Genomic DNA, 72,089 nt, shown 5'->3' on the forward strand with positions numbered 1-72,089 from the left:
ACCCTTTTAAAATAACACATTTTCTCCGTTCTTTGCATGTCTCTTGAATTCAATGTGTACCTCTTATTGTGTTTTAATAAATCAGTTTGGAAAAGTAATTTGTTTTCTGGTAGGGAAAATGCTGTAGAAGTAAATTGATCTAGAGAGTTCTCTTACTCACTGGCTATCTAGCCTTGCATAAGTTGCTTAACCTTTCTGAGCTTCAGTTTTCTCATTTATAAAATGAAGTTGCTGAGAATAATAATAATACTGGCGTTTGTTATTTTACAGTGATTTGTGAGGATCAAATATGATAATATACGTAGAAGTACTTTGTAAGTCGTAAGTTGAATCAGAAAGACAAAAATTCAAAGTTAAGAGAAAACTTAGTAATTCAATATTTTTCTTTCAAAACATTTTAAAAAGTATCATTATTTTATATTTAGAAGATTAATTTAAAAGACAGGAATTACAGAGAGCAAAAATCAATTTTACTTTATATTTTGAATAATAAATACCATAGAGATAGGTTTGCCCAAAATCATAAAAACCATTTTGCTTTTGATAAACATTTGAAAACTTAAAAGTTTTATTTGGAAAAAATGTTTTAATAGAAATTTTGCTTTTTAAAAGGTTTATGTGGTTAAAAAAAGTAAAAAGAATATTTATTTATTTGTGACTAATCTTGAAATTTTATGCATAATTTTAAATGTCATTTAAACAGAAAGTGCCCATCCAGGAGAATTTACAAAAATACTCGCCTTTCTCCTAAATGATTCAATAAAATGCACAGCTATAATAATTTAGGTAATAATAATAATAATAGGAAAATAGCAGGTTTAGTTTGAAACCAGGTCTTGCAATCGTTGACTGCACTTGTCACAAACATGTTTTCCTCTAATAAGCATCGAGCATTTCCCACTACCTCTTTCTTTTTGAGCTCAGTGAATAAGTTTCCCAGAAACCTCCCTCTCTTATATCTGAGTACTCCTTTATCTTTCCCATGAGAGGATAAAGCTACTAGATAGCCTAGGATATATTTCCTAGCTATGATTTTCATTTTAAGGGAAATTTAAGATAGGACTTCTAAGAGGTTTAAAGCAAAAACCTCTGGAATCCCTTATTTTTGGAGTGTATATGGAAGTGGAATTTGCATCTGGTTGGAATCATCTAAATGTGACCCTGTATGTATGGGCTGAGTGACGGGGAAGATGACTTTGCAAGGTTCAGCTGTGGTTCAGTGATTCTTCTCTGAAAATCAACTGCTATAAAATCACTGGTTGTTACGCAAAACATATTGCGACTGAAGCAGTGACAAGGGTTTCTGGAGAAAACTTAGGTAGACTTGCTCAATGAAGTTAAAGAAAACAACAACGATTTTCCCAGCTGGTTCATATAAATGATAGATGCTTATTATAGGAAATTTGGGAAATACAGAAAAGGAAAACATAAAAATCACTAGTGTCCTGTGACCCAGAGGTTACTTCTTTTAACATTTGCATGTGTAATAAAAGGGGTTGAATTCAAATTCTAGTTTTGTATTCTGCTTTGTTCACCTAACAGCATATTGTGAGCATGTTCTCATATCGTTAAATATTTTTTGATTAATAGTTAGCTGAAATTGCCTGCTTCTTAAGACTGAGCCACCAGCAACAAAGAAATGAAGTCAGTGCCTTCTAGAAGAAAATGATTGCCTCTACTTCCCACAGTTTCATTGAGTCCATAACTATTTTTCCTGAGAAGCAATGCCAACTGGTGTCAAGTCTCAGCTCGAAGACATAATTTCTTGTTTTGGTTTTTATCTATGGGCCTAGTTACAATTTATAAATAAGTACAAACTTTCACACAGATGTTTCAAGCTAGTTCTCTTCATGAAGGTTGCATCAGTAATCAAGTGAATGGAATTCAAAATTTTACTTAGTTGCCTCAACATTTATCATTTGAGCAAGTGGATATTTTTCCAAGACAAGAAGTTAATTGGTAAAGAACAAGGGATATGCTCATCTGAACCTGGCTTTCCAAAGCTCTGGCTGAATTATTCCAGGTTTGCCAGCAGATCGAATAGAAATTTTCCATTGAAGTAAACACCAGCTTAAGGAGTATGCTTCTTTCTGGTGAGCTTAAAGAGATCCCCAGCTGATTTTCTTGACCATTTTTAATACCGTGAATGGAATCCTAAAAGAAAACCAAAAACTACATTCATCCAAAGCCAAAAATTTACGCACATTCTGGGCATTTGTGCAAAAAATTTTAAAACTGGTATTTGCAATTAAAACACCACTGATCATCTTGTTTTTGACTCCTTGTGTTGATTGTATGTTCTTATAAGATATATTTTATTAATTTAAGAGACCCACTTGTTCAGATTATGAACTGACAAGCCATATCAATTCTAGTTTTGTGTGATTTTCAGAAGACAGTGCCACGCCTCTTCTATAAACCAGTATATACCTGTAACAGCTTCCAGAACTTTATTCAGGAGTGCATAGGAAAGCCATTTTTACACATGCCAATTTTACTTATTGTCAGTATAGCTATTCAGTACTGGGTGAAATTCCTCTGGCCTATTTGTAGGGTGGCAATAGCTAATAAAAATAGTATCTAAAAACAAATGTGTCTAAAATTCATGGCTATACACTAAAGCAGGAAATGAGAAACATCTTAGGAAAAAAAAAGACAAAAAGGGGCAAAGAACTATCCTTTAAAAGTGCAAGGAACAGAGAGAGAGTAAAAGGAACTATTTCTGTTTTTTTTTTGGATGAGAATAATGGCAGCTTTTGAAATTTAAAATCAATCTTCATCAATGAGCCATGTGGAATTCAGGCAAACAGGCTTGGGAGGTTAGGGTACCCACCTGTTGTGAGAGACCTAATAAATAATATTTAAATGATATAGCTGTATCCTGTGGTCACGGGTACCAAAGATATTGGCAAAATTCAACTGGCTACCATCATAAAGGAAGGCAAAGACGGACTATGGAATCAGGCTGTGCCATTTATTGCTGTGTGATCTTGAACAAAATAGTCTCTGTGCCTCAGTTTCCTCCTCTGCAAATGGAGATAACAATGGTCCCTACTGCATAATTGTTGGGATATGGTTAAGTAAGAAAATGCATACAAAGTGCCTAACTGGCACATATTGAATGCTCCATAAATGGTAGGCCAGTGTGACTATTATTATTATTAAGTTATTATTATGACTTGGTTAAAAAGACCCAGGGAGCAGAGAATAGCACTTGATGGACACAGCAGCTTTGCGACACTGTCTTACAAAGCTACTACTACCTTGGAATTTTCCACTAGGTTCTTAGCTCTGGTCATATTTCACTCTAGATGTCAGCAGTCTGTCATGAAAATGACTTACGAGGATTCGGAGAAGAGACACAGAGAGGACCAGAAAGGTGGAGTGAGCAGTTAAGTACAGGGCTGGGGCTGAGAGGTGAGCATGCCCAAGATCCCCTTCCTGCCACATAGAGCTAGGTGGTCAGCTCCTCTCTCTCCCAGGTACTGGCAGAAGAGGAAGCAGGCCTCCCACCAGTGAGGAGAAGACAAATGATCATTAAACCTAGGGATGTATGCGGATGTTAAGGATCATTAAACATTAAAATGGCTCTTGGATGCTTTAAAAAAACACCTTCCTCCCTCATCTTCTCACCAAGGACTTTCCTAACCACCCTACTTAAAAATGCACTCCACTCATGCTTCCTATCCCTCTTCCCGGCTTTATTTTCCTTTTCCGTAATTAGTGCACTGGAACCACTATGTCACTAAATGATCATGTTCATTGCTTATCTCTCCAGTAGATGTAAACTCACGAGAGCAGGCTACTTTATTTTTGTGGTTGTTATTGCTCACCGCTGTCTCCCTAGCGCCTAGCACAGTGCTCAATAAATGTTATAGCAAGTGTTCAATAAGTATTTGTTTAATGGGAAAGAAAAGGATAAATTCTCATCTGTCTTAAGGTGTTTGTAGTGTGGTGAGCAGGTGACTTCAGAAGGCATTTCTGAAGATTCTGTGATTGTCCAGATTATGCATAAGGACTAAAGTACCATTAACAACTTGATTTAAAAGTTTCTAGACCCTTTTAAACTGTTGAGACAAAAACACATGCTGTTAGAATCCTATGCATGATGCGTAAGCTTGTATGACTATTCAACCAGAATTTGGGTACTGGCAAAGCTTCTCTAATTCTGAGATTCAACAGTTATTATTTAAAGAGGGGGCAAGAATGGAGGGGAAAACCTCCAGAAGGCAAAAGTCCAAAACAGGAGTGGTTAATAACAGCCACCATGTATTGAGTGCCTACTATATTCCAAGGACTATACAGCTTTTGTACAAAACCCTTCCAAGTTAGATATTATTATACCTATTTTCCAGATGGGAAGATCAGGGCCTCATCCTTGCTAATAAGTAGAGCTGGGAATTGAATCTTGCTTTGTCTGAATCCAAATATATACTTCCCCCCAAATTTCAGTTTGCCTTTGGGCACAAGCTTCAACCTGCTCCCTCCAGAACTGTGCGGGAGATCTGTCATTCTGAAAAGATGGCAAGTTAGCACTCACTGGGCTCTGCCTTATAACTGAAACGTTTGCAACCCCCGCTCTCAGCAGGTGTGCTGAGTTGCAGTTACCCTGTGATGTTTGTGCCCAAACCGAAGATCCCTATCAGGACAACGGGTAAGATATGAATGCGAGAAGAAGCAGTGATGGTCTTCTTCTTCATTTTTTTTAAAGAAACCAGAATTTCTACATCGGAGTGAATGCTGTGCGCTTTGCAGGAGTCCCCCGAGAGTTTGTGCATTTGACCCAAAGTTGCTGCTCCTACATTGTGTTTCAAACTCCCCTTCTGGATTTGCTCTCAGAGCCCGAGGCACGTTCTTTTAAATTTCTTCATTGATAGCAAATCTTTGTCCTTTTCGGGTGGATTTATTTTTGGGAGACAGCCCTTTGGAGCTGCATCCGGTGAATAAGGTGGGTGACCAAGCCAGGTTATATTTTGAGTCGAAAACAAGTTGCGAATAGAACGCGGTGATACTGGTTTTCTTTTGTAGTTTATTAAACTGTCTCTGAAGGGTATTGTAAAAAGGTTCTAAGAGTGCTTTGACTAATGTCTGCACTGTTGGAAAAGTGCATCAGCTACTAAGGGGCTACTTTGAAGGGTAATGGTCATTTGACTACATCAGCTCTGCTCTGACAGTTAAAAAAAAAGTTGTACCATAACTTTAGAGCCACAGCTTGAATGATTACTTTGGATGCTATCATCTTCTGAACAAGACCCTGCATTGTTATGAATTATGGCTCTGCAATAAAAAGAACCAGGATGTAAATGTTTGCTAGATAAACACAGTTATACAGGGCAAACAGACCAGGATAAAAATGGCAGTTGAGAATCCTGAGAACCTAATATTCACTGAAACAAAAAGCAATATGTTACGTTACATTAAAACAGTTAAAGAGAAAATAGATGATGAGAATAACAGCAGGGGAAATGATGTTTTTATGGTTATGGCTATAAGAAGGAAGCTAGATGATTGAAATGATATTCTTATCCGGCTAGGGAAGCTGTTGTTTATAATGAATTAAAATGCATAAGGAGGAAATAATTCATGTGATTTCTAGCCTGTGGCATTTCTAAGATATTTTAATATTTAGAATTTTAAAGGGCATTTTATATGAATGTATTTTTACACTGGAAGTGATACATCAGAATTAAGCTCTTTCTCTTGCAAAGAGCAAACGTTTTACAATCCCCATCATGAAATCTCTCAATCAGAAGGAATGCATGTTTTTGGTTTAATACAGTTATTTATCACTCAGTGGGGAGCTGAGTAAGAATAATTACAGTGTGACTAATGCCCTGGGTTTGAAACTCAAAGCATTCCTACAAGGCTTTAGTACATATTTCCCATCTTCAGAACCCACGGGCATATTTTATTTTATTAGGTGGCATGTCACAAATGAGGGTCTGTATAAACATTAAAAGCTACCCACTAAATCCATATCATTTCAGTTAATAAGCTAATAGTAAGAATAGGGAAGGCATCTTACTACCCAGGGTAGTAATAATTTAGTAAATGATTGATATGGCAAAGTTTCCAAGATTTACTGTTCATTACAATTGCCATTGTCATTAAGGGTTCTCTCTGGTATAAATGGCAGAGCACCTTTGCAATGAGCAAGAATACCACTTAAGCATAAGTTCAAGGTACGCTGACAGTTGTCATATTATTTAAAAATCCTCAATAAAAGAGGTGTTGTTCTTAGGAGACGGTTAAAGAGAAAATAAGCTGTTCTTCTGCCACATCAGAGGACGTTTCAAATGAAGGTGTTTTGGGGGAAAGCTATCTTAACCTTTAGTGCATTGTGTTTGCCTGGAAATCTCAGAGGAGGGGCGCTCAGGAGACAGCAAATGGACCTGTGCACTCGGGGCTTGGCCTGCCTCTCCCTCCCTTCTGCGGCCCAGCTCTCTTGGTTGGGACAGCGGTGGTGTGAAGAGCCGGGGCACACGGATGGGGTGAATCTTTGTTCTGCTTTTCAGAGGCCATGGAGTTTCATGCAAATCATTTAACCAGCTGAGGTTTCCTTGTCTGGAAAATATATTTAAAAATGTTTACCCCATAGGGCTATTGTGAGGATTAGACGAGAGAATCAAGGTATCATTCAGCAAACGGTTCTTGAGTGACTGACTATGCAGTGCCTGATATACGTCAGTGAGCAAGGCCAGGCCCTGGGCCTCGAGGGCCTCTGACCTGGACATTACAGGGCACTACAGGACTGTTTGGTGAGGGCTCCAGCAGTGTGAACATAGGGTGCTGTGGGAGCTCATGAAAGGGCACCAAACCTGGCTTGCAGTGGGGGCGGGTGGTCCTCAAGGAAGGCTTCCCGGAATATGGCTTATAACAAGGGTCTGTTTCCTGCTAGGAACTCCATACCCATAGTTTCTTTCCTTCCTGCCACTCTGAATTCCCTGGGGTTTTTCTCCACTTTTGTCCCAAGACTGGACTATATGTATGTGTATATATGTATATATATATGTGTATATCATCAGAACTGACATACTGAGAGGTTTGGGTGTGTCTGTATGTGCATGTTTTTTTTGTTGTTGTTTTTTTTGCTGAGGAAGATTAGCCCTGAGCCAACATCTGTTGCCAATCTTCCTCTTTTTGCTTGAGGAAGATTCGCCCTGAGCTAACATCTGTGCCAATCTTCCTCTATTTTGTATGTGGGTCGCCGCCACAGCATGGCCGCCGTTGACCAGTGTAGGTCTGCGTCCAGAAACTGAACCTGGGCCCCCAAAGCAGAGCATGCTGAATTTAACCACTAGGCCACTGGGCCGGCCCCTGTGTGCATGTTTTTTCAGTCATTTGCTTCCTCCCGTCACCACTACCCCTATCTGTTAAGAGAATGAAGTGCGGGGTAGGGGTGGGAGGAGGAGAGAGAGAAAGAGAGAGAGAGAGAGAGAAACAAAAAGAGAGATTTCCAGGAAAGGAAGAAAGTTCATAGCTGTCCCCAAACTCCCCTCACCCACCCCAAGAAAATCTCCTCTGAGATTAGACTACATGTGAAGATTAGAGGTGTATAAGAGGCAAGAGGAAAGACTGTTTCTCACTGTCAGGAGCAGGAGGAAGCACAAAGCCTGACTATATGAGAAGGTCTAAAACTACAATTATAGACACAGAGAGCAAGTCCATCAGAAGAGGAAGGGTGGTCAGCCAATCTTGCAGCCAGACATGGTGATGCCGTTCCCAACACCATCCACGACTGAGTGGGAGTACTTGGGCCTGAGGACCTGCCTCATCTATCCTGACCCTGGAGCACGTATGCCCTTTTGTGGAGAAAATGTACAAGGCCTGAGGCCCTGAACTTATAAACCATGCTGTGGCGCCTCTTGCTTTGTTTCCTAACAGGCAGTCTCGTCTCACCTTCTCCTGGAGGTGGAGGGCGGCTTCCATGCAGGCAGCTGTCCTTGCCCGATCCTCTGCTCTCTCAAAGGGACACTGAGACGCTGAGAAAACCACTGGATCTCTTGCTGGAAGTACAACCAATTTTGAACTCTTCGCCGCCCCAAATCTTTTAGAACCTCAGATGAGAAAACTCTTTTATCCTGAATTTTCTGAAGCGTGTCTGAAGCCGATCTTCATCTCTGCATTAAATTGGCGCATCAAAGCCGCGTCCTAGAACAGTACACAATGTATTAATCCCCCAGCACACCCTCCTTTACGTGTACCCTGGGGTTGCTTTTAGCCAACTCTTTGGTGAGATGAAATTAGCCTACATTGAGGAAAAATGTAATGAACCACCTTACAAAACTTGCCGCTGGCTGGGTTTAGTCTAAGGATGGTGTTTCACTTCAGTCATGATGTCGTCTCTGTGAGAATCTGGATGCCAAGTTTCTCTTTAGTCTCAGCACCAAGAAGCCAGGAAGACCTCACCATCCTGAGCAATACACTCATTTTATTCAGCGGGCATTCAATGTTCTATGTGGTGGTGTTTGTTGCTTCATACTAGTTGCTTAAAAGCTTAAAACCACTTGGGATACATTTTCTTTGTCAACCTCCGTCCTGGTTTTAGCTTAATTTTTGTCTTCATTTCTCTGGGCCTCATCTTTTCATTTCCTGTTTTTAATTGGTTTTATCTTGCTAAGGTGTATGTATCATTATAAGCTGCCCTAAATCTTTCGATGAACAAAACCAGAGGTAAATAAACAAAGTATCCACCAGCCATATGTTCTGCTTACCTAACAATATCATGATGGTGATCAGGCTTTCCACAGAGAATTTTCTCGAAGGAGATAATTTGTTCATCAGAGGGCTCAAGGATCTCACCTGACAGATTAAGTTCTTACTGCACTTTAATAAAGTGACTGTTAGGTTCATGTAAGAGTCTCTTAAGGGCTTAGTAAATGTGTGTCCATCTCTGAGAATGCTCATCTTGCACTGTTTCTTCCTGGCATCACTACACACCAGATGTATTAATCCTCTTTCACTCCCTTGAACATGCCAAGCTCTTTCCCATTTCAGGGACTTTGCATATGCTACTGCCTCTGCATGGAATGTCCTTCCTCCTACTCTCCCCAGGCTCCTTGTCATTGGAGCAGTAGTGGCACATTAGAATGATCCGGGGAGTTTATATTGATGCCCAGGTCCCAACCCAGACAAGTTAAATCAGAATCTCTGGGATTGGGGCCTAGGTACTGGTATTTTTTAAAAGTTTCTCAGACGATTCTCATTTTCAGCCAGGGCTGAGAGTCCCGGTTTTAGATCTCAGCTTAAATGTCAGCTGTTCAAAGAGGCCCTCCTTCACCACTTCTGGGACGTAGATATTGTCTTGCTCTCTAGCTCAGCTTCTTCTCTGATTCTTTTGTAATAGTTACTACAATTTGTAATTATTGCATTTATTTGAATGCTTCTGTTTGTCTTCCCCTCACTAGGATGTAGGTGCTGCGAGGACAGGGAATATGTCTGTCTTGGTCTTTGTGCTTTTCTTCAGTGCCCAGTCTCAGGCACATAACAGGATTCTGAGTAGGCAATGATGAAGATGGCTCTCAAATGATGCATACTGGTCTGTGGGGCCTCCTGGAAGCCAGCCAAGGAATAATATGAGAGAATCCTTGTCAACGTTCAACGACTATTTTAACTGGCAAAATGGTTACACACACTTTCCTTTTACCTGACTCTGGTGTCCCAGGATTTTTCGTGTGGGATTTGTAAATAGATCCTGACTCACAGAATCTCCTTTATGTCTGTGTCTTTCTCCTTCACTTGATTTTGACCATTATGAGTGAGAGATTCCATCTCGTTCATCTTTGTGCCCCCCTCTGCCCCCCCGGCACACAGCACTGGATCTTACACATAGTAGGAGCTTTATAAATGTTTGTTGAATGGAATTGACTTTATCTCTATGGCACGTAGGCAGTTTGACCAAGATTTCACTCTGGGCAGTAGCATTTACGATTATTCAGGGATTTGAGGTGTGGGGGGATTGTGACCACATCATGAAAGTTAAATTTGTTGGTTTAGGCAACTCAGCCATAATCTAAATATGGCCTCTACACCTGGATTGCGCCGAACGACAAAACAAGTAAATTTGTGTTTGGAGGCAAATAATGAAACTCTGAGGAGTCTGAAAACAACTCATAGTCACGAACCTCACAACACAGGTGCCGGTTCATAAGAGGGTGACTGCATGGCCAGGCTGTTTGAATTCCCGCTATGGCTGAGTCTGTTCTTTCTGAATTATTATTTGGTAGTTATTAATAAAGCGAAGCAAAGCAAACCACCCACCTACCATTTTCCCTCCATGGTTAGCATGCTCACCAAGCCGACACGTAAATTCTAAGGTGCTTTTTCCTAAGCTTAAATTAACCAAGACCCGTCAGTGGGGTAGACTTTTTTTCTTTTTTGTTTATTTCACTTCCTTAAGGAATCATCTTGGTTTTTAACTCTTCCTGTCCTCGGTTTTATGTAGGTGATTTGCTGGTGGGAAATGGGGGAGTGGCGGAGAGGGAAATGGTCCTGGGGGATTGATAAATTAAACACAAATCCAGCCATGTAGCAAAGGCCTTATTCTGCCTTTTATCTGGGGAAGTTTTCATATTATCATGGAGAGAAACGCACGTGCACACACATACACATCACTAAACCCACACAAATGAAACCCCTTCTTCGGAGAACCAGCTACAGGAAATTGACTTCTGCACAGGAACTTGCTAACCTCTTTTGTCACATTTGGATTGTTCCTGCTGCCCCAGTCACCACGCACACTCAACCCGACCATCTTGGGTTGAATTCTCTACCAGCCTGGTTCTTACATTTTTAGTTCTTCCAAGGTGAGCAGTTATATTCTTGCGGAAGAAGGAAAGGTTGACTTTAGAAGGAAATCACAGTAGTGAAAGGGCTTGGGCTGCTTTTGTTTTTACTTACCTGCACTGAACAAATTTGACTTCCGGAGTCAGTCATTTTGGTGTCAAGAAATTTCTTTGGCATTCTACAACAGGTAAGACTTTTGCTTCTTTAAAAATATTTCTTCAATGTCAAAAGAAATCTTTCTAATTTTATTTAGCTTTTACTCTAGGCTAAACATAGTAATTACCCTGTTCTACCTGTGTGAAGTATGAAACCATGTTATGGGGGAAAGGGGAGTTGTTCTGATATCTAACTACCCCCCCGCCCCGTCCTAACAAGACGCATATAGTTTTTGAAACAGTAAAAATTATAATAGTTGGCTTTTTGGTTTGCCAGGTATTTTCCTAGAGAATTCATATGCTTGTGATTGACTATGACTGAGCTCAAATGTTTGGGTAGTTTATAAATATCACCCTATATTTGATGAAGAAAATCTAAAGATCCTCTGAGATGTGCAAATATGAGCTTTAAAATTTTCTAATTCAGAAAAGAAACAAAACCAAAATCCAAATGATATAGATTCAGGTCAGAATTCCCAGCTTATTTGTTTCACCTATTGCCAATGCTTAAGTCCTCTTTCTAAAAGTGGTATATTATGTATAAGTATATATATTTACGATAAATTAAATTTAGTATTTGTGGTGGTTTGATTTGGAGACATGCCGTGAGTTACCAATCAGTAGCCTGGGTTGTACCTAAATAAAGTTTGGGAAATCACTGGTTTTATGTTCTTTACTAAATTAAAGCTGCCATTGAAATATTCAAGCAAGCAACCAGTAGTCAGGATAACTTAATTGGTTCTAAGCTGGTGCTGTGGAGGATATAAGAGAAATACAAAGAATTCTCTACTTTGAGGGACCTTATAATCTAGTAATTGTGGTAAGAACTAAAATTTATGAAGCAATGCAAAATGGGAATTAAGTGATGAATGTAGTGGCATAGGCTGTAAGAGTTACAGGAATTCCAAGAAGGGGACTTGAGGGTAAGCCGGAGTAGCCTAGAAGATGTGGGCCTTGGAAAGATATCAGATTTGAGTAGATAGAGAAGGGAAAGGTTATTTTACTCTGAGATGACTGTGTGGGCAAAGGCACAAAGGTGAGACTGACTGGGAGGTGACCAGCCCAGTTGGGGAGAAAAGAAGAAAGTTTGTTTTACACGTTGGCAGGAAATAAGCTAGGAAGATTAGGGTGTAGACAGGTTATAGAGGACCTTGAGAGGCAGCTGAGGAGAACAGACTCCATTCAGTAGTTTTCATGTCTTCTTCTGCCCTTAGGCTCCTCTTTCTCAGCTTTCACAGCTATAACAGAATTCCATGTGAGAAGGGGCCTGGAGACCCTTGCCTCTTCATCCTTGGGCTACTTTACCTCCACGTCTGTGACCCTCTACTTGTCCTCTACTGTCTTCGCTTAGTACACCATTTATGCAGAGAAAGGTTTGTGTGGCTGGGGGTACCTGTTAAGACCTCCATTTCTGGTTACTACATTTTAAGGAGACCCTTCAACCAGCTGGTAATTAAAGTGACCTTCCTCTTGGGAGGACTAGTTGGTTGACCAATTACAAGCAAGTCTCCATTCTTTAAAACCTGTCCAAAAATTCCATGAAATATGTCTTACTTCCTTTGCGTGTCTAAATGAGAAGTTAGGGATTTGCTGCTGCTCTTTTCCTAATGATCCGGAGCACTTTCTTTTCTGGATCGTGATATATCTGCATCCATATAATAACAAAAATACAGTACGGTGAATAAGAATCCAGACTTTGGAGCCAGATTGCCTTGTGTTGAATCCTGGTGCTATCACTTCTGAGCTGTGGGAACCTCAGACACATTACTTCTTCAATCCTCAGATTTTAAAAAAATAATCTGTAAAGTAGGTCTAAAAATCACTGAAAATACCTACTTCAGAGGGTGGTTTAGGGATAAAATGAGATAAAAATATGTAAAGCATTTAGCCTAGTGCCTGGCATAAAATAAACTCTCAATAAATATAGCTATTATGAATCTTATTAAGGCTGGGGACACTAGAATGAAGATGGTATGGTCCCTCGTTTGGGAACAAGATATCTGTCAAGTAACTTTTTTAATGCCAATATTCCTTTCAAAGGAAAGTGGAGGTGACAGGTAGAGGCTGGGAATTAATATTTTTTGAGCACCAAGTATGGACTAGGCACAGGGTTGGATGTTTTATAGTGATAATACATATGAAAAAAGGAAAACAAGCTTAGCAACTGATTTTTAAAGCATTTCCAAATCAGGTTCTCAGGCTTATGACATCTCTCAGAGTAACTGCTTTGTTATTTGTGGCCTTCTGTGGCTGATGCTCTCTGAATGCTTTGGGTGGAATTATAGAGTGCTTGGAATTAGAGGTGAGAGGATAACTCTTCTTTCTTGGCCAGCATAAATTAAGTTATTTAATTTTATGATCTATTTTAATTTTAGTGCTAGCAATGCACAGCTAAAAAATCCATTTCTATTCAGGAGTTGGAACCATTTTGACAATGAGTGCTCAAAGTGCTTATTTGGGTTCTGGATGCTTGGGTCTGGGTGAAAGCCAAGATTAAAAAACATCCTGCTGTCCCATTCCACTTTCCAGATTAGAGATTCTTTTGGTTTAGTAAGCCCCCTTTAAAAAATGCAAATACAGACAGTATGTTCATTATGCAGGGGATTTTCAATCATATGTGCAGATTACTTTTTTCAAGTAGTAATATTGTTTTTCTTTCTAGAGCCCCACTAATATCATAAGGGAGGAAATTTTAGGGCTTTGTGTATGGAAAGAGGGAGACACAAATCAGGATGGGGTGCCAAAGGGGAGCATGCTGGAAGGCAGCATGACAGTGTTGGGTGCTGGGGTGGGCAGTGAGAGCAAGGAGAGGTGTCAGAGATGGAAAGGGTGAATAGAGGGAGGTGGGAGAGTGCCAGAAACAAAGGATCCTCCTCTGTTGCTCTTTAGTCATTGACTCTAGCAGCTGCTTGAAGGCCCTGAGTAACTTCTTGATGCCTTGCATAAGAAGTTGTCATACTGTTCCCCGGATGTGGGCCATGGTTCACAGATGATTTGTTTTATCTGTTTCTGGCCTGGAAATGTAGTTCCTAAAGCTGGCTGGACATCAAAACCACTAGGGGAGCTTTTCAAAAATAGCGATTCTCACGTATCGCACCCCAGCCCTAGAGTGAGCTCCAGGAATCTGTGTGATAACAAAAGCAAACCCTTTTCCCCCAAGTGACTTGGAGGCAATTATTCTACAGGTGAGCATTTGGGAGCTGTTAAGCCAGAACTCTCCTACCAAGACCCCAAGCACTGAGATGGTAAGTTGAGTAAGTGCTGAAATGAGGCAAAATGATCTTCTCTCTATCGTGATTAATATCTTTATACAAAAGTATTTTGTTTTGAATTTATTTCTTAGGAGAATTCCTGGGAATTTTTGTCAACTATATTTACATTTTAATGTGCAAATGTAGGGTGTCACTTTAAAAATTCTAAAATGCTATATACATGTAGAGGCTATTCATTATTACTCAGGGAAAGCCCAAAGAAGGGAATTTTCTTTCAAGGGAGAAAGCACCAATTCACTCTCCTATTTCTCTTTTCCAGTAAAACGAAATACTAGTGAATTACTTTTGGAGGGCAGTTGCAAAGCATTACGGAATGCTCAATTGCTTCTTAGAACATAAGATGGAGCCTTCTTATCTCTACACTTAATTTCTTGTAAAATTGAAGTCAGCAGTGACCTCTTCCGCATTTCGTAGAAAAGAAAACCAAGGAAGAGAGTGGTTAAGTAAGATGAAATATGGTTCTTATCACATTTGCCATGAGAATTGTGTATAGTCATCCATTTGGTCATTGTTTGAGTATATGATTGATTGAGTAGTTTTTATAGGTGACCCTATGGAAAAACACTAGTAAAATGAATGCATGAAGAGAGTATTGTCCAAGTTGGGGGAGGGTGGGCAGAATTAATTGACCCAGATAGAGCTCCTGCTCTATCTTTTTTTTCTTATATAATGTTTTATTCATTACACATTTGCATAACCTGCTAACCTAAAAGCATGGTTATTGTTTGTGGCACAGATGGGAATGAGGTGAATTTTCAATGGCTTCAATGAAAACAAAAAGAAAAAAGACATGCCCTTATAAAATATCAAGTGAGATATTTGCAGTGGTGTGTGGGAGCCTGCCTGTATCTGCTTGCAAGAGCTGCCTGTAATATTTCCAGAAATTTTGCAAGCCACTCATTAAACACAACCACCATTGAAAATTAAATTGTATAACTCACAGTTAAATGTTATATTAAAAATAGAGATGATAAATACTCAAAATTCATTACCTCCTAATTTTTATTATTTATTTATTTATTTATTTATTTTTTAATTTTTTGTTTATTGCAGTAACATTGGTTTATAACATTGTAAAAATTTCAGGTGTACATCATTGTACTTCTATTTCTGCATAGATTACATCATGTTCACCACCAAAATACTAATTACAACCCATCACCACACACATGTACCAAATTATCCCTTTCACCCTCCTCCCTCCCCCCTTCCCCTCTGGTAACCACCAATCCAATCTCTGTCCCTATGTGTTTGTTTATTGTTGTTATTATCTACTACTTAATGAAGGAAATCATACGGTATTTGACCTTCTCCCTCTGACTTATTTCACTTTGCATTATACCCTCAATGTCCATCCATGTTGTCACAAATGGCTGGATTTCATCGTTTCTTATGGCTGAGTAGTATTCCATTGTGTATATATACCACATCTTCTTTATCCATTCGTCCCTTGATGGGCTTAGCAAAATCTTTTCAAACACCACGTCTGACCGGGCAAGAGAAACAATAGAAAAAATAAACAAATGGAACTACATCAAACTAAAAAGCTTCTGCACAGCAAAGGAAACCATCAACAAAACGAAAAGACAGCCTAACAATTGGGAGAAGATATTTGCAAACCTTACCTCCTAATTATTTACTACATTTTACTATTACCTATGCTCTTGAAGTTATTTATTTCAATTTATCTGTATGATAGAAATATTATATAATGGTGTGCTACTGAACATCTCTTTCTAACTCTGCTTTCAGTGATGTCATGTTTGTAGCTTGAAACTGGCCATAGTGGGAGTATTTACACCATGGAAATTGGCAAATACTATAAATCAGGCTCCTCACGTGTTCTTTTGAGGAGAGCCTGTTAAACAGTTACCAGCATACCACCTAGGAACTGTGTAAAATACAAATATGGCAACTTGGCAATCTGTATTAAGAGCCATTAAAATACTCTCACACTTTGATCCATTAGTTCTATCCTTGGTAATTTATTCTAAATAAACAGTACAAAGAAGGAAAAAATAACATGCATGAACACATTCACTGTATTATTTAGAACAGCAAAATCTGAAAATAACCTAAATATGCAGGAACATTTTGTAGTCTAATGGTAATGGTTATAGTAGTTATGAAAATACATTTGATATGATGTTAAATTACAAAAACAGGATTAAAAATTTCACTTGTATTCAGATTTTGTTATGAATGAAGATTAAATGTCAGCATAAGAAAAATGAAAGCATTTGGTGTGATAGAATGGTGAAAGAGTAGGATTTTGTTCTGACTTCATTTATTGTACTAGTGGTGCATGTGCATTTAAAAAATGTGGAGAAAGCCTGTAAGTAAGTGATCTTAAGTAGTTTTAATATTTAAGGGGAAGGTTATGAGGAGTTTTGTGGACCAGATGAGGTTTGCCTTTGACATGCAGATGTGTACTGTGAATCCCTGGGCAGAGTATTGCAAAGGGAGTTGGGATCCAGGCAGTCTGGACTGGTGGATGCTAAGGGGATTTCTTTAGGGCAGCTCAGGGAGGAGGCAGAAGAGGCTGGCTGGGTACAGAGGCCTTGCTAATGTAGGTAGACTGCGGAAGCTGAGAAATAGCCCGGAGAAAAGCTACTGGCAAAGGCCAGAGAGAAGAAAGAATATGTCTTAGGAAGAGACAGGGAGATGCTGATCTCAGAGATGAGCAAGATGGATGTGAAAATAGTTCCATTTATATCGGAAAACAATAGGGCTCAAACCAGAGAGAAAACGGTTCTTCTAAATCATGAGTTCTTGAATTTTAGTGCCTTTAAGAGTTACCTGGACAGATGGAGGACATGGTAACAAATGCAGCTTCCTAGGTTCTACCTCCATGGATTCTGATCCAGTTGGTCTGGGGGTTGGCAGGAATAACAAGTCCTCCCACCCCATAAAGATTCTGATACAAATGGTCTGCAGATCACATTTGGAGAAACGCTAATGGATTAAAGGTAATAGTTTGGGCTGGCCCAGGGAATGTCTGTGTGTGTGTGTGTGTGTGTGTGTGTGTGTGTGTGTGTGTGTGTGCGCGCGCGTGCGTTGGGGGTGAGGCTGTTACCTTGAAGCTTGGGATCTAAGGGCTTATGATGTAAAAGGGATGTGACAGCAGAGAAATCCCAGAAGGGACAAATTATTCTATTGTATCTATAGAAACAAACTAAAAACATGAGGCTGTACTTACGATCCTTAAAGGAACATAGTTTGTACCACCAAATTTCCTTCCACAGTTAAAAAACTTTTGTCAGGCACTTGGGCCAACTGAAAGCACCGTGAACAAGGGAACTACAAGGGAGTAGCACAGAGAGAAGTGGTCATGGGGAGAGTCTAGGAACCACAAACATTCTATTTCAAACCATTGGGAGGTGGTAATTAAGAATAAACGTGAGTAAAATATGTGATGCTATGTCCAGGAAACATTTTGGGCCTTAGTGTATGGTAAGATTACTTTAAAGAAGGAAAGTCTAATTTTTGATGAAATATAGTACTTTTTAGCACTCAAAATAGCAATAACAATTAGACATATGCCGTAAGAACAATGTATCACAAAAGAAGCATATCGAAAGTAAATGACATCACTGTAACAGCAGCCATGGTATGAAATTATCTTCTTCACCTGGCTTTAGAAGAACTTTAGTGATTGTAATAAGCTCTCAAATAGCCTTTAATATCCTGGGTTCTGGGGCTGGCCCGGTGGCACAAGCGGTTAAGTGCGCCCGCTCCGCTGCGGGGGCCCGGGGTTTGCCGGTTCGGATCCCAGGCACACACCAATGCACTGCTTGGCAAGCCATGCTGTGGCGGCGTCCCATATAAAGTGGAGGAAGATGGGCATGGATGTTAGCCTAGGGCCGGTCTTCCTCAGCAAAAAAAAAAAAAAAAAAAAAAGAAGAGGATTGGCAGATGTTAGCACAGGGCTGATCTCCTCACAAAAAAACAAAACAAACAAACAAAAAAACCAAAAAAAATATCCTGGGTTCTTCCAACTTTACACTGAGGATGATTCTTTACCTTGGAAAAAGTTTTCACATTCCCTGTCATCAGGATCACTAGTCTCTTGGGACATGCATGATAAATCAAGGGCCAATCAACAACCCTTCTTAGCACTGGAGGCACAACGCAGGGTCTGTTGGATGTGTAAGGGTCTGACACCTGAAGTCAGACCTCTTCCATAAGCACCTGCTGACTGTCCTGTTCCCCACTTAACAGGGTTTTTCGTGGACTGATTGGCTTACACTTTACAGCAGGGTTTCCTAATCACTTTTTTGCTTACAAATTCCTTTGAGAATCTGATGAGAACCAAAGACCTTCTTGAGATAAAAGAACATATACAGGAACATGCACATTTGCCATACAATTTTAGGGAATTTAGGGACCCTCTTAAACCCATCCATGGACTCCCAGTAGTCCAGAGACCTCAGGTTAAGAATTCTGCCTCAGAGGCTGTCAATACAGCAGTGGGGCCTTGCAGAGGTTGAGAAAGTTCTGGTTATTGCTGATGTCGACTTCAGCTGCTAAAGAGAAATGCTGACTCTCCAGTTGATGGCTAAAATTAGGACAAGATGGCAGATGTGTGTGTGGTTTTATAGCACTGGATCCTTAAGCTGAGTAAACACGTGGGGCTAGAGTTCGTTCTTTTCAGAGTATATATGACTCATTCTAATTCCTTGATTCTGAATTCTCTTATGTGAAGCCAGGGTGAGTTCTCATGTGGGAAAGGAGTCTCTCAAAATTCTGCTTTATTTGCTGTCATGTCTTATTTACTGTCATGTGGTACCTTGGATGGCACAAGAAATGCAGGCAGGTTGAAAGTACTGGTCTGGCCAACCCCCGAGTCTAGTAGTGGTGTGGGGCCAGCTGACACCCCTCAGCAAGTACTGGATACCTAGCCAGGCTGCTTTTAGAGGCAAAAGGCATTAGCCAGTGTGTAAGGTGCTTTCTTCTGAGTGTAAAATGTAATTTTTCCTATCTGAAGCTGAACATCTGTTTGGGCCCTGATGGCTTTGGAAACAGTCCTTTTCTTGTGTAGCCTTTAGATCACGGAAGCCCACTTGGCTGTCTTCCACTAGCGGTTATCTGGCTTGCAGTTTGGGGACCTGGGTGTTTTTGGCTGAAAGCTCATGCCTTTGTTAATCTCTTTTCCACTTGGACTGTGATAGGGGCTCAGGCAGGGTGTGGAGATTTACCCCAAACCTATCTGTTTAAATTAGCCAACTCTGTTGGAAGTGATAAGACCATGTTATCATGTCGTGGTCATAAAGTGGGGAGATACAGAATCGGGAATGGAAATGCACCCCGTCTTCAACCCTCTAGAGAAAAAGTATGTGCAACTGCTAAATAAATTGTGAAATATGCATCAGGCTTCTCTTGGTCTGGCATAGTGTAAGAACTATAAATCTTTCTTTGAGATAGAAAAGGAAAATCTATAACAAATATATTCAAGTAATTGATGCACCTCAACTTCTACAACCATTTAAATTATTGTGCATCCATGACTAGGCCTGCTTCCAACTTCAATTCAAAGTATTCAATGTATTTTTCAATGTATTCAATGTATTTTAATACATTCAATGCATTTTAATAATTATAATGCGTCATAGAATCTTCACTTGCGGCCCACAAAGCAGAAATATTTCAAGTATGCCAAAGGGCAGTAGCAAACTCTCTACCCCTCTTGTCTCCTGGAGATTGCTTCCCTTGCTTCGTGACTACACTTGGCAACCTAGTTGCTGATGAAAGGAATTGACTGGCATGCATCTCTTCCTTGGTGCTTTTCCTGTCTTTCAGAGGATCCTTTCTTTTGAACAGGATCTCTACTTTTCCTTTGTTTTCCCCACTGCTGTCCAGCTGTCACCTTCTGCAGCACATCTACATACATATACCTCATCACGAACCTTTTTCTCAGTTGCTCCAAAAAATTCTGTCTCTGTTCCAATTGTGAGCTGAAAGCAATCTCAACCATGATTGAGAAGTGTAAGAATGCCTGTGATTATTCCTTCTAACAAGGAAAAAGAAAGCCATATGTTTGGATTCAGATTTAAATGATGTAAAACTACTGCCACCAACTACAAAAACTCTTAAAAGGTCTAGAAATCCCCTTCAGCGTCTATTTTTGTGGCTAAAACTCGATTTTCGTCAAGCTCCAATATCTTTGGGCAGAACTTGCTGAAATTTATATTGATAGTCTCTCTTTCTTCCTCTGGTTGTGATAAAGGAGTAGAAGGAGATGTTGGACGTATATACAGGAAATAGGAGGGGAACAGGAAGAGAAAACTTACATATTGACAGGACCACAATTTCCTACATCTGCTAAATTTTGTCAGTATATTCCTATACACAGACTATCTGGTAATATCAGAGAAATATCTGTAATAATCTTGACTTTAAAAATAATAATACGTGTACATTGTAGCAAATGTGGCATATGCCTTTTAACTTAAATATACATGTATACATTTTATTTATAAGCATTTAAGTTTTTATGTATTAAAAATGCTATCATTCTGGTACTTTCCCTCCAAATCTATAGAAAGAAGCTTAAAGTAAACATTGCTTCCTAATGTAATAGAAATACAGCTAATGCTTAAAAGGATCACTTGATTTAATGAAGGACTTTTCTGAGTCCTCTAGCTATCTTTTCTTTCTTTTCATCCTCTACATCTCAGGAAAAGCAATTTCAAAATGTAGATTGTGGCAACGTTTATATCAAATTCTAGAGCCGTGAAAATACATGGACAATTTTTGCATGGTGGCAGAGGAGTTGTATGTAAAACTTGGATCAAAAGTTCAAAACCCAAACCAATAGTTTTGGATTTCCCCAAGGGCTACCCATTTGACATGTCATCCGGGAAAGACCCAGCACACACATATGGAAGGAAAAAGAAAAAGTTCCTCTTCCACTAGGGGCTAGGCTTTTGTGGGTTTCAGTTTTAAAACTAGATTGTGCAATTGTACTCATGAAAAAAAAAATCGCCAGCATTTTCAGCCTAAGTTCATGTTCACTTTTTTTCCTGACCTGTGACTAGCCAACCTTGTGAAGTTATATTATCTTCAAACTGCCTCTAATTTACTGGTCCTTTCTTTAAAGGGCTGAAAATGATCCTAAAATTTTAAATTTTTCCTACATTCATTCACGCTATTTGGAGTTCAAATGTTAGTGCTTCTTCCTTTATATATTTAGTCACAACTGATTTTATTTCTCAACAGGTACGTAGCTCATTATTTTATCTACCAATTATAATTACTTTTCATTTCTTTGCTAGTTTTGAGAGTACTTTAAAATTCTTAAATACTAGATCTTTAACAAACTAATTACTAGGGTAAAATACAGGATAAATAACAAAAATTCAGTTGCCTTCACCGTCTTTTAGACTTTGATCAGGAACTTTTAAATTATTATCCAATTTTTCTTTTTCCTATAAAGTATTGGCCAAAGTACAATTTATAAACAATATCACAGTCAGTCAGGGAGAAGAGTTGAATGATCCCTTTTTCTCACCACTTAATATGCTCTGTTCTAAATTACTATTTTGAATTATTTTAGATGGCTTTAGAAAGATCTCTTTTTAGAAAAATTCCAAGTAACTGGGCAGAATGAATGAATAAAGCCTTAAAATCTTCATAGCTTTTGACCACTTCTTAGAATTATTCCTAAGAAAACAAAAGAGGTGTCTTATTATAAAAGCAAAGCTTTTCAACACGATGATTTTTTTTTATAATAGGGAAACCTAAAAGCCACCTAAAATGTCCAAGAGAAATGTATGATTAAAGAAATTATACTTCACTTATTAAACATTCATTAAAATATTTTTTGAAGAATGTTTAATGGCTAGTGAAAAAAATCAGAGTATAAAACTATCTATTTTTGTTTAAAAAGTATAAAAATTATATATTTTTGTACATGAATTAAGAATATAAAGGTAGATAAACCAATATGTTAAAATTTATCATCTAGTAAATGATAAGACATAAGATTTTAAAATGATTTTAATTTTTTCCTGTATTTCCTATAATTAACATATACTATTTTTATAATAAAAAAGGCCAAAAACCTTTATATAAAAAGAAAGTCAATTTATGGTGTGAGGTTAATAATGAAACTAGTAAAATGATTTTGACATGAGAATTATTTTGACATATTGAAGGAAAACTAATGCTTTGAAAGCCTTTAACCTATAATTAAATTTTATCTTTTAAGATTTAGAGGATATTTAGATTTAAAGGGATCTAGAGTTTCTTTTATCTTGAACCTTAATAAGCCATAGAAAATCACTTTTAATGAGATATGTTGGAGTTATTAAATAGGTTTATGAGTGAGTGGTTTATGTTTTTAAAATAAGGGAGAATTAGCTTTAGCTAGGATCAGAATTTAAGTAAAATATAAAATATTCAAGTGATGAATATAGATTATTTTTAAATTTTTAACATGTGCAAAGATTCCCAAAGGATTCTTTTAAAAGCATGTATATTTCCTTTAAAGTAGGAAAATTATCTTGTAGACTTTCGTGGCCATTTTTCTACATAATAATATCAAATATCTAAAAGTTTGTTAGTTTCAAATGCCAAATATTAGTTGGAATATTTTAAAATTATTTGAAAATTGATTAGTTTAGAGAAGGAGAGAGTTTTCCTTTTAAACATGAGTGAAATCTCGTTTGATTTGTATAATATTACTGATTACATTTTTTGTTTGTTTTTGTGCATGCTTCTCTCTGGCTTTGGTTTAACAATAACTCATGATCACGTTAGACAGTTATTGTTCATGAGACAGATATCGTATCAGTTAGCAATGCTTTCAGCTGTAAGTTATACAATACCTAACAGTAACTTGAAAAAATTCAGATTCATTTCTCGCACATAACGAGAAGTCTGGAGGTCTGGGTTTCTATTACTAGTTCAGTGGCTCACTGATACTGTGTCTGCAATTCTCTTGTCTTTTATCATGGTTGCAAGATGGTTGCTGCAGCTTCGAGCCTTGTGCCTCCATCGAGAGGTGTAGAGTTGGGTGGGGGTGGAAAGGAGGCTCACTTGGCAGTGGCTGTCGCTTTTTCTAGGAAAACAAGAGTTTTCCCAGAGACCTTCCATCTTCTGTGTCTTTGCTAGAACTGAGTTACATGACCACCCCAGCTTCGAGGAGGGTGGGGAAACAGGAAATAGAGTGGTATAATTGTCTTAGACCATGCATTCTTAATGAAGAGGGAGGGCAAAGAGTGTGGTGGGAGTGGGGGTGGGGGTGGGGGATGGGGTAAGGGTGCATGGGGTGGTGCTGTTATCATCCCTAAGTGGGAGAATATTGTTTTTTGGTGGAGAAGAGAGGCAGAAAAAAAATCTTACTCTTCTTATGTATAAAGCACAGATATACATACAATACATAAACGGATATATCGTATATCTATGGTATTAAAATTTCAGGGGTGGAGTGATTAGGAAAAAAGTGTCTAAAAATGCTATTAGGGGGGTGATAATGAAAAAAGATTGAGAAATAGTTGTCTAGACCAAGCTTGAGCCGTTGCCAGAGTCTTTGCATATTGTCTCACAAATAAAATTGGATTCTGTTACTGATGACAAAGAGAGGCATGGATGTTGAGCAGAAAACTAACAATGCCTGCCATAGATAATGTCATAAATTAACTTAGGAACAACTTACACTATCTTGTAATTGGTGATCTTCTCTCACTGGACTGTGAACTTCTTAAAAGTAGGCACTGTATCCTATTCATCTTTGTATATTAGTACACTAGGCCCTCAATATATATATTGTGTAGGTTGAATGGAACAAAGAACATTTTACCTCATATATGTTTTACAGCTGGACCAATTACCCCCAACGTTACTTTGAACATATTTCCCTACCCAAAAGCCTTCAGTGGCTTCCAATTCCTTACGGGATCAAGGTCCAACTTCCCATTCTCATTTCCTAGCACTTCCCCCATATAGTCTGGGGTCCAGGCACACTGATCTACTTGGTCCCTAAACACGTCTTTCGTTTCAGTCCTCTGTGCTTTTGCCCATGCAATTCCCTCTCTTGTTACCCTTCAAACTCCTTTCCCCTTGAGACTCTATTCAAAGTACTTCCTCTGGGACCCCTTAGGCATTTCCACTTGCCCGAAAACCTCTTCCTTCCTCTAGAACCTTTTCAAATCCTTCCCTTCACAGCCTAGTTTAAGTCCTGCTTCCTCCACAAGTTATCTATAGGCTGCCAGCCTACGTGCATCTGCATCCTCTTTAGATCCTATTGTGTTTCTGGTCTGTTTCATTCTTTGGTGTATCTAATTAATTAATTAGATGTACCTAATGTCTTTAATTGTTAGTTGCCTGACTCAAGCATCTATATCTTGTCTCCACGATAGGCTAAATCCCAGGAGAGCAAGGAATGTCCCACAATGTCCAGTGTAGTGCTGTGCATCTAAGAAGCAATTAATAAAAGCTGGTTAAGTAATAGATAAAATCTATAAGTATCAATAGATAAAATGAGAGCCAACAAGTATTTGGAAATTCTGCTTTCTTTGCAGTTCTAAAACCCACTGTATTGGTGTTTTAACATAAATATACCCAGCATCATGGGGATTCACTCACAGGAGAAGGCCTAACTTAGGAGCTAGAAGCTGTCTACTAGAAGCTATCCGCTAGAAGCTGTTCACTAGAAGCTGTCCGCTAGCTCTGTTCTGCCTTCCAGTTCCTGATCCTCACTGCGTGAGAGAAGTGAGGGCACGGAGATGTGGTGTAAAGCTCAGGGCTTTGCAGTTAACCAGGGACAAGTTATTTAGTTTCTCTGGGCCTCAGTCATCACATCTGTAAAATGGGGATAATATTATTTACCACAAGGGATTGTAGTGAGGATAAAGTGGGATCATATATGAAAGCGCCTGCTGCAAGATCTGGCACCCTGTAGGCCCTCAATAAAGGGTGCTGTGGATGGCTTGGTTTATCAGCCTGATGTTTTGGGGGCAATATGCCTTTGCTTTACTGAATTTCCCTCTCAGCATTCCCTTGAAGAAAGGAGGTCACTTAGGTGTGTTTGTTTAAAAGATGTTTCTATCCGAGGAGTTGGAATAAGAATAGCATCCATGTGTCATAGCATTTTGAACTGGGATGAAACCCTCTTGTTTTACAGATGATGAAAGAAATGCCCAGAGAAGGTGAGTGGCTTGCTCCTGGTTACAAAGCCAGTGGCAGGGATGACATTGAACCCAGGTATCTTGACGCCTGATTGGGGTTTTTTCCCCCTTGTCGAGGGTTGCCAAACCTACCAAATAAAAAAGCAGAATGCCAGTTAGATTTTGAATTTCAGATAAACAAATAATGTTTTAGTATACTTATGTTCCACGGCCATTAGTTAAAGGAAAAAAACAACACCGGTTTGGAGAACAAATTAGAAAAAATAGATGTGCAGGGAATATCTGATACATAATTATGCTTACTGGCAAGCTGTTTTACTACGCGTTGCCTGTACAAGGGAAAAATGGCACTTTGGGGGAAGTGAGAGTGTTGATTTTTTTTAAAAGTTGTTTTATTATGTATTTTATTCGAACATGTCTAAAAGTCCACAAATGCCCATCACCCAAATTCAGCAGTCATCAAGATATTGCCATATTTGTTTCATCTATCTTTTTTCCCCCTTTCCTGAAGTAGTTTAAAGTAAATCCCAGACATCATGTCGCTTTACCCATATATGCTGTGCATCTCTAAAATCAAGAATATTTTCTTACACCACCAGGCTGCCATTATCCCACCTAACAAATTTAGTAGTAATCCTTTGGAGTTTTATAATATCTAATCTATAATCATATTTCCCTGATTGTCTCAAAAATACCTTTTTACAATTGGGTTATTGAATTCAGTACCCAAAGAAAGTCCATCCATTATATGATTGTTATGTCTCTTAAGTATCTTTAATGTTGATTATTTTTAATGGCAAAAATGAAGTGATAAGGAAAGACATTGGTCAACGTCTTGGGGTAGATTTATTAAGTTCACAGCAAGCTGTTTGATTGCTCTTATATAGATGGTACAAAGACCAAGAAAGGTTTTGCAAACAGCAATGTCATAAATGATTGTTTATAAGATAATCAACTATGATACTTCCATTGCTTTGTTTATAATAGATGAAAAAGAAAGAAAAAGGAGAAAGACTTTGTTTTATTTTGGGGGCTGATTGTTTTTTTGTGCTGAAGCTGCTTCACATGTAAAATAGAGATAATAAAATCATAATCCTTACTTCTGAGACTGTGAAGGTCAAATGAAGAGCTGACTGAGAAGGCTGTGCTGAGCTGTATAATAGTGTTTCTCTAATATGACTGTGCTTCTGAGTCATCCCAGTATTTAAAAAATAGTTTCTTGGGTTCTTCCCAGACCTATTGAATGAGAATGTCCTGTGAGGGGCCCAGGGAAACATTTTAAACAACTTTCCAGGGTACTTTTGATGATATTCAAATTTGAGGATCACCGACTTCACCCCCCTGGACCTCAACTGCTTTATCTATAAATTGTGAGTGATGATACTTCCCAGGGCTAATGATACCTCACAGTGCTGTGGGGTGGGTAGCAAATGCAGCGAATAAACACTAACTGCTTCCTTACACCTTCGTCATGATCAGTATCATGAACCCAGGTGATCCTCATCCATACGTTGGATGCTTGACTTGGGGATGGATTAGGATTCCTCAGCTGACTTCATCCCCTGTGCAACATCTAGTACAGTGCCCAGCACGTGGTCAGAGTGCAGCACAAATTAGAGGAATGAACACATGAACGATATTATTGAGAATTCAGATCAATGACACTTCAGATTATCAATCCACAGACAATACAGGAAAATGGTAGGCCACCAGTGCTATTCTAACTTAGGAGGGGCCCAGACTTAGATGGGAATGGCCCAGAGAGTGGGATTAATGCCCAATAAAATATATCGTCCAATGTCTCACCTCTCTTTGTATACAGTTTTTATTTTTGTGAAACTTCCTGCTCCTCCAATCAAAACTGGCTTTGAGGAAAGCATGAGACTGGAAGCATGTTCATATAAATGTGGGAATGGTGTAAAGGGCTTTACTTTCCAAGGATATTCACATTTCAACAAAACACCAAGCCTCTAGAGAAAGGACTGTTCCAATGGTGGGGGAGATGTTCAGTAGGGAGGGGACTTCCCATTACCCTGATGTCACTCCACGTAAAAGGGTACCTTCTGGTAAGGCTGTCCCTTGAAGGGGACATACTGGGTGCCTGCTGTGCCAGCTGGCTGGAAAACCTGATGATCAGACTTTCTTGCAGGGGATCCTTATCAGCAGATTGGCAGCTGCTGCTGATAGATTGGGGAGCTATTTCCCATGCCATCTTCCTGTGGGGAGGGTTCTTCTGAGCTAGGCCTCTTGATTATCCCAGATCAAGAATTGTGCTGTTGGGGCTGGCCCCGTGGCTTGGCGGTTGGGTGCACGCGCTCCGATGCTGGCAGCCCGGGTTCGGATCCCGGGCGCGCACCAACGCACTGCTTCTCTGGCCATGCTGGGGCTGCGTCCCGCATACAGCAACTGGAGGGATGTGCAACTGTGACATACAGCTGTCTACTGGGGCTTTGGGGGAAAAATAAATAAATAAAATTATTAAAAAAAAAAAAAAAAGAATTGTGCTGTGGGGATCTTATCAGATGCTTCTGAACTATATAGTCTTCTTCAGAATGAGGAGCCCAGAACACTCAGTTCTATGCATGAGTAGCAGTGATGACTCATAGTTGAGAAGATACTGGAATTCAGCCAGGAGAATATCATTTAAGGGAGAAGATGAGACAACAGAATTTTCATGTGAGAGAGAAAGGAAGTCCTCTACCTCATAATGTGCCCCAGTGATGCAAAAAAGGAGGGGACGTAGTTTACCCACTGGTAGTTGACTCTATGATGGTGAAGTTTCTTAAGACCTGATTTTAGAAATATAGCAAATATGGGTCTCACTCTTCTAGTTCCTGATTACACACCCACACCCACACCCACACCCACACCCACACCCACACACACATCTTGGACCAGGCTAGTAAAGCTTCATGGGAAATGGAACCCTCAAGAGTTCACTGGGAGGTTTTCAAATTTAATCTTACTAGGTAAGCGCTTTGGGGATAATAAAACAGAAGGAAGCTTTCTGATGGATGTCCACATGGTATATGTGAGTGTTACAAAATATGGGCACAGTGTACAAATGAAGAAGTAGTTAGAGGAGGATGGAATGGCGTTAGGGGATTATCTTCTGGTGGATTTCAGTTCACCTTGGGATTAGGTTGGCTAATGCTGATGTCCAGGGTGGTAACTTTTGGAGTCTTACTGTTGTCCCTTGAAAGTAATTTCAGGTGGGCTTGTACCGCTAAGGCAAGACTAGGGGTAGCCTAGTACATGAAGATGACTGGAGACTTATCTCCTGAGAAGTTGGATATATATGAAGAGGAATTAATCGGAAAGAAGAGGTCGGTCATCCATGGAAACATCAAAAACAAGCAAGTCTGAGAATCATGCTTCGGCAGTGCCCATCCATGCATTGTCAGTGGAGAGAGAATCTTGGCTAATGAACTTCCTGTATTTTAATCCCATTCACAAAACCATAGGGAGGAAGTGAGCCTTAGGCTAAGGCATGTTCTTGACCATTCTGGCACTCAATGACAACAGGAAAGAAGGTCCCATAAATCCTAACAGTGGCACCCATCTCTATTACACAAGTAACCTCTTTTCTTAGGATCTTAGTTCCCCCAGGAATTTTTCTAGCGTGCTAAGCAGGGTGGTGTGGGCACAATCCAAATCACTGGACTATTCCAATGTTTTTTGTTTTTGTTTTTGTTTTAAACTTGAGTAGTGTCTGAAAGAGCCCTGCTGTGAGGAGTTCCACACTGAGTAAGAAAGGGACTTACAGACCCAGTGAGACCTGCTCATCTGACAGATGAGGTGACTGTGGTGGTAGGGGGGGCCTGGACTTGTTCAGAGTCATTTCATTTTCAGGCACTGATGAGACCCATGATCCAGGCCTCCTGTGCCACACTTTCTTGACAGTGACTCTCCAGTGATACTAGCAAATGATACTTTTACCCGGCAAGGAACTGCAGGACACATTTATATTTTCTTTTACAAAGGATCATGAGTTACTTTTACAATCTTTTTTTGGTTACAGTAGCAGTATATGTTTATGAAGAAAATATGGAAAACAGAGATAAGCACAAAAAAAGGGAAAAAAAATCTATACTTGCACCAATAAGACCATTGTTAACATCTTGATATAGTTCCTTACTCCTCTATTTTTATTGAAAAACCAGGGTGATGTTGCACATACTGCTTTGAACTTGCTTTTTTTCATGTCACAATGTTGTCATATACCTTTTTCATATTATTAAACATTTTTCTAAAATAATAAGGAATTTAGTGGTAAAAGAGGTGTGTATTTTTTCTCCTTTGAAAAGTTATCCTGTGTAGCAAGTTGTCTTGTATTTAAAAAGTAGAGACAAATGAGGGCAAAAATGAACAGAAATGGCAAGTTGGTTCTACAGGGAGTGTGTTTTCTGAAAGTCCTGCTGCTAGAAACAGATTTAGGATTATGCCTCCTGCTTTCAAACATGTTGATAATAGCTGCATGGAGGCACGAGGGTTGGCATAAAGGATGAACATCAAACTCCATGTAGGAGCTGTGGATTATCTGGTGAGAGCCACAAGTCAGATGGTTATCCAGCACCTCTCCCTGCCAGGACCTGTGTTAGTTGCTCCCCCATGGACATCTGGTCAGCGATTTTCAGTCATTTTAAGGTTGTGGGGAATGCTTTTACAAGGCCTGAGAACTTCTGTCCTCAGTGTGGACATTTGGGAAGCAAATGAGTGATATGGCCAATGGCTTCTGTTTCACCCAGGAAGGCCATGAGGATGCCTTAGAGAACTCAGAGATTTTGCGGGGCCTAAATGACACTCGCCTTTGGACTTCTCAGCCACTTTGGACACCTAGTTTTTCTGTTGCCGAGATCTGTAAATGAGCTGGGTGTTTTCTCCAATCAGGCTCTCTAAGGCACTCAGTATTTGCAAGTTCTCTCTGTGACAAATTAGGCCGGTGAACACTAAATTGGACTGAGACATGTTCCCGGAAAAGAGGTCCAAATTCTGTCTCTATCTCGTATATAAAAAAAAGAGTGAGTGTGTGTGTATGATAATTACACATATGGATTCATACATATATGCGTGTGAATGCATGTCATAATGTAACAGCTCCGGAAAAGTGCAGGAGAAACTTCATACAATGGTTGCCTCTGGGAGAACGGCCCAGGGCCCTGGAGGGCAGGCAGAGGAGGGAGACATATTTTTCACTTTTGTGGTCTTTAAATTTTCCTATAGGCGTGTATTAACTATTCAAAAAAGTAAATGTAAAAACATTTAAAGACGACATGTGAGCTCAAATAAGGGAGACAAATAATGCTTACTGGGAGTTTCTGGAAGACCTCATGGAGGAGGAGATGTTTCAGCTGGGCTCTGGGACAGGTAGAATTTTACCAGGAAGAGTCAGAGCAGGGAAGATCAGATTTCAGGAGATGAGAACAGCATGCTTCAGGTTATTGAGGCCGGAAAGGCAGGGAGAGTTTGAGGGATGTTACGTAGCCTGAGAGAGGGCAGCAATGGCTAGATGAAGCAGGAGAAAGGTCGTGAGAGAGACGGCTGGATGGAGCTTATTTTACACATAACGTCATCTCCCACCTGTGCTTCAGTCACAAACACCAACTGTCTACCCTCCAAATACACGGACCTTCCCACACGCACACCTGGGCACGGGCCACGTCCGCTGTCTGGATGCGGGACACCAATCCCATTTTTTTTCCCTCCTCCAAGACCCACTTCAAATGTCAGTCCTTTCCCCCTCCTCCACCCCCACCACCCTCGAAGGTTTAAGCACTCTGTCCTCAGTGTTCTCTTGGCATTTTGCATTTACCTTTATTATAGTATTTGTCCATTTAAATTTTAGTTTTTTATGGGATGAAGCTGATCGTGAGGTCGTTTGTATGCAGAATGTTGCTTCTTTTCTCTCTAATTTAGGATTTCATTCTCTAAGGTCTCAGCTCTATGAGACCTCATGATGAAGTACGGCCATGACATTCCGCCTTCATGTGGCCATCACATACCTCTCCCTGTGAAGTCATTTCTTCAAACAGAGAACAAAACAACAAAAAAGTGAGGGTTAGAGACACTATGAAGTAAGAAAATTAAAAAAAAACACAAAAAAAACGCTAGGCCTAGTTTAAACTATATTAACATTTTCTTTATTATCATCTTCTGTCACCATTAGGCTTGTAAAAAGTAGGCCTAGTTTAAAGCCAATTAAAGGCCGATATCCTGTCATTTTTTTCAGACTTCTATGAATTTGGAACTAAATGTTAATAGAGCATTATATATGCATAAGAAATGAATTAAGCAGTTTAAAAGAGTTTTGTTCTGGAGTATCCTGGTAGCTTCAAGGTCATTATGAACTTATTTCTCCCAGTTTCTCTATGTCCTTGATCAGAAGTTGAAATCTAGGGAGATATTTAATCTCACTGCTGTGTATTATATCTGCAATATAATCAATACAGAAAGTACGTACATCTATATTCCAAAAGGAGATTTAAAGAACCTAAGAAAGGCTGTGCAAACTTGTGTTCTTAGGCTCTTCCTCTTTGTTTCTCTTCTCCCTGAGACAATTTAGGGAGTAACTGCCGTCCCCCTAGTACAGTTTTATCTATGAAGGGACGTGTATAAGATGAGCTGAGAATTCACAGTGAGCCGGGACTTGCCCTCCATTGCTTAGATACCTCTCCTCTGCCTGGACCAATGCCCTTCTGGCCTTTCTGGCCCTTCTGGGCACTAGACCAGGCTTGTACATTTATTTCTCTACATAAATGGGATCTTTTACGAAATCATTCAACTGCTTGCTTTTTGTGGTTACTATTATATCATGAGTACCCTTTCTGCACAATGCATATAGGCTGACTTAATTCTTTTAAAGGCTGTATCAGATTCCACTGTATGGACATGGCAGAATTAATTCAGCCACTGCCTCTTGATGGACCTTTCAATTATTCCCAGTTCTTTTTTTTTTTTTTTTGTGAGGAAGATCAGCCCTGAGCTAACGTTCATGCTAATCCTCTTTTTGCTGAGGAAGATTGGCTCTGAGCCAACATCTATTGCCAATCCTCCTCCTTTTTTTCCCCCAAAGCCCCAGTAGATAGTTGTATGTCATAGTTACACATCCTTCTAGATGCTGTGTGTGGGACGCGGCCTCAGCATGGCCAGAGAAGCGGTGCGTCGGCACGCGCCCGGGATCTGAACCCAGGCCGCCAGTAGTGGAGCGTGAGCACTTAACCACTAAGCCATGGGGCCGGCTCATTCCCGGTTCTTTTTTTGCTGTTGTGAATAATGCAATGAAAATTCTTTCACATACATCTTGACTACTTGCATAGGGACAACAGGACAATGTGTTTAAAGAATTGTAATTGCTGGGTTAAAAGGTACATGCATTTAAAATTTTGATAGCTACTGGCAAGGGCATTCCAAGGGTAGGGTATGGAAGGGGTCCACTTCAGCCACCAGCAATAAGGGAGTGCATCACCTGCTGAGAATTTGAAAACAATAATAAAACCAATGTGAGTCTGCTTTTTATTATCACCATGTGCTGGCAGTGATAAAGTCAGAATAAGTTCTTAGTGGTGTGTATGGAGCTGACTCCGGGAGCAGATTGCAATTCCCACCCCATGGCACTACGTAGTCCTGAGTATAAACAGTAGATTAGAAATGAAGAGCGATAGCACAATGATTACAGACACTATGAAACAGAACTCGGTTTACTTTTTTTTTTTTTTTTAATTTTTTGTTTATTGCAGTAACATTGGTTTATAACATTGTAAAAATTTCAGGTGTACATCATTGTACTTCTATTTCTGCATAGATTACATCATGTTCACCAGAACTTTGTTTACTTTAATTCTGTTATTCTATGTGACCTCTTGGCGTTTTGTGTTTAAATTCAAAACAGAGCAGCAGAGTGCAAATTGCAAAGTGTAATATTTTTGATTGATAAATGCAAGTTTTAGTCATACACGAAATATTTTACTGCATTTGAATAATACTTTTAAAATTGAAATTTATTTTTTTTAATTGTTACTTGTTCATTTAAAAAAATTTTTTTTGAGGAAGTTTGGCCCTACACTAACATCTGTTGCCAATCTTCTTCCTTTTTTCCTTTTTTCTCCCCAAAGCCCTAGTAGATAGTGGTATGTCACTCAGTTGTACATCTTTCTAGTTGCTCTGTGTGGGACGCTGCCTCAGCATGGCTTGATGAGCGGTGCATAGGTTGATGCCCAGGATCCGAATTGGTGTACCCTGGGCCGCCGAAGTGGAGTGTGCGAACTTAACCACTATGCCACCGGCTGGCCCCATTACTTGTTTATTTTAAAGCTAAAGAATGAATCAAGAGACTAATGATCGTTCCTGACTCTTACACATTATTACTGAAACTAATTTTGTCATATAGATGAGGGAGATTAAAAAATGATCAGCTGTGGGTGTCAAATACACTAAGTGCACTGCTGGATTCTGTCAAATTGCCTCCTACAAAGATGACACTCTTTTGCACATCTACCAGTGGTGTGTGAGTGTGTCCGCTTAAGGGAGAAATCTTTTAAATATTGTTGGAAACCTGGACTGTAGTAATGAAGAAATCATGCACCAGCTGAAAAATGTCTTTCCAGCTCTCCCTCCTCACCTCCTGCCTTTATTTTAGGATTGTGTCTTAGTCTGCTAGGGCTGCTATAACAGAATACCACAGACTGGGTGGCTTACAAACAACAGAAATTTATTTCTCACAGTTTTGGAGGCTGAGAAGTCCAATATCAAAGCCCCAGCAGAGTCCGTGTCTATTGAGGGCTCGCTTCCTGTTCATAGATGGCACCTTCTCACTGTGTCCTCACATGGTGGAAGGGGCAAGGGAGCTCTTTGGGGACTTTTTCATAAGGGCACTAATCCCATTCATGAGGGCTCCACCCTCATGACCTAATCACCTCCCAGAGGCCCCACCTCCAAATACCATCACCTTGAGGATTAGGTTTCAACATATGAATTTTAGAGGCACACAAACATTCAGATAATAGCAGATTGCTTAGTTTTATCAAGGTTGCAAAGGTAGGTAGGCTTTCCCTAAATGAGAGATAGCAGGAGAGGAAGTAGAGACAGCACTACAAATGGGCTCGGAGGCCAGACTGCTGGGGTTCAAACCCCAGCAGCCCTCCTCACTAGCTTGTCATCCTGGGCAAGTTACTTTCCTTCTCTGTGCCTTAGTTTCCCCAGATGTAAAATGAGACAACAATGGTATTGACCATGTAGTATTGTTGTAATGATTAATGAGCTAATTTTCATAAAGCACTTCAAACAGTGTCTGGCCAATGGTAGGTACCATGTGAGTGTTAATTGTTACCTACTAAGGGTCAGGCACTCTACTAGGCATGGGAGATGGATTCTTTTTAATTGCATTAAGAATCCTACAAACTATGCATTATTGCCCACATTTTGCAGTTCTGCTTATGTGACTTGCCCAAGGTTATACTGCTAATCAGCCATGGAGATGAGAATCTAACCAAGACACTGACTCTACAACCTGGGCTCTTTGCAAATGATGGAATATTGGCAATTTTATACGTTGAACCTGAAACTAAATCACCTCACTCTATTCAGTGCTCTGGGCTAAATATCCAGAACAAAATACCTTGACTTCTTTTATAGTTTGAGTAATTGGTAAATTAAGGATTTATCCTAATTCTAGAAAATGTTGGAAGGCTTAATGATTGCCCCTAAGGAGAGATGATCTATCTCTCAAAAGAAGTTAATAAGAAAGGGAACATCTGTTTGAAAAAAGTCTTTTTATATTAAAACTGGGAACTATCTTTTGAGTAAAAAGCCATCAATTTGGAATATCTATCTGAGCTATCTATATGGGCTTTGCATTTAAAATATTAAGGAAATTAAGTGTGGGATATAAAATGTAGATGTAATATATATTTGAAAAAATCCTGTGTAGATGGAAAGAGTGCTGACTCAGCCGATCTGGTTTCTGGGCCTCAAGTCAGCCCCCAGCGGCTAAACCACTCTTCCCTCTAGGCCTTGGTTCCCTCATGGGGGAAATGAGTGGGTTGAACTAGATGACCTTTCAGGCATCTAATCGTGCTAAGTTTCTTTCCACATCAGGGAACATTCTCTTTAGGGGTTGCTCAATGACTGGGGAGTGCCAGGAATTTGGGGAATTCCCAGAATACACAGGCACAAAAAATATATATATATATCCATATAAAAATTTGCAATGTATTTATTTAACCAAGAAAAGATTAATATCCTTAATCTCTAAAAAGATTTTAAACAATCATTAAGAAATGATGACCACCTTGCTAAAAAAGTTGGTAAAACAGACGACTTACAAAAGAAAAAATGTAAGAGGTCAACAAACAGATGAATTTTAATTTTCACTAGTCATAAATGAAATGTAAATTAAAATAGATCAAATTGGCAAATATTATGGCCAGTGATAGTTGGTAGTGTGATAAAATGAATACTCTTATACACTGCTTATGGACTATAAATTGGTCTAATTTTTTCATTTCTTTTGTTCTAGTAATTCCACTCATATCTATTTATTCTAAAGAAATAATCACATATTTATACAAATTTATTTTAAAAATGTTCAGTCAGTGTTATTATAGTAAAAATTAGAAACAATTTAAGTGTCCAACAATAGGCAATTGGTTAAATAAATAATATTATATTCATGTAATGAAATATTACACAGTCATTAAAATTGTTTGAAGAATCTTAATGATATAGGTAATATTTATGATGTAAATGTTAAATAAAAAAGCAAGATGCCAAACTATATAGAAATCAGAGTGTTAGTTTTGAAAAAAAATGGCATGCTGAAAAAAAGAAACAGGAAAAGGTACACTAATATCTTGCACTTTTGGTTCTAGGTGGTAGTTGGTTTTCTCCAGCTAGTTGGTTGTCCTTTAGAGAGTTCAGTAGTTTCAAAATGTTCTATAATGTGTATGTATTACTTTTATAATCAGAAAAAACAGCTGTGTAGAAACGGTCCAGAGAAAATGCGGCAAGAAGTTTGCCAGAATGGGAGGCCATTTTCAGTCTGATTGGATCAGCAAATCAGAGAGGGAATGCTGATTGCCACCAATGGCTCGAATATGCGTGTTGAATGATGGTTGTGGTGATGTGTCCTGTGAGAAGGGATGGGGAACCCTGGGATGTGATGGTTTTCTTCGTCGTAGGTGGTGCTTTAGAGCTGGGAGGTATCTGGGCTTGGTGGAGGTCTACCCAGACAACAGGCAGATTTCATATTTCACAGTAAGTAAAGATCAGACAGGGAGCTACTTTTAAATCTAAGGGGAAAACACAAAATCCTAAAGCAGAAACGCCCTTCTGCCCCCTCACCTTTTCAGACAAAAAAGACCCCCAGGGCAGAGGGTCTTCCTCACTCTCAGAATTCCTTTGATTTGTGATCTGGTTTTGTGTAGGTAATACATTGTCACTCCTGAGTTTCTTTTCTTGTCTTTTTAAGTTATTTTCATTATGACTTTTTGCTCTTTTGCAAAGAGCTAGTTCTGCAGAATTGGGGCAAGGAGGGCCAAGGGAAGTTAGTGAAGGTAATTATACAAACTAGGAAGTTAAGAGTTCAGGTAATCTCAAAGTACTTCAAGAGTCTCCTTTGGCTAGAATATTTTCTAGAAGTGGCCCTTACTTCCCAGGGACAGATGGCGATGTCTTATTGAGATGCAGGTAGACCTTGTACATGAAGCTCAAGTTTTTCTTTTTATGACCTGATGGGGGATCCTGACTCGGGACTGTGACTTTTCCTCCTCCATATTCCTTCCACTGGGAGGCAGGCTCTAAGCCTTAGTATTGTCTACCCTATGTCACTTGTTATTTGATGCACCAACTTGAAAAAGTCACTGTAGCACGATTTATACCTTTTTTTGTTTGTTTTTGGTGGTTTTTTTTGCATTTTCTCTTTAAGGAAAGATGAGAATAAAACTACAGCTTGGACGAAATGCGATAGAAAACAAAAGACCCCAACCTTTAAAACTTTTATCATGAAAAAATTTGAACATACACAAAAGTAGAGAGAATAGACTAATATACCCGCATGAATCCATCATTCAACTTCAACAGTTCTCAACATTTTCTCCAACTTATTTCATCCATCATCCTTACTTCTTATTGTTGTTGTTTTTCTGGAATGATCTAAAATAAATCTCAGACATCATATTCATTTCACTTGTCAGATAAGGACTTAAAAAATATATATGACCACAATATGATTATCACCTAACAAAATTAGCAAGAGTTCCTTAATGTCATCTAATACCCAGGCCGTATTCAACCTTCTTTGAATATCTAAAAAATATAAAAGGACTTTAAAAACTCTCTTATGAGCAAGAAGAAGAGAAATGGGTTTGGGATATTTGTGAGAGGAGGCAGAATTACTCAGCTCTGCCTGTCTTCTCTCCAAGACAGACCTTTAAAAAGGAACCAGAAGCCAGAGATAGTGCTTCTCGCAATTTCAAGCAAATTCAGTTGTCCAGATCTAGAAACTTCTTTGTCTTTGGACACTGATGGGGGCTCATAGAAATTCCTCAAGGGATCTCAGATCAGCCATTTCTTTCCCTTCTAAGCCAAACTTAGAAAACAAAACAACACTTACAAAGCATTTCAACATCACACAAGTAACACGGGCTTATTGCAGAAATATTTTTAAATGCACATAAGCGAGGAAAAGAAAATGAGAATCACCTCCAGTCCCAGGACCAGAGACAATTCACCTTAGCATATTGGTATATATTGTTCTAGACTTTTTCATATCTGTGGAATCATACTTGACATATTTTAAAACCAGCTTTTTTCATGTTCAGCTTAGGGAGCCTTTTCCCCTGTCCGTTAATATACTTGTACACTGCTATTTTAAAGGATATTGATCATAGGAATAGACTAATTAGTTTATCCAAAAACCACCTGTTCTTGGATAAGTTTTTTTTTGCGTTATAGACAACGTAGACAAGAACACGTGTGTAACTGAATATTTCATGTCAAAGTTCATGAAAAAATACACACTATCCTCGCTGCCACCACTTCTTCCCTTCACACTCATTCTTATCCCTTGTAAGGTGGCCACAGCCCTCTTGGCTCTCCTGAAATCTCTGGCTTGTCAGCAGGCACCTCAATCTGAGACACCAAACTCTCCAGCTGGTCTCACAGGACTGTCTCTCCTCCAGCGGTTCCTGTTTGCCAGCGGCTTCCTCCCAGGCCCCCAGGCCTATGGCTTCAGAGTCCTCTCAGCGCCGGCCTCAGTCAGTTCTACCTCGCAGATATTGCTGAGGTCTCGCTCCTCCTTTCTAGCCTCATAGCATCCCCTCTAGATAAAGCCTCCTTGTTTCCACTCCCTTGTATTCCTACAGGAGCCTCCAAACTAGCCTCTCTGATCTTTCCCTTTATAATCCAGCCTGACCTGCCACAGCAATGAGCTTCCTGAAGCCCAGCTTTGTCTCCCACTCTGTACTCTACATGTCAGCCCGACCGAACTGCTCGCCATCCCCTTACGTGCCCCAAGTGTTCTTGTTTCCTCTGTCATTTTTCTCTTTCTCTTTCATCTCTGTGCATCTCAAGCTCAATTGTCTTTAGGGCCATGTTCTAATATTGTGGCCTCCCCAAAGCCTTCCTTGATCCCTGCCTGCTGCAAGCAGCACTTTTTTCCTTTGTTGGCACTTTATTTGCTCCTCCTTTGGACACTTGTTGAGGTTTATGGCTTGTTTTGTCCTTTAGACTCTTAAGTTTCATGAGGGCAGGGACTGTGTCTTATTCAACTTGGTATCAGCCCCATTGTGTAGCACAATGCCTGATGCATAACAGGTGCTCAAAAAGTCTAGTGAACAGGTAAGATTTCAGTTAAAAGAGAATGGATTGGTAAGAGTATATGTGCAAAAGGCCCGGGGATTTTAATTGGCTATGGAGCTAATACTGTGCTATAGATGCCGACAAGCCCAAAACAATTTTGGGTTGTATGAAAACAAATACAGGCTCATTTCTGTTAACTCCCTTCACTGTCCTCTTCCTACTTCCCACCGAGCATCCCGCAGTGCAGCCTCCCTGAACTAAGCACTTTCCACTTCCCCAAACCAAACACGTACTTTCATGCTACTGGGCTTTTGCACGTGCTCCGTCCCCATGCCTTTTCTTATTCTTCTTTGCTTGTCAAAATCTTATTTGTCCTACAGATCAGATGTCACCTTTTAAATGTACGGTTCCCTAATCGCCACTCCTTTCTCCCACCTCCAGAGAGTTAATTGCTTCCTCTTCTGGGTTTTATAGTACTGGTTCATATTAACATAATCACAGCAGTTACTATTTTGAGGGCCTATTCGGTTCCAGTTACTGTTTTAGGCTCGTGACATACACTAGCTCTAATAATCTTACAGCAACCCTTGAAGGTAAATAATAGTAACAGTAAATACTTCTATAGTACTCACTGTGTGCCGGGCACCATTCTACGTGCTAACCCATTTAATCCCATACAACAACCTCATACGATAGGTACTGTATTGCCTGTTTATAGTTGAAGAAGCTAAGGCCTAGTAACTTTGGTTGTTAAGGTTAAATAACTTTCATGAGATCACACAGCTAGCAGTTAGTGGAGCTGGAAGGCAGTATGGTCCCAGAGCTTTTAATTACTTTGCTTTTAATCACTTTGCTATACTGCTGTGCTTTTAATCACTTTGCTATATTGCCTCTATTGACAAAGGAACTAAAGCTCAGAGAGGTTAAGTAATTTGCCCAAAATCACACAGTAAGTGGCAGATGTTGGAGCCAAACCCAAGCCTGCCTGACCCCAGAGTCTGTGCTCTCCTTCCTACTCTGAATTGCCTCTCTTGCTACAGCAGGGTTGTCAAACTTTTCTGTAAAGGGCCAGATAGCAAATATTTTAGGTTTTGTGGGCCATAAACTCTCTGTTGTAACTTGGAGCTGTAGCAAGAGAGCAGCTGTAGACAAAATGTGAATGAAAAAGCATGGCCATGTTCCGATAAAATGTTATTTACAAACACTGAAATTGAATTTCATATAACATTCACATGTCGTGAAATATTGTTCTTTTGATTTTTTTCAACCGTTAAAAAATGTAAAAACAATTCTTAATTTGTGGGCCATACAAAAACAGATGTTGGGTTTGGCCCGCGGGTGAACCATAGTTGGACTACCTTGCTTTATAGTGTCATTACATCATAGAACAGTTAAATATGCGTATATCTGCCTCTTTGCTCTCTCTTTGCGGGAACAATTCAGCGTAGACCCCAGACATGCATAGCCAACTGAGAAAACATGAGTCCTTCAGTAAGTAAAACATTCCTTAGGAAGAGGTTCAGAGACAATGTGACCTGCCTTGAGCCTGCCCCCGTGGGGGTTGCACCCTCAACTCCAAGTAGTTTTTCAGAATATTCCTTCTGACTACTTTGAGAGAAGTTGTGGCAACTACGTTTTCCCATCACCTTAGTTTTGAGATGAGATTTTACTGTCTTTTAATGGTGCTCAGGGCAGTTGCCTGGCTGGCTGGTCTTGCTTTTGACTCTGCGCTTGGACCAGATTGAGAACTCTATAGACCTATGATGACAATCCGATTATTGTGCTCCTGGGAGTGGAAGAGACCAATCAGGGCAGGGTGGCTGGGACAAAGGAGAGGAAGGGTGACATGGTCTCTACTTGGCCTGGGGGTCAGAGGGGCAGGGCTCACACGCTCAGAGAGCCTTCGAGGCTTAGGGTACCAAGATAATGGGAGGCCTCAGGGCCTGGCGATGTTCCATTTTAATTCAACTGTGAGGGGGCTAAATAGGCTTTAGGTTTAGGAATGTAAATACCGCATAGAACCTTGACTCTGGAGAACACGTATTAAAAATTGCAAACCAGCATCTTGCAAGTGAACTTTCAGAACAAAATCCATTTGGAATAGATATGATCTGTGTATAAAAATAAACTGATTCAAGAATGATTTCCTTTTGTGATTTTGAAGGGGAATTTAATCCTTATTTGTAGCAATTATAAACACGCTAAGGGGAATTACTAAAGTAGGGTTGAGAATTAGTGAAATAAACTGTTGCAAGATGAAACTTAAGATAAAATGCTACTTGAGAAGATGGTCACAGCAGTGGCAGTAACATTTTAAAAATACTTTTTACTGAAGTTTAATCGACATACAGAAAAGTGAACACGTCCTAGGTCTACAGCTTGATGAATTTTCACAAACCGAACACACTTGTGGAACCAGCTTCCAGATCAAGACAGCACACTTCTTGTAAAATATCAAGAACTCTTTATTTGTAGGGGGAGAATAGAAGTAGGGACCTGGTTGGAAGGGATGGCTAGAAAAACGTCTTGAAACTGGGCTTGCTTAGGAAGCATAGTTTTATTTGAGATGCCTTGGGTGGGGCTGAGGGAATTATGGGGTGCGGGGGACACGTGGAGCTGCTGCACCTTTGGGGTCAGACTCTGTCTAGGTCTAACTTTGCCTCCGCTATTTCCTCGCTGTGTGACTGTAGGCAAGATTCTCAACCTCCTGAAGTCTCTGTAGTTGTGAAATGGTAATCTCCACGAAGACAGCAACTATCTTTTTCACTATTATGCTCTCAGGACCTGTCACAGTGCCCACCACATAGCCCTAAACAAGTGTTTTTTAAAATGAATAAAATAACTAATGAATAATACATACAAAGTACTTGGTACAGTCCCTGGATGATGCTCAATAACGTAAATAAAATTCGAGAAATGACCCGTTGACCCAGTAATACCACTTTTGTGAATATATCCTCCAAGAAAATTGTCTACATAAAAGTAACATATATGTGTGTGTTTTTGTGTGTGTTTATACACATGTTTGTGTGTGTATATATATATCCATAATATATATACATATATGTATATGTGTCTTTGTGTGTGTGTGTATATATATATAATGCACAGTTGTCTAATTGTGGTGAAATACTGGAACTACCTCAAAGACTACTAACAATGGGGAATGGCTGTGCAATTAATGAATTGTTGAAACAACGAAAACTATTTATCTAAAACCTGGCAAGTGTGTAGACTATGTTGAAATTAAAAATTTTAAAAATCTGAAAAAATGTTTAGAAGATATATATAAGTATATATTTATTAGAGAATGAAAACTGAATAAGAGTTGGAGTGATAAAATTTAGAGATGGTCACGGTTTTTTCCTACTAAATTGCTTGAGATTTTTGGAATTGATTCTCTTTCCCTCAAAAAAAAGAAAGGAAATGAAGCACCCAGCCCCCTTGCCAGATGGGGTGCTCTCTGTGGGTTCAGCCATCCTGAGCAAGCCTGCTCTTGCTGTGGTGTCCCTGCTAGGCTGTGGAGGGGTCGCGGATGGAAGGCGCTGGCGGTAGATGAGTTGCTGAGGAGAATGATGATTTCCTAATCTTCTATGTGTGTTAGATTCACGACGGAATCAATTTCTGTAATGAGTGAATTGGCTGCTGCCAGTGCAGGTCCTTTGCCAAAGCTCTTCTGAGGAGGATGACATTTAGATGCATTCTCTGTGATTGATAGGCCATCCTTGGCCACTACCTGCCATGGGTTCTTATTTTTGAAAAACTATAAGGATTTTATCAGCATTTTGAAGTAAACCACCTCAATCAAAGCCCAGATAACCTAAAACCTGCAATAATAATAATTAGTTAGTAATAGTCATAATTTCACCTTAGTTTTATATCGTGCTCTATCGTTCTGAGGGGGCTTTCTCACAAAACAAACAAGAGACTATTTCCAAACATACAAAGTCTTGTAAAAGTACAACCACAAATTATCGCTATGTTGTTAGCCTGATATCGCTATGTAATTCCACCTGATCCTTACATGCTCCCTGTGAGGAAGGCAGGGCAGGTCTTATTCCGGTTCGGCAGATGAAGGACAAGCACAAGAGGAGCGGCAGTGTGATGATGGCTGCGTTAGACGCGCAGGCGCAGAGGGTCAGGTGATCTAAGGAGATTTTTCAAGAAGAGCTGGGAGTTGGGAGGTGAGTGAAGGGCAGGTTTTTCTAGGCAAATAGAGAAGCACAGAGTGTGTCTGAAGAAAGAGTGATAGTGAAGAGGGGGTATCTGTTAGTTGGGATGAGAATTGAGAATAAAGTGAAACCAGGATTTCCTCCTGGACCGCCCTCAGCTCTCCAGAAGAACTGGATTAGGATGCCTCCTCTCTAACCTCGCCCTTTCGTCTGCCTTTGTCCCTTTGCTACGGTAGACAGAAGCACCCGACACATTTGCCTTCACAAGATGGAGCCCTCCTTTCCCCTTCCTCTCTCTGTGTGTGAACCATTGGGGCCTGTTGAAGGCGTCCTCTCTGTGAAAATGGTGAAAAGAGGAGAAAGGGAAGAGAAATCGAGGTATGGAGACCTGAGAGGTTCTGGGATTGAAGGTTCCATAATTCCAGTCTGATTTAAGTCCTAAAAGGTTCACACAGTGGCGTCACTCATGATGCTGTCTGAAGTCACTCTTGGTAACTCTGCTGTGTTGAGAGACATATAATTGGAGCACCCCTGTCAGTTAGCCACTTGTGAAATACCACTGAAAACCCGCTTTTATTTGTCACCCAAAGGCCCTTTTTGGGAGGATCTTTCCCTTTTGGAGAAATTCAACTGAAATCAAGCCCATCAGCCTTCCATACTGACGATGCGATGCAAGCTCTGGCTTAGGTACATGTGGCACGCCATCTGATCTGGCATATCTATATAGTGCATCGCTCTAACCTGGACTGCAGCTCCTCCCTGCCCCTCCTCTCCCAGCTCCATATTTAGCCATCTGCTGACGGCTACGCATGTCATCAGGGTTTATCATCCATCTTTACTGCTATGGGATAATGCAGAGGTTTATGTTCTTGTATTCACTTTGGCAGGCGATAAAGATTTCTCCTTTGGCCTCGGTGTTAATAGAACTGCAGAGAAAGCTAATCTTGTCTAGCCACTTTACAGTTTGGGAAACTGAGGCCCTGAGAGTTGACTTGATTGTGCCTCTTAGTGCCAGAACTGGCTGGGGAATGAAGGTCACTTGACTGAACAGAGCCTTTTCTCCATTCTGACTCTTTGGAGCTCTCTGGGTGGCAAAGCTCAGACACGAATTTCTTTGTTCGTGTCATATTTTTATTTTTATGCTACTAGAAGAAATCCTATATATGTATTTTTCGTAGTCATGGCTGGGTATAAGATACACAGAGCACTCTTTCCAAGAGAAACCTCTTTAGTGCTACTTCAATTTCCCTACTTATAACTGATAATTGTTTATCATTACTTTTAATAATTATTATTTAACATTGATATTAATAATAAGGACTACTTGCATGTTTGCTATGTACATACAGTATGTTTACATTATGCACTATGCTAAGGGTTTTATACATCTAAGCGCACAATACTTTCAACAACCCTGTGTTGTAGGTATTATTTCATTGACTTTACAGAGGAAACTGAGGCGTAGGGAGGTTAAGAAACTCCTCCAAGATTGTCACACAGGGAGTTGGTTGGGCAGCCTGAATTCAATTCCAGATCTACCCGATTTTAGAGCCTGTGTTCTTAACAATTTTGCCTCGTTAACTTCCTTTTGCAGATATTTACTCAGGAAATGTGGCTTTACTCAATCTATTAGAAAGATTTTATGTAATAACCAAAAGCCTGACACATGCACATTTTTCCTAGTTCTGGTTTTGCTACACTGAGGTCAAAATCAAACTTAAAACATGTCTTAAGAGGTCTTGGCACTGGACTAAGTACTGAGGGGGTCACAGATGCATCTGGTGAAGTCATTCGTAGGTCTAAGGAGCTAAAGTCTGAGACCCAGTGGAGCTCCCAAGGAGATCTTGCTCAAAGGTCTGGTGACCAAGAGGTTTCCAGGACCATGGTGTCTGAGAGTGACCCAAGGTAAGTCTTTAGGTAGAGTCCAGCAGAATATTTGACATCCTAGCTGCTATGCTATAGACATTCAATATTTGGCATGTTAAATAAATAATAGTGGAAGTATAAAAATATGATATGCCTCTCTATAGATCCCACGTGCCAGGTTCTGTGCTAAGCCAGACTTTCCACACACTGAATCTTTACAATAACTGCATGAAGAAGGTACTTTTCTTATTCTCATTTTTATGAAGAAACCAAGGCTCAGAGAGTTTGAGTACCTTGGCAGAGGTCATCCAGCTTATATGTGGTTAAAAAAATGAGTGCATGAAAGTCATGTGAATTATTTATTTGATTAACTCATTTGCAAAGATATTATCTTTAATTAAACAAACAGAGACAGTAGGTTGACAAGGATAAAAATGTCTTGGAAGGGAATGTCAGGATTTAGAGGAGTGATTTTTAAAACTTATGTTTTGATGCAGACCTATAGGTCTCCTTTACATTACTTTACATATGACATGTCAGGAAGATCGCCAGTGGGGGAGGTTGTGTTAATAACCTTTCCTTTGAATTTTGATCTGAAAGACTTTTCCTTTGAAGCTAGACTGGCCTTGTGATGAGGTCCCTCAGCAGACGGACGCTGTCTCCAAGGCTGAGCTCATTGTCTGGAGCTCTCTCACCTGCAGTAAATGAGAATTTATTTGATCCTTTTATGAAATTCAGATTCCATCATATTTATGCAGCCCTGTTTAAGTGGCAGTCACCAAATATGGCTGCTTTTAAGAAAGTCTTTTTGTTTAACCACGGGCCTAGCAGAGTTTCTGATGCATAGGTAGCTGTCCAGAAATGTTGAAAGAAAGAAAGAATTTAATCTTCACAACATGTCTGAGAAGTGGTTCCTAAATTTATCACAATCTTGCAGATGCGCAAAATGAGGCTTGGAGATCAAGTAACGCGTTCTCAAAGCCTTATTGTTGTATAGGTAATGGAGTCTGATTTCAGATGTAGAAAATGCTGAAGACAGTGTCCTTTCCATTACATCTGTAGCCAGTTTTTTGGAAAAACCTCAAGGGAAAAACCATAGCAAATTTTTAGAGTTTTGGTCATTTCTTTTCTCTGACCTCAAATTCCCACATGAACCAAGGACTGGCTGATTAAGCAATAAATGAAGGGAAGTGCTTACAATATCTGTTGCTTATTACATTTCTCTTTTTTGCAGCTCCCAAAGTGGCTGGGATGCATTAGAAACTGAAGCGACGGAGAGTGGTGTCGGCTGCCTTCCCCACTTCTCGGAGCAGAAGCCAATAGAGAGCTGTTTGAAAACATCTCATTCACACACCAGGTTGCTATTGAGGTCTTTTTCATGTTATGATCAGAGCGGTTGCTTGTGTTTTTATCACTAGGCTGATTTAGAGATAAAATCAGCTTCTGTTTCTTGACTGGGTGGAGTTGTGGGTGCATGTGCTGGGGGATAACAGATCCAAGCCTTCTTTGTTGGGGGGAAGAGTGGGTTGGGCGAGTGGGGTCCGACGGCTACACTGAGGTGGGTGTCATGTTTAATCAGTTTGCCAATGAGGAAGCGCCCCGTCATCAGAAAAGAAAGACTTAGTTTCCCCCTTTCTCTTTCTGTTCCAGTTGAAGACTAGCCCTCGGAGGTTTTCACAGTAGATCGTGCGTCTTCCTCAGATGGACGGGGAGAAGTAACATTCTGCAGATTGCTGTCAGAGGTCCTGAGTACGCCAAGCCATCTGGTTTTTCTCCCTCTTGTTGAATGGCCTTTGCTTCAGCAGCCCACTGAGGGCTCTTTTCCTCGGGATTCTGAACGTGTAACTAAGAATGCAGGCTGGGAAGATGCTGAGTTCCATCAAGTGTGTGTTGGTAGGAGACTCTGCCGTGGGGAAAACCTCTCTGTTAGTACGCTTCACCTCAGAGACCTTCCCGGAGGCCTACAAGCCCACAGTGTACGAGAACACGGGCGTGGACGTCTTCATGGACGGCATACAGATCAGCCTGGGTCTCTGGGACACAGCTGGCAACGATGCCTTCAGAAGCATCCGCCCCTTATCCTACCAGCAGGCAGATGTGGTGCTAATGTGCTACTCCGTGGCCAACCATAACTCTTTCCTGAACCTGAAGAACAAGTGGATTGGTGAAATCAGGAGCAACTTGCCCTGTACCCCTGTGCTAGTGGTGGCCACCCAGACTGACCAGCGGGAGGTGGGACCCCACAGGGCCTCCTGCATCAATGCCATAGAAGGGAAGAGACTGGCCCAGGATGTGAGAGCAAAGGGCTACCTGGAGTGCTCAGCTCTTAGCAACCGGGGGGTACAGCAGGTATTTGAGTGTGCTGTCCGAACTGCCGTCAACCAAGCCAGGAGACGCAACAGGAGGAGGTTCTTCTCCATTAATGAGTGCAAGATCTTCTAAACCCCAAGAGACTTCACCCAACACTCATTTACTCACCCTGAAGGCTGACGGGGACAGGGAGAGCAGGCAAGCCAGCAAGGGTTGATGCTCTTTCTGGGCACATCCCAAGCAGCGTTTCCTTTTGGATACAGTTGTTGATGGGACTCGGCCACTGGATGTTTTTACTAAGTACACTCTACAAATGAACTCTTTGCCCAGTTCAATTGGAAGATCCCTTGGGAAGCTATAATGACTATTCCGTGTTCGATTAAAAAACTAAAATAGTCTGCATAATTTTGGGCAATGAAGTGAGTTTTCCAAAGAATTCCCTATTTAAAGACACATTTTATTTAAATAATAACAAAATGTTTAGCTCTTGTTTCTAATTAGTTTTCACACTTGGGAAGTCTTTTCCTTCATACTCACAAACAAACTTCTGTATGTGTGAAATAATCTTCTGGGGCTCTGCCATATGTTTGTAGTGTTATTTTCACCCAAAGTAGAAATTTTGTTGAAGCCACTTGCCTGCTAGATTTTACTAGATAATCAAATTTTGAAATGACCATAAATTGATCCTCGCAATTAATTTTCCACCCAGCTGTTATTCAGAGTTGTATATAAAATACACTTCAATAACATAAGATACTTTAAAACTGCCTAATGATTTTAAACAGTTATCACTATATTTCTCTGTAATTCTAAAAAAAGCATTTCTTATTTGCGGTCTTACCTTTCAGCCAAAGAACTCCAATTTTACGTGCTAAGTATTCCTCTCTCATTCACCAAAACAGGTTGAGGGAAAACCTTTCAGGTACAGAATCAAACTGCTCCAAGTAATTGCAGCAGAACTTGGAACAGAAGTGAGAGAGTCTCACTCTCATGTCAGGAACTGCTGCGCTTTCCCTTCTGACACCGCAGTTCCTATTTGGCTGCGGGTCTTGTGAAAGGGAACGGGCTCAAAGTTCTGTATGATAGTAATTTAGCGAATTTGTTATTTAAGCTCTAAACTGAGCTGGCATGGTAACATAATTTATTAATTTTAAGATCTAATCAGAATAATTGAGAAGGTGTCTAGATATATATGTGTGTGTGTCAGGGAAAAAAATGGGTCATTCCAGAAGGATGTGAAACCACAGAGGGAAGGAGTGCTGGTCTTTGGGTGATCGTATAGATGTCTAACTGGTTAGAAGCACTCGCCTTATACAGTGACAAAAGAACAAAACAAATTTTTTTTTTTTTAATTTTTAAGAAATTTTACTATTTCATGACTATGAAGCACCGGAGTGAAAAAAAAAAATCACAAATTCTAAGCACAGGGAACAGGAAGACTGTAAGGCAATTGCTTAGATAATAAAAAGTTATCAGGGGAAATACTGAATAGATAGGGACACACACACCCCATACTCCATTCTATCTAACAGCTTAAAAGCAATGGTGTTCATCATCTGTTAAGTTGAGAACAGAGGACTATGTAACTTGAGGAAGAAATTGTGCAGGCTGGCACCCAGGTCTATCACTTACTCACCTAATCAAATAAAACTTAGAACCACTCTGAACCACGTTTATTAAAGTACATCATTGTTACAGTATAACATAGCCGTTACATACAAACGGGAAGGCAGGTAGCATAAATGACTATGATTAGATGTACGTTGACATAACCAAACTAATTTTTCAGTTTCCTTATATAGTCAATTCTTTATAGCTATAATCAGTGTCAATATCAAATTTCTGCTCATCAGTACACTGTTTTCTCTCTCTCCTCTTTTCTCATTCACATCTCATAAAACGCCTGGGACCTGAGCCTTAGACTGGGGGCTGAGGTTTCCTCAGTTCCCTGAGGCCAAGGTATCTACCTTCACTCAGACATCTCCAGCCCTCCAGTCCTGTGGCTTGTCCTCGCCTCTGTGTCACCCGTGTCCCTGGCTTGAGAGCCCTATATCCAGCTCGCTGCACTGGGCGTCCAGACGGTTGGAGATCTTGAAACCTGACCAAGCAGAGGAGGTGATGGGAGCTCATATCCTCTGATATCCTTGTTGATCCTTGTCCTCTCCTCCAACACGCAGTCTTAAATAATCACACAGATTTTCCTTCAGGCCAGTCTTTAGGGTGGGGTGGTATTTAACACAGTAGTGGGAATAAATTTCTATTCACTAAGATTGGCTGTCCCCCAAGCTTTTCTTTCTTTCTTGTTGAAGGGACGGACGTGGTGGGGGTGTGTGTCTGAAAATGGGACAGGCCCAGGGATCTGATTCTAGGTGAGGGAAGAGGAGGTGATTCCATGGCAGAAGGGGAGGAGGAAAGGAAAGCCAGAAAAGGCACAGTCAAATGGCTTTGCCTTCACCTGGGCAGACACACAGATGAGCCTGTTGGCAGGAGGCAAACTTAAAGCTGCCCCTGTGAACCCCCACACCTGAGAGCCGGAATCCGTGTGTAAACCCTCCCCAGTGATGGGACCGGGCAGAAACTGAGGCCAATAGATGTTTGTCTCCCCTACTGGACTATGAATTCTTGAAGGCGCAGTTACCTCCTGTGCGTCTCAGTGTTCCCAGGGCCCCAGCACAGGGAAGGAACCATAGCTAAACACAGCTGTGTTGAATTGGAGAGAGCAAGATAGGAATCGGGCTGCAGAGTGGGTACGGAAGGAAGCCAACCCTCGTCAGCCTTGCAGGGGTAAAAAGTGAAAATAGGTAATTTTATTGGAATCTACGTAATGTGTGTTCTACATAAGTGTATATTTATTTCTGCCTTTCTAGACTCAGGCATATGTTTCCTATACTTCAAAACTCGGAGTACCTTTTTGTAGACTATTGTGTGTCAATTCTTAACTATTCCAAGTAGCAACATTAAATATGCTCTTGTTTACATTAAACAGTTGATTCGAGTGGTTGAGTAATTCATCCTATTCTGTTTTACTTTATGCTGACTGTCTAAATGGGACAGCAGAATCTAGTGTGGTGAAATTAGCCGAGTGACAAGAAAGCTGAAAGCATCCTAATAAGTAAAGTTTGTTGAGTGCTTTGGATGTGCCTGGCGCTGTGCTAAGCACTCAAGTGTGCATTATCTCACCACATGGTGTGTGGGTGGCCACACTACAATGAGTACCATCTTACACGGGGAAACTGAGTCTCAGCACATTGACGTGACTGGTCCAAGGCCATATGGCAGGTGAGTGGCAGCACCAGGACTCTCCAGCAGGTCTGTCTGACTCTAAAGCTCTGCTCACTGTGTATGAGCACCACTGTGCCCCACTTCCTCCCAGAGCAGCCCGACCGTAAGGCTTTGCCACATCCGATCTCATGTCACCTTGCAGGCCCCACCCCCACCAGTCAAGTGGCCTGTATTTTAAAAATTATTTTTAATAAAATATTCCAAGTCTGCTCTTAGTCATCCTCTCTTATTTTTCTTTCTGGCAATGAGAATGGGACCTGCCTAAATCACAGAGCACCATCATTTGCAAAGGCCCCTGCTCCAATCTTTGGCTTTTAAGTATAATTTCATAAGTTGATTGCATGTGAATTGGCAGAGATGAAATACATCATGATTTGATGCTTTAAAAAGCCTGGAAAATAGTCTCTGTTTCTTATCTCACTTTTCCATCCCTTAGGTTTTAGATATTTCCTTTGAATGAGGGAGTGACAGGGGAGAGGAGAGCCTGGTTCTTTCCTTTTAAAGATTTCGTACCAAGGAAGGGCATTTTACCCAGCAGGAGATGTGATGGAAGGATTCCAGTTTGGCACAGCTGTAGGGCCATGATACAACAGAGGGGACAGGGCACCTGTGAGTGTTCGTCCCCAACGCCAAGGCAATCCTATAGGTTGAGTCAGATCAGAACAACTCAAGGGTAGGGCCTTATTTTTTCTCAGGCTGTACCTCTCCTGATAAAGCAAAGAAACACAATCACTGGCCAAGATCTCAAGCAGTTTTTCACAAGGAAAGATGAAATAAACCATAGAAAGTACTTGTGATATACATTCACAAAGAGTACTTGATTCAACCTAAAGTCCACATTAACTTTTCTGGTCGATTCTAAAATAGACCCTGACATGAAACTTAATACTTAATAGTAGATAAAGAGCCATAGTGAGAGAATAAGACCAGTCAGTTGTGACGTATTTTGCAGTTAGAAAGTCTGGGTCGTGTGTCTTTCAGCCTCAGTTTCCCTATCTTAAAACAGATACTAATTCCTGGGTTATTCTAAGAATTAGTACAATAATGATTGCAGAAGTGCTTTATATCTGGACACTATTGTTCAAATAGTGGTGTCATTATGTTTTTGGCGGAACCCTATGCAGATACATAGGGTGAATATTCTAGATCAGATTAGAATATTCTAGAACTTGTCTATAATGGCCCGCATGATGGGAAACCCATGCAGAAGCAAGCTCCATTTGTAGCAATGTTAAATAGAGTAAGATGAGTAAAATGACATAATGATAATACAACAATCTACATTTGAATGCCTACTGGTTCCAGGCCCTGTGCTAAGCACCTTACATACATCATCTAACTGAATTCTCAGAACATGCTCAAAAGGTAGATATTATTCTCTTTCTGTTGATAAGAAACTGAGGCCCAGACAGATAGATGGAAGTATTTCCCTCATACAGTTACTTTTCAAAATGTCCCAGTTTTACCACGCAATTTTGGGGTAATTAAACTTGACCAGCTAAAAATTATGTCATGAATTATATTTAATGTTCATTACACTTGCTAATTTAGCTAAGATGGTGAGAATGATCCCTGTTACACACTGTAGGGTACACTGATGATCAGGGCTCAGCAGCCTTCCTGTGTGAGCTTCCATTTGTCATTCTTCCCACGAAAGTCTCAAGTAGTTCATATCCCACTGTCCTGGTGGTCTCTAGTGGCTGTCCCCACTGTGCCCCTTTCCATTTTCCACCCTTCACTGCCCTCCTCTGTGCCCAGGAGCCTTACCCTGTGGACTGTATCACCCAGGATCTTTTCCTGGCTGGCTTCCATTTGGGTGCAGCCAGTGGGAGACTCTGCCTGGAATTCAGAGGGCACGAGGATAGAAGAGCTGGGTGTTTTTTTCCTGCTCTTTTCCTGCTTTGGTGATGTTTCTCTGTTAATAGCTGCGAGTCCCTCCATGGCTACAGCTTTCACTGGGCTCCAGAACAGTATTTCCTCACCTAGCCCCTCAGCCCTAAAGTAGGTAGTGGCTTCCTGCTGGTGCTAGTCTTGGGATGTAGCAATATTCCTCATGTGTTCCCTTAACCCAGACCTCTACAAGTAGCACCTTCTTTCAAGTCTCTTCATCTCAACCGTCTGGAATTAATTTGGTTTCCTATGAGATTCTGACGGATACACTCACTAAATATTAAAAGTCATCTGTATGTTCTGGCATTAAGTGAGTACTCAAAGCTCTACTGAAGGAAATGGTCTTGGCAGCCTGGGTAACTGCCCTGTCCTGAGCCTCAAAACCCAGGAAATATCACTCTCCACATCTGTTTGCTTGTCAGAGAAAGGAGGAGTATGTTGATTAATTCTAACCCGAATAAGCAAAAGAATAGTTCTGGGATAGCAATGTTCAAGAATTGTGGGTCTTCTAATGACGTATTTATATTAAGAAGTTCTGCTATTATCCATAATATATAAAGAACTACTATGAGTCAACAAGAAAAACAGCCCAATTTTAAAATGGACCTTTCTCAGAAGAGGAGCTATGCATGACCAATAAACAACAGAAAAGGTGCTCAATCTCACTAGTGGTCAGGGAAATGCAAACAAAACTCACAATGAGATATCATTCTCACACCACCATATTGGCAAAGAATTAAAAAGTTTGACTATCGAACACCTGCAAGGATGTGAAACAACAGGAAATCTTATATGCTGCTTATGAGGGTGTAAATTGGTATAACATTTTGGCGTTACTTAGTAGTGCTGAATATCCTATACCCTTGACCCAGAAATTTCATACCCTAGAGATACACTTGCACAGATTTCCTGGGAGCCATGTATGAGAATGTTCTTAGTAGCATTGTAGGTAATAGCAAAAACTGGAAACCACCCAATGTCGTTAACAGAAAATGGCTAAATAAATTTTGGTATATTCACACATGAATACTATGCAACAATAAAAATGAATGAACTGTAGCCATATATATCAATATAGATGAATGTAGACAATGTTGAGAAAAAAGCAAGTAGCAAAATAATATATACAGTATGATTCCATTTATATGATGTTCAAACGCAAGCAAAACCTAATATTATAATATGTAGGGTCAAAAAAATTTTAAAGCATGGGAATGATTAACACAGCATTTAAATAAGTAGTTACCTTTTCTGGAGAGGGAAGGGAATACTATGGAGCAGGGTCACCCAGAGGTATCACGGGTATTGGTAATGTTCTATTTATTAAGTTTGGGAAGTGGGTCCATGAGTGATTATTTAATTTTTTCTGTTATTTATTATTAAAAAATATCCTTATGTGTTTTATACAGTCTTTTGTGTGCTTGATATAATTCATAATTTGAAAAGCTTTTTAAAAGTTTAGGTTCTACAGTCAAATTGCCTGGACTTGAATTCCAGCTGTGCCACTCACTAGCTTTGCAGCCTGTGCAAGTTAATTAACCTCCCCATACGTCAGTTTGCTTATCTGTAAAATGGAGAAAATAATATCATAAGGTAGTGAGGATTAAAGGAATTAACACAGATAAAGGCTGTACTATGCCCGGCACACATTAAGTGCTCAATAAATGGCAGCTCTATCATTCAATTGTCATATGATGTCCCTCAGAGCTGGGAAGAACTTCTGTTTTGTGGGTGAAGACTTGCCCAAAGCTCCATGAGTTGGTGGCAGACCCAGACCACCTCACTCTTCCTACCACCCTTTTGTGGGCTCTTTTCTCTAAGCTTCATGAGTAGAGAGGTTTTTTTCCACTTGTTCACTTTTCATAAGTTCATTTTTCAATCCAGGTTTTCTGTCCTTTTTTTTTGCAGGGAAAGATTTGCCCTGAGCTAACATCTGTTACCAATCTTCTTTTTCCCCCACTGCCCCAAAGCCAATATATGACAATATATTGTCATATATTCTAGTTGTAAGTCATTCTAGTTCTTCTGTGTGAGCCGCCACCACAGCATAGCTACTGACAGATAGGTGGTGGTGTTCTGTGACCAGGAAGCAAACCCGGGCTGCTGAAGCGGTGAGCACAGAACTTTAACCACTAGCCCATCAGGGATGGCTTGGGTTTTCTGTACTTTATAGTGTCGTTTCTTAGCACAAAGCTGGTGCCTTTCAGTATCTTACAGAAGGATCAACAGAGGCTCAGCTCCTTAAGTGGAAACAGATCTCCATTCACTTTTGTACTCCTCCAGCATTTACTAAGCTCCTTATGTTCTCTATGGGGCTGATTCAGAGAAAGTAGGGGGCTCAGTCACTAAAAGAGATAACGACCGAGCATATCTCCATCACTGGATTTACCACGTTTGTCTCATAATCATGTGTTTATGTTTCCATTCCCCCATTGGACCATGACCTTCTTGCACCAGGACTGCAAATAGCCAAAGTTCCTGCTTTTGTAGGATTTAGGATCTCGTTGGGTAGGGATAGGTGTGTATGTGCAGATAACAATTGTGTAAACAAATCAAATAAATGTGGTTGGGTGATCAGTGCTATAAAGAAAATAAATTAGGAAAAAGGAGAGAGAATATTTGGTAGATTATTCTTCTAATTGAGGAGAAGCCTCGATGACGTAGACAGACAGCATCATTTAAAAACAAGCCACCTCTCTGAAAAAGAAAGCAGGCTTAACTTTTTCTCTGTATGTCTGCTAGAAAGGGACACGCATGTTTTCACAATAATCAGTGTTCAGTACCCAGTTCCCTCCAGAAGTGACTCACTTCATCAGGGATTCCAACGCATTGCCTATGGGTTAGGGCTGTTCCAAGGGACAGATTAGCAAACAGATTGGCACAGAAAAGTGACATGCTTTACAGAAGTAGGGAGGTGCTGGCGGCTTACACAGGCAAGTGGTTTCCAACGAATTCTGAAAACAAGGAAGGAAATAACTAGAACTCAGGGCCTAGATAGGACTAAAAGTAGAGCCCAGGGCTTGTCTGCTGGGCCCTGTGCAGCGATTCCCAGAATCTGTGCGAGTACGTGACAGCATGGGCTTGAGAAACAGCAAGGTTACGGCCCGCCAGAGCCCATCTGCTGAGGCGGTTATGCGTGCTTGCACTTTACAGCCATGTTGTTTAAAGAGAACATAACTAGGTGCCCCAGTCTGATGCTGGCACGTTCACACTGATGGAAACAGGCAGGGGTGCGATTTATAAGTGAGTCTCTGGACTTAACCCAAGGGCAGTTGTTGGATGGTAGAGCTATTCTCAGGGAACTGAGGATTTACTGAGGATTTTGACAGAAGTGATTTGTTTGAAGAGAAAGTCTCAAACAAATCACGGTACATATGTATTTCTCAAATACATCTCCACTCCCTCCCTTTCCTCCTTGTTGTCTTCTTCATGTCTCTCTGCAGCCAGGTACCCCCCTCACGTGTCTCTGATTGCTCCAACATCCAAAATGGTGCCGTGCCCATAGGAGATGCCGAGCTCTGTTTCTTGAGTAAATAAATCCTCATTATCATCATCTCACACATTCATTCACATGGCACTTTAAAAGTGTCCAAAGGACTTTTCCATGTCTTATGGGAATAAGTGCCAGTATTCGCTTAGCACTCTATGGTTATCAAGGACTTCATGGACTTTGTCTCACATGACCTCACAACAATGCTGTGGGTTATTATTATTTGGCTCATTTTACAGGCAAGGAAGCTAAGGCTCAGGAAGGCTAAATGACTTATCTACGTGCATCTAACTAACGCTCGGCAGAATCAGGACCATACTTAGATCTCTTGGCTCCAAACTCCCCTTTTTCCACTCCACCATGCTTTCATCTAAGGCTCAAGATGACCCTGTGAAGTAGAAGTGAGAAGATGAGGCCCAGGAGGGTGATGTGACATGTCCAGGCCACATACACAGTTATCAACCAGAAGTGAGGTCTCCATTTCCAGGCCCTGGCTGTCACTATTATCATCCTTATTATCAGAACACATTTCTTATTAAATTGGACCCACCACTGTATGGTTGTCTGCTAAGCACTCATTAGGTGAGTTAAACAGACATAGATTATATCTCTGTTCAACAAATGGAAAAGCCTGAAAGAAGGAAAGTATCTGTTAATCCAGGTCTCAAACCACATTTGCATTAATTCTCCGGATACTGCGTGAAAATTTGCACCAATTTTTTTTCCTTCTGTTAGTGTATATACTTCCATTGAGGGTCTAATATCTAAATCAACTTAGCTGGAACAGTTTCTTCTGTTTCTCTATTATTTTTACCATATTATTACTATTATTGTACTATATAGTATTACTATTTATGTTATATATTCTTACTATTGTTATGTTATATTATTATATACTGATACTAGACTCACATTTTTGGAGATGGAAGGGACCTCAGTGAGGATTTAGCCCAACTTGTCACTTTACAGATGAGGAAACTGATATTCTTAGTTGCCCGAGGACACACAGCTAGCTTCAGGAAAAGCTGGGACTTGAGTGCCATGTCTCGGCTACCAGGTGTCCTTCCCTTTTCCCTCAGGCCTTGGACTTCCCAGCCTCTACCTTTGAGCTATAGACTTTGTGTCTATTTGTTTCAGGTTTCAATGATGGAAGTTTAAAGTTTTACCAATTGGCAGGTGATTTAAAAAAAAAAAGAAAATGTCGGAGGCAGAGGCCTGCACATGAACCAAGCAAGAGTGAGAAGCAGGAAGACACAGGACACAACAGCCAGCCAGCAGCACTGCCTTACTTGTTATTAACAAGCTCAACAGCTAGAGTTACAAGCCCTGAACAGCTCAGGGCCGGGCTTCATGGGTTCAAGGGGAACCTGAGGGATGCTCTCCCACCCTCCACCCAAATGCTCAGAAGGGAAATCTGCAAGCCAGGCTAGTTAGGGCAGGTTAAAGGAATCATACAGGAAAGGGATTCTTTATATAGATATATATTTCTATATCTGTCCCCCCCAAATTATACAAATAGTGCATGCTTATTGTTGAAAAGATTAGAAAAAAACAGCAAAGCAAAAATAGAATAATAAAAATCACTCTGACCATCGCTGTTACATCATTTTTTGTATTTAGTATTCCAGAATTTTTCTTATACATATATGTGTATATTTTTACAAAATAGGATCGTATGGTACAATCTGATTTCCAATCTGCCTTTCTCATTTACTATATTGTGAACAGCTTTCAATGTCAGCATGTTAATGAGTATATATACTCCTACACCCTTGTGTGTAAAGGCAGCATGGTAACTATCCCAGATGTTTCCAAGGAACCTGTACCCAAATGTTTGTTAATTGCGTCTACAGACGTCTGTTGAACTTGGTACTGGAAATGTACATGTGTGTGTGTCTCTGTATGGTCTTGCTTAAAGCCATAGTAAAAACCATAGATTTATCTAGCACTATGTGCTTTACATATATTAATTTATTTACTTGTAAGCACCCAAGATAAAGGTACTATCATTATCCCCATTTTACACATGAGGAAACTTACCCAAGGTCAGACACCCAGCATGTGTCAAAGTCAACATCCAGTCTAGGCAATCTGGCTCAGGCCCATGTTCCCAGCAACCACACTTCCAATAATTGTTCTATCTATTCGGTTTCACACTCTAGCTTCCCGGTTTCATAACTGGGAGGGCCTGTAGGAACATCCAGTCCCAGGAAGAGAAATCTTAGTAAAACAGATGTGAAGTCCAGAGATTTCTTTACTTTCCTATCAAGTCACCTGTAAGCTTCTTGCAGAGTTTGATGACCATCCATCCAGCTCTTCCATCTCTGGTCTTCTCTGTCTGTCTTTTCCCCCCCATCCCACCACCTTTTTCTGTCTTTTCTGTCCTTCCCGCAGGATTGGGCTCCATGTCGAAGGTCCCTGGAGAAGGCTTAAGCCCTTCAGAGCAAAACAGCTACAAAACAAACACATCTTTCTTTTGTTACTATTGACACCTGTCAGACAGAACTATTCATTGTTAGGCTCTCAGAGTCACTTTCCTCCATTTCACCAGACTTCCTCCCAGGAAGGGCTGGGAGGGGGCCCTGCGGAGGAAGGAAAGGAGGGGGTGAGGGGGGGAAGAAAACCCCCATCCTGCCACAACACAGAGCCTCGGATCTTGCCCTGCTTTGATGCTAACGTCTCTGATTCTCCCTGGTTCGTTCTGAAGTTTGGGGGTGGGGTAGAGAGAAGAGCATGAGAGCTGCCGAGCCTCCAAGCCGTGGCATGGCTCTAAGAAACCGTAGATGAGGAGCCTGGAATGGACACCTCTACTTCCCTCTCCTCCAAAAAATGACTAGTCATCTTAGATAAGGTTGTCATTAGAGCGGACCGGCTGAAGGTTTGTGTAGGGCAGACTCAGGGTCTCTCTCTCTGCCAGAGTGTTTTCACTGTAATGGAACTTCTCACGTGATAAAGTCGTGTGTCTTTTCAAATGGGTGTATGATGGTCTGATTAAACTGCTGTGGTAAAAGACCCTTTATAAAAAAATTTCCAATCATTGCATACCAATACTGTTTAAAAGCACAATGAATTCCTAGAAGATGAAGAAGAAAAAAAGACAAAGTATTAATAGGAAAAAAGTGAAATTTAAAAAAGGACATATAAAATACAAGTCCCATTTTTTATTATTAGATTCGATAGACATTATCCAATTGCTAAAAATCTTTCTGAATACATTGTCGCGATTTCTGTGCTTATCTTGCTGTGTCCAGGAACAGTTTGCAGACCTACCCTGCCCGGTCTTTGAATCACATTTGAGCAGCATTGATCTAGTTCACTCATTTCTTCTCTGTTTGGGAAAGTTCATTCATTCGCTCATTCATTCTCTGAATAAACATTAACCAAGCACCTGTTATAAGCCAGGCATATAGGTTGATCCCGACTTTCTTGGGATTACTGTGACACCATGATTATGTGTTATTATTATATAATTAAATGGCAATAGTCATGTGATACATCAATATAACGTGATGTTCTCTGTAATAGCATTGAAAAGAAAAATTGTCCCAGACCCTGGTCTGGGACAGACCCTTTCTGTGTGTGATGTAATTCAAAACCTTCTGGGAAGAAAATCAGTGCTCCTGATAAAACGTCTATGCGATTGTTTGATGGATTGTAATGGGATTGAGACTTGTTCTGGGACATCAGCCATCCTCGCACTCCCCTCCCCCCACCCCCAGTTGACAGACAACAGTCTAGTTGACCTTTAACCAGACGTTCTTTTCTTTCTGTGTCTAGTCTAATAATGATTATCTGGCCATTCCTGTCAAGTGTGAATCTTTGAAATATTCTCCTAGAGGCCCCTTCCCTTGAAGAAAGGCCGCAGTACAGTTTGACACATGATCGTATCTAAAGAGGAAGGAGGAGATAATTCTGATGGGTTGGTGAGCGAGTGCAAGCCAGTGACCCTGAGCAAGCTTTATAATATTTCTGAGTCTCAGTTTTTTCATCTTTGAAGTGGAGAGAATAATACCTCAGGAGGTGGTTGTGAGAATTAAAAGAGGTATTGAATGGAAAGGGCTTGGTAGGGAATAAGTGCAAAGTAATGTTCACTGTTAATTGCGATGATGACTGTGGACTCCTAGTCTCCTTGAAGTAGAAAGCCCTACAGTACCAGGTTACTACCGAAGTGGGGGGCCAACTTGCTTTAACTATACTCAGTTACTTGTCTGTTTGCAAAAGTAGTTAGATAATGCATTACTAAAACCTACCCTATAGATAACATCTCTGATGCTTGGGTCACCATAATAACAAGTGGGGTGCTTAAGCTGTTTTTCAGGAACTGAGAGTCGACTCCTTGTCCAGTTTAGGCTGGTGAAGACCATCAACTCGCCAACTGGGCTTGTGTGAATGCCCAATAGGTGACCCTCTGACATCAGGGAGCCAAAAGCTCCACCTCAGATCATGTTAACGCCACTATTTCATGCATGTGCTTCTTATAAAGAGCCATGAAGCTTGAGTATGCTTGCATAGATCATTGATTAAATCACTTCTCCTTATCTTCAATCATCTATTCCCATACTTCAGACCACCCTGCCCCTCTACCCTGTAAATATCGCAAATCCCTATTTTCGAGAAGGCGTATTTGAGATTTGTTCTCCCGTCTCCTCTCTTGGTTGCCTTGTGAATAAACCCTTTCTCTGCTGCAAACTCATTGTCTTGGTGATTGGCATATCATGCGGCAGGCAAAATGAACCTGGTTCAATCACGTTACTTTGCTCCAAATCAAGCTCTGGGCCCTATCTTGCTCTTGCAGGATGAGACCTGAAGGAGCAGACCCACCACAGAACACAGGAAAGGGACTGTCAATGGCAGCAGGAGCCCAGTCCCTCAGGCAGAGGAAGGGGCTGCATGAAGTGAATAAGTCAGCCAGGCTTGCATGTGGGGTAACAGTCACATTTCCCACACTTTCAAAGCTCCTCCTAAGGTAGAGGGGAGGGAATCAAAATAGAATGAGCTTGGGGCTGATTCTGGCTGAAACACTCACACTGGAGCCTGAGCCACAGCAGGTGTGTGATCTGGAACACAACCAGGCCTGTTCACCCCACAGCTGTGGCAGAAGGCAGAGCTCCTCTGTGGTTTCAATTCTGCGGCTGTTACTCAGGTACCACTTACGGGCTGTCCTTTTTCACAACTTTTCTCTCAGCTCGAGGCTTGGGCTGAGTGGGGGAGGGAGGCTGCTGTATTCTGTCTGGGTCTGTTTTCTTCTCTTGGTAGAAGAAGCACACTTGTCATGTAGTGGGTACTTTTTCTTCTTCAACCTCAATCTACTTTTTCTGAGAAAGTGAAGTCTATGTGTAAGAGGCTCTGGGAGAGGTGTGAGGGAGAGATGGAAAAGCAGAGTGAAGGGAGAGGGAGGAGGGGAGATGGGAGTCTGGCCGTCGTTCTCAGCTCACATTGTATTGTGGAGACTTACAAACTGACAATTCTCTGCCTTGGCCCCCTGTGGTAAAGGGAAGAGAAGGAGGCAGGAGAAGAGAAAGAGCGGAGAGTTAGGCAGGTGGTACAGCGCTGCTGGCCTGCAGGGCACCTTTGTGAGAATTAGGAAATGGCGCCTGCTCTAGATGCACATGGTCTCGTGCCAGCCCTCACAGAGCTCAGCAAGCCCAGCACAGGCTGGGTTTCAGTCTCTACTGTCCCCTCTGCCTAGAGCCTTATTCAGTGAACAGCCTGCACAACTGTGACCAGCAGCCCTGACTCAGGGAAGACTGGTCCCAAATGCTATTGAAGACGAGGGCTTACAAGGAACTGAGATAAGTGAAGCGGTAAAACCTGCCCTTGGTTATGGCTGCAATGTCTGGTGAGTGTAAAGGTACAGTCCATTTCCAGAAAGAAAGCCTTATTACTAGGCAATCACCTTACTCATTGAGTACAGCTCTTCACTTTCTCCATCGACGCATCAGTCAAACCTTGCATAATCTAGTTCACCCCCATGTCTTCCACCAGCCTTGGACTCTGTCCCTGTTTCCCCCCTGTTTTGCTTCCTTTGGGCTCCCCAGGAAGAGGCTTCCTGGACTTCAGAGTGAAATTTCTGCCCCCAACATTTCTGCTGCTAATACTCACTACCTCTTACAGGAAGGCTCTGGTGCCTTATTCTACTGAATTTTTTTTCTTTTTTTCTCTTACCTAATGACACCTCTTTTAGGAAAAAAGAGAAAAGAAGATAAGAGGGTAAATGAACACGAGAGTAGAGAGAAGCCTGCCTAGTCACACATTTGCTTTAATTCTTTGTTTTTCCCTTGGAGAGAATGTCAAAGCTTTCATTAGATTCTCAAAAGAGTCCATGACCCTAAAATTTCAAGAGCCACTGCTATAAAATAATTCATGAAATCCAAACAAAAAGGGCATAGAAAGTTCAGGGAGGGTTTATTAAATTTATTTTGTCCCACTCTCTGATTTTCAGCAGATTATCTAATTTCTTTTAGACCACGGGCATGAACATTGCTGCTTATTTTCCTGCCTGGCTTGGGCGGCCCCAAGAATCACGTTATTCTAATCACCAGCTAGCAGGTGTCCTGTTCTTCAGCCCCTCACCCTCCATTATGCCACCAGAGTTGTAATCCTAAAGTGTGTCCTTTATCATATCTCCACCAAACTCCAAGCAGCTCACTGGCGTTAGGCTCCTCCATCGTCCGGCCCACCCAACATTTCTGACCTTCTCTTGCTATATTCTCTAGCCAGCCCTCCATGCCAGCCAGGCTGGTCAATGTACTGCCCACATGGGCATCATGCCCATCTGCTTCCAGGTCATCACTCATAATCTAGGTACTTGTCACCCCCTTCTTTTCAATTTTCCAGAAACTTCCCATCATTTAAGGCCAGCTCTCTGAAGTGGGGCACCCTGCTTCTGTGTTCCCACAGCTCCCCGTTTCCCCATCATGAACCCCATAACTGTGTGCTGTAACTCTTTCCTGCCCTGTCCATCTCTCCCACTGGTCAGTGAATTTCTTCGGGACAGGGGCTGTGTTGGCCGATGTTCCCAACATTGCCTAGAACTTGGTATGTGCTTTATAAATGTTTGTTGGATAACTGAAGCCGATTGTAGTGCAGACCCACCATGGGGCTGTATTTCCCCAAATTTCTACTATATTTATTGTTTCTACCAGTGACTGATGATCAGAATTACGGGAGAGTTCTTATAAAATACAAATTCTTAGAGCTCTATCCCAGCTCTACTGAATCAGAATCTAGAGGGGTGGGACCTAGAGTCTGTATTTTTACGAAGTTCCACAGGTGATTCTGGTAATCTAGTTTGCTTTATATCTGCAGTTCTCAAATTTTTTGGTCTTGGACCACTTCACACTCTTAAAAATCATTGAAAAACCTAAAGAGTTTTGTTGATGTGAGTTGTAGCTATTAATATTAACCAAATTAAAATTACAATGGATAAATGACAAAATATTTATATATTAATTCGTTTAAAGTAACAATAATAAATCCATTAAGTGTTAATATAAATGACACATTCTTAAATTAAAAATAACTATATTTTCCTAGACAAAAATTTTAATGAGAAGAGTACCATTGTTTTATATTTTTGCAAATTGCTTTAATGTCTAACTTCATAGATGATAGCTAGATCTCGTATCTGCTTCTGCATTCAATCTGGTGCATTTTGCAATGTGTAGTTTTGGATGCAATATATGAAGAAAATTCAGTTTCATGCATACGTGTAGCTAGAACAAAGAGAAGTATTTTAATAGCCTTGTCAGATAGTAGTGGGTATTTTTCTTTGATAATACTCCAAAAATTGATAAGTTACAGTTTCTTAAAGGTTCTTATGTGGGATCTAAACCATATCAATGAACTCTGTACACTTGTAGAGAATGAGTGAAATAGACAAGTAAGGCCTTAGTACTATTATTATGAAAATAGTTTTGACTTCACAGTGCCCTGAAAGAGTCTTGGAGAGCCCCAGGGTTTCCTGGATCACACTGGAAAACACTGCTATATTCCACAACGTTCAGTACTTATATCTTGTTCTCAGATTGTTTTATTTTCATTCATTCAACATATATTTGTTGAGTGCTATGTGCCAGTTAGTGTTCCAGGCATTGGGGTTCTGAATGTAACTGACCTCTCAATCAAATTTTATTGAAGACGGAGGTCCCAATTTCAGAGTTGCCTCTCGAGAGCCTAGTTTTGGGGTTGCTGCTAGGCCATTTGGCACTTTTGTGTAAATTAGAAAAAGTCACTTCCTTTGAAGAGACACATCTCATGGGCACCCATCTCTGCAAGAAGGTGGACATAACCTCACATCTCATGGGCACACATTTCTCATTCAGGTGGACATAACCCTGCACTGGACACAGGGCTTGGTGAGAGGAACATGGGCAGAATTGCTGCCAGCCACCAATCTCTTGTTGGCTGAGCACTTTTAAGCAGTGAACCACTTATGCAACTGATCGTGGTAGCTTTTCATGTTTTATATTTTTCTTGTTCTCTAAGCTGGTAAACCTCAGAGCCAGAATTTGAACCCAGACAGTGAGGCTCCAGAAGGCTCCAGTAAGTCTGTGACCTTAACCACCTGATTATGCAATTCCTCATGCACAGTGTACTCTCACCAAGTGGCGGGGGTGTGGGTAGCAGTTAACATTACATCCTCTTAGGAATAACAGATTTCTGTTAACAGAGTTATACAGACTTGATAAATTTGGTACTTCCTAAAGATGATAGAAAAGCTAAATTGAGAAGAACTGAACTTATTTCATGGAGGGACCTATACACAGTCAACTTAAGGGCAAATATGTATTCAATAACTACAAAGAATGCTGGTCCACTTTGGTATTAACCAACAAATCTTTGTCCCCAGGGAATGTCAAACCTCTCAGCCAAGTGACATCATTATCTGGGCACTGACCCTGTCTTCAACTGTATCAAACGCTACTGGTGTCCAAGTGGTAGAGAATGGAGAATTGTCCATTGGATTTATTAATGTAGTAGTGACTTTATCAAGAGCAGTTTTATCCTAAAGGTGTTGGCAGAAGCTTGATTGGAGTGTGTTCCATACAGAAATTTCCATTTGGGTCTAATTGAAATGTTAAAGAATGGGGCCTTCATCAGCTGTATTTCTATATATCTCTTTATTTTGTTTAATTATATTTCATTCCTTTGCTACTGCATGAATCCGTGCAAAGGTTGGAGATGCTGTTCTGCAGACATCTCAGCTGCAGTTGCCTTCAAATGGGGGAGACCCACTCTCTGAGGTAGAGTGATGAGACTACTGCAGTGTGAGCTGAGAATAGGAGGGAGTCTCTCACTATTTAACCAAAGGTCACATCTGCAGCCCTTCCTGCAGCTGCACGCAGAGATGTGTGAAAGCAGACAGCCCAGCAAGTACAGACAGCTTGACCATGACCTAGGGCCCAAGGATGTGGTTGGTGGGGGGTGAGGGAGGGAGAAAGACAAGAAGGGAGAGGGGGCAGGTAAATTTTTCAATCCTTCCAAGAACCATCTGAACAGAGATTAAAGCTCTGCGGAAGGGGCCAGGAGAGAACTAAATAAGGCCTGGCAGAATCAAGCTCCTACTGGAGCTCTGCGTGGCCTTACCAAGACCCTCTGCTCTCCCAGCTGCAGTGTCCTCCGTTACGAAAGGAGGCAACTGGTCTCTATGACCGTGAAGGTCCCTTCTGGTGCTCTTGATACCAAACCAAGTGGGCTTGCCCCCTGGCTAGTTAACTAAGACTCTACACCAGTGGAAGTTGTCTCACACAGTACAGTGTATCTGCAGCAAATAGGAGGCCATGAGGAATCATTTCCAAAGTCATGGTGTCCCTGAACAAAGGAAAGCAGTAACTTTTATTTGGTTGTGAAATGAATATTCAAAAGGGAGAGACAGGTATTCGCTTGCACAGGCTCAGTTGGAGAACATGCTTCCACATAATGAGGCCTAAGCTCCTCCTGGAGAAATCTTTGATTAAATGTAAGGCAAAGGTCATGGGCATAGCTCTTGTGGTGAGACTTGGTCAGTTTCAGGATGGCTGGTGGTTACATCTCCTTAACACACAAAAGGAAAAGAAACAACTCGGAAAAACAGTATTGCTTCCGAACCCACCCTTGAGTTTCTCAAGGCACCTAGTCGGTGACACTCTGAGCTGGTGTCACATGACTGCAAGTTCCATGGGTTGAGAGCAATTTTTTATTTTTATTTTTTAGTTTTTTGTGAGGAGATCAGCCCTGTGCTAACATCTGCCAATCCTCCTCTTTTTTTTGCTGAGGAAGACTGGCCCTGGGCTAACATCCGTGCCCATCTTCCTCTACTTTATGTGGGATGCCGCCACAGCATGGCTTGACAAGCGGTGCGGCGGTGTGCGTGCGGGATCTGAACCGGCGAACCCCGGGCTGCTGCAGCAGAGCGCGCACACCTAACCGCTTGCGCCACTGGGCCAGCCCCCAAGAGCAATTTTTTAAAAAAACTTTTTTTGCTTTTCTTCCCAACAAGTAGGAAAGAATGTTTCAGAAACGAAGTTTATTTTGGAACCCCATACAAAGAATAACAACATGAATTGTCTTTTTATTACTCTTTTAATATGTCTCTTCCAGCCTTTTTGGATATTTAACATGCTTTCCTATGATGTTTTATAAATTTACATTGAGGGCATATGGTATGTAGGTTAAAATCCAGGTTTTAGTGTCGGATGGATCTGAGTTTAAGTTCTTTCACGGCCATTTGTTAACTGTGTGACCAAAGGCAAATTATGCAGCTTCTCCGAATCCCTGTTTTCTCAAACATAAATTAGAGATAATATAAATACCTTTCTCATGGGTTTTTGTGGGGATTAAGTGAGATAAATGAGCGTTAAGAGCTTGGTGTGCGGTCTGGCACATAGTACGAACTCATTAGCTGCTCTCACCGCCACCACCACCACCTGTGAAGTAGGAAAGGGCAAACAGAATCAACCCGTTTTACAGACAGGGAAACCAGAGTCCATATTCAACAGGAGAGAAACAGCAAGAGAACCAAGTTCCACCCAGCTAATCAATTAAGCTGTCTTTAGTCAGTAGCTCCCTTCCTCCATTGTTAATATAAACCACAAAAGCGTCCACACCTTCCTTTGGAAGAATGTTGGAGCAGATTCAGTGGATTCAGTGGTAGCATCCAGGGGGAGGGAGATCTTCCTTTCCGCATGCAACCGGGCGGTGGGGGGACACGACACAACACGGGACATGCCGAAAGCTGAGTGTGACTGTGACACACTGGGTGCGAATGTTCCATCAGACAACTTGGAACCGGGGAGAACTGGGATGATGCTGTTCTACCTGGTTGGCTGAACTCAGCACCACGCCCTCATTGCAGAGTAATTGGCGAGGATGCAACCTTTATTTATTTCCCCTGATAAGTCTGATCTGGAGCTAGAAGTGTTTGCGTTTTGTTCTGTTCTGTTTGGTTTTTAACAAGGAGGGATGAATGTGGGTTTGGGAGTGGGAGTGAGGGGAAGATCCTGAGTGTAATCATTCGAATTGCAGATTTTAAGAGAACAAATTTTTTTGCTTATATAATAGCTCGTTCTTATGTCTACCAATAAAACATACCAAAACTCAATTAAATTTATTGACAAATACCGACAAAATAATATATTGTGAATCACTTTGAGTAATGGCCTACAAGTCCTTAGACTTTTTATGACAGTGTAGTATAATGATCAACATTTTCTAAATTTTAAAATTGTAGTATACTTGTTAATAATTTTATTAAAATCTTATAAACTTGGGATGCCAACTATTTATATTATCCAATATTCTCTTTCAATCATTTTCAATGTGTACATGTTATATTTTTATAGAATAGCAACTATAGTGTTTATGCTATTTTATGTATTTTTTTTCACTTAACATTATTTTCTGAACAAATTTCCATGTTTTCCCATGGTGATATGTATTTTCTGACTAAATATTCCATTGCATGAGTGGATGCTGTAAATATCTAAGTGTTTTTGCCTTTATATTATTTCTCTGGGGTATCTTCAGAAGATGTTTATATCTTGATCAGAAGATAGAAATCTTTTATAATTCTTATACAAGTTATTTAATATTCAGCAAATTGACACTGTTTTGGTCCCTATCGTTCTTAGGACATTTCTAAAATAATAATCTCCTTTAAAGTTAGCTTCAATTGGTAATAACTTACTAGGACAATGTAAAGATTAGAAATAATTCTTATGGGGGAAGGGACTAACGTAGCTTTATTGAACATCTATCAGGTGGCAATTTGCATCTATCTAGACACTATGCACGGATTTAGTTAGTAAATTGCAAGTCTGCGATTTACACTCTGGCAATCTAGCTCCAGAGTTTATGCACTAAACACTATGCTGTTCTGCTAAACTTAATTCTTAAAGAATTTTCTGAGGCGTGTGTGTTTAATTCCATTTATGAGAAAACTGAGGCTGAGAGCGTTTAAATTGAGAGCTCAAACTGAGGTACATATAGAGACTCGATGTAAGAAGATATTTTTTTCCTCCACTCTCTTATTTTGCTTAGAATATATAGCTCTCTCAGTATCTATTGATAGTCATGGTTCTAAGAACTATTTTGGTTTACTCTTAACCCAGTGATGAGAAAAACAACAGCTCAAGAATGATAATGTCAGCTATCACTCACCTACTGTGTCAGAGAGACAGTGGAGTGAACAGTGGTAGGAATAGTGGGGAGCTGCAAATTCATGCCTCATCCCAACAGGCTGCGCACTCCAGCTAAGTATTGCCATGAGGGAGAGCAAGCCCAACATGGCCGGGTGTATCAATTTGCTATTGCTACGTAACAAACTACCCTAGAACTCAGTGGCTTCAAACAATAAGCATTTATTATTGTCCACAATCTATGGATCAGGTGTGCAGTTCTTATAGTCTTGGCTGGATTCACTCGTGCATGTGTGGTCAGCTGGTGGGTTAGCTGTGGGTTGGCTTTGCTGATCTTGGCTGGCTCTTTCACATGTCTTGGAGCTTGGCTGAGACAATCAAGATTACTTGTCTTTGTTAGATATGGTCTCTCATCCTCCAGCAGGCTAGCCCAAGCTTGTTCACACCAGGTTGCGGCAAGAAAGAGAAGGAGTGTACAAGGCTTCTTAGGTCCGGGCTCAGAACTGGCAGACTGCTATTTCTGTTGTGTTCTATTGGCCAAGGCAAGTGGCAAGGCTGATCCAGAGATAAAGGGTGAGGATATAGACTCCAACACTTCATGGGAAGAATTGTAAAGTGACATTACAAAGTGTGTGGACAAAGGGAGGGGTGAAGAATTGAGGCCATTTTTGCAGTCAATCTATCATATCAAGTCTTCCAAGTTTTCAGGAGAAGCCAGAAATCCAGATCTTTATGTGAAACCTCCTGAGCTTTAAGTATCGTCAACTAATTTACAATCTTTTAAGACAGTGGTGGGCCAATACTCTGTGGGCCAAATAGATCATGTCTGAGCTGGATATAGTTTGTGAGCCATCCATTTGCAATCTCTGGGTAAATAATTTGCTCACATTTCCCCAGTAATTGGCCAAGGAGATTTAAACCTGGAGCTGTCTAGGCTCCAGGTCCATATTCATTGAGCAACCATTCACAAGCCTTCCAAGTACAAGGCTTTGACAAACAAAGACAAATAAAGCACAGTCTTTTCCCTCAAAGGGCTTCTGGTCATAAGTGGAAAACAGTATGTGAATAAACATTTAATTCATGTGATTAAACACTACAGATGCTTGTTGGTGGGGGAATACTTCTTTCTCACTCCTGAGGCTTCTTTTCTGTGAAGTGAGCTTGATTGATATAACTCTGGTCTCTCTCTCTCTGCCTTTTTATACATTCCACTTCCTGAAGGTGGAGTGACTGACCTCACTGGTAAATTTAGTAAAAACAACTAAGTATGTTCAGTTCAGTTCTCCTACGTATTCTCTCGGGGCCAGGCCTAGCCAAGGAGAGTGCGTGTTCTCCTCTGACCCTTCATGCTGAAAGTCCTCCCAGAGCAGGTCCCTCCGCACTGCCCTCTCTCCACCACCCACCCCTGGTGAGCACTGTTGAGAATGGGTAAGAAACCCACCTGATTCTGGGGTTCAGGAAGCAAGCTCATTTAGCTCTCACACTAAGCTATGTCTTTCTGTTTGTATTATCAGTAACAAAGGTGACATCTTGGCTTCAGGTTTTCTCTTCTACTTTATTTCTTCACTTGTTTAGAATCCAGATAGGGAAGAGAAACGTTGAAGGACAACCCTCATATTGAGGGACATATTGAAGGACAACCCCAGAGGCCTCAATGGTGCTGTGATTATCATTAGAGTATATATATAGAGAGGATATATATACATATATAGAGAAGGTATATTCTATAGGCTTATATGCATATACATATACCCACACATACATACATGGCACTGTGAGGGTCCTGACTGCTCGTACCCTTCAACATGCTGCCTCCCAGGCCTCAACCTTGAGTTTGAGTGTACCTAGTTGGGGGTGTAAGTCTCATATTCAAGCAAAGGAATCAGAAATGTTCCTAAATAAAAGCTGGCATTGAAAATGTAGAGAAGCACTTCCTATCACATTACAAAATTACCCATGGTATTTTGACACATCCTTTTCCATTCTGGAGTCTCTCTAGACATCATCTGCTCTGGTCCCACTCTAGCTTCTGTTCCCATGTTGCAGCACCTGTACTTTCTTACACTAAGGGCCTATGTTTCCCAGGACAAAATGGATTTGATTTCAAAGGACTCTTTAGGCTGCCTCCTGGGTCTCAGAGTTTCGTGAGTTTATTCACCAAAAGGGTCCTGAGCACCCACTATGTGGTGAGCGCTGTGCGGGGTGCCAGGGAAACAACGGAACGTGGAGCTGCATCCCTCTCCCTGGGGTGCTGCCATATGCGAGGGAAATATGAAGCCAAGAGAGGGAAGTGAGTGCCCTAATTATGCTAGGGCCCAGGGCCCAGGAAGGCTTTAGGTCCTGGGGTCCTTAGTGAGAGGCTGAGAAAACAAACTCAACAAGTGGTCCTCTCATTTCTTCTGACAAGGTTCTCATTTCATAGTGTTTATTTTTTTCCTGGTAGCGTGCAAGGCCTGTTGTGTTGTGAAGACAGCTTGAGGGGAACTACCCAACTCTTCATATATTTTCCATCTGTCAAACATGAGTGGCAGGTTGTCGCTTTGTGCAGGCTGGGGAATCCCATCTTCCTTGCGAGCCACAGCTAGAAGCTCACCCACTCACTCTCTTTAATTCTCTTTGCTTTTCCTCCTCCCTATGTGCTGCAGCCAAGATGAGTAGGAATTCAGTCCAATGGAAGGAATTTTATTTCTCTCTAGCAGTTTGGCAAGATAAGCTTGAGAGGAAAGCCACATCAAAAAAGAGGCTGCTGCCACCATTAGGTATCTGCAGCGGGGATGAGTCAGTCAGAGCCCTCGTTTCCATAAGGCACCTATAGTAAACTTAGGGGCAGTTCATGTTTTCCGTTTACAAAAATACCTGCAATCATTTTATAGTACATGTGTAAGAGTCCCCATGACACAACATTACCCATGTCACCTCATGTTGACAAATCAATTCTGGGTCCAAAGTAAATTTTGGTTTAATCACCACTGCGACAATCTAGACCCATTCTTGGACCAGGAGACAATATCTGGGGAAGTAAAAGGCGTGGAATCAGCTGACCTGAGCTTAAAACCCTGAGTGACCTTGGGCAAGTTATTATATCAGTTTCCTGTCCTGTAAAACAATAAGTTTTTTATTGGATGAGATAATAATAGTATCTACCTCATAATGTAATTAAGTTTAAATGAGGTGATGCATTTAGCACATGGGTGGGCCTTATGGAGACTCAGTAAAAAGTTCACCTCTGTCATTTCTGGGGCATCCTCAGTCTTGTTGGTGACAGCGAAATAAAAGGGGTGGAACGATGCACCACTTGGTCTAAAGTAAGTTGCCCACAGTGCATGG

At 40.8% G+C, this 72,089-nt stretch overlaps 1 protein-coding gene across 3 annotated transcripts; it reads left to right on the top strand.

Annotated features, from left to right (window-relative positions):
* The first annotated feature begins 4,680 nt into the window (after positions 1–4,680).
* On the top strand, positions 4,681–47,888 carry RHOH (ras homolog family member H). Of its 3 annotated transcripts, XM_058546935.1 has the most exons (4): positions 10,710–10,972; positions 14,126–14,185; positions 46,408–46,530; positions 46,824–47,888. In XM_058546935.1, the coding sequence occupies exon 4, from the start codon at positions 47,025–47,027 to the stop codon at positions 47,613–47,615; it is 591 nt and encodes a 196-aa protein (XP_058402918.1). In that variant the 5' UTR covers positions 10,710–10,972; positions 14,126–14,185; positions 46,408–46,530; positions 46,824–47,024; the 3' UTR covers positions 47,616–47,888. The 3 variants fall into 3 exon arrangements, with proteins under 3 accessions (XP_058402919.1, XP_058402918.1, XP_058402917.1); XM_058546936.1 differs by lacking the exons at positions 10,710–10,972; positions 14,126–14,185 and adding an exon at positions 4,681–4,948; XM_058546934.1 differs by lacking the exon at positions 14,126–14,185.
* Positions 47,889–72,089: the final 24,201 nt, after the last annotated feature.

This window comes from Diceros bicornis, chromosome 8 (assembly GCF_020826845.1).
Source record: "Diceros bicornis minor isolate mBicDic1 chromosome 8, mDicBic1.mat.cur, whole genome shotgun sequence".
NCBI classification, from domain to species: domain Eukaryota; kingdom Metazoa; phylum Chordata; class Mammalia; order Perissodactyla; family Rhinocerotidae; genus Diceros; species Diceros bicornis.

What these genes read in the sequence shown, in the direction of transcription:
- RHOH (XM_058546936.1), top strand. Translation starts at nt 47,025, where the DNA reads ATGCAGGCTGGGAAGATGCTGAGTTCCATCAAGTGTGTGTTGGTAGGA.